Here is a 65,882-nt window from a genome sequence, read left to right as displayed (position 1 = left end):
GAGTCTAGGGCTTGCTGATCAGAAGGTCGGTGGTTCGAATCCCTGCCACGGGGTGAGTTCCCGTTGCTCGGTCCCAGCTCCTGCCCACCTAGCAGTTCAAAAGCACCCCAAAAAGTGCAAGTAGATAAATAGGGACCGCTCCAGCGGGAAGGTAAACGGCATTTCCGTGCGCTGCTCTGGTTCGCCAGAAGCAGCTTTGTCATGTTGGCCACATGACCCGGAAGCTGTCTGCAGACAAACGCTGGCTCCCTCGGCCTATAGAGCGAGATGAGCGCCGCAACCCCAGAGTCGGACATGACTGGACCTGATGGTCAGGGGTCCCTTTACCTTTAACATGTGGTATGGTTGCCATATTTCAAAATTTGCCCCCAAATTGAAGTGTTTTTCAGCTACTTTAAAGGGAAATCGCCAAAAATGACACTGATGACATGGGGTCCCGGACATTTCAGCGACTGCTGCCCAGACACTGTATGGACAGCAAGTGCAACCTTTTAGGCATCAGTTACACGGTGGCATTGGAAGTCTGACCCTAGCAACCGTCTAGCTGCAGCATTTTGCTTGGGGCTTCCAGTCCAGGCGTGGGCGTAGCCCCAGGGCGCACTGCAATGCATTTCAAGGGACTACGAGCATTTCCTATTTTACATATTTCCATTTGTGTCTCAGCAAACAAAAGTGAATGCATCACACGGAATAGTGTTTTGGACACTAAGGCCCAGTTCAGAGGAAGCCACTGCAAAAATGGGCCGAAGAAGTTGCTCAGTTCCAATACAAATGGTTTGTTGATGCAAACAACAAAAATGCTATTCCAAGAAAGTAGCAATTTGCAATGAAAACGATGTAATATAACCTAGCAGATGTAGGCTCAAACCCCAAATCAACTACAGAACTACTATGTGAATTCCATTCACAGCACTATGTTTGGCCTTAGATTCCCAAAATGTGAAGAGGCTTCCTTCCTTAGAAGGATGCTGCGAGTGGATACAAGAAGTGTACAGTGCTCTGTATTAGCTAAAATCGTAAGGAAATGCCATATATGCCTAAAGAACACACCCCTTGGACTCAACTGATGAACTGTTACGTCTTACCCAAAGTCTTATATCTGATATTGAATCATTTTCAATAAGTAAAGCATCTTTTGGGCAAATCATAGTTGTGGTAATACTGCCAGCTGGTAACATCCAATGCAGAAGTAGAATTCTTCCTAACAGTGCAGGAAAATGGACAATACCGCAAAGTTGTTAAGTACTTTAATTTAACTCAGGATGTCATTTCATGCAGAACAGCAAGTGAGTGGTTAAGAGGCCAGCACATTCCTTTGAGAGGACACTCCCTTCTAGCTGGCATTTTTGTTTCAGGATAGCGTGTCAGCAATTTGTCTTCTTGTAATGTGCATATATTATATCCCATACAATAGGATATGTCCCATATCACCATTCATGGGTGACACTGCACTTTAACGGTTAGCATTTGGGCTAATATCTGTCTGCTTCCTTTGCAACAGAGCCAGCATTCATAAATTGGGGGAAATTTCAGTTTCATGAGGGGAAGAGGGGATTTTGTTGAAAAGGGAAGCGTTGCTAGAAATAACACACACACACACACAACTCATCAGCCTCGTTTTGCCTATTTGAAGTTAGCTGTTCTTCCTGCCTTTTGTGTGGATAATGTATGGTGGTTCCAAAATGTAGTCTGAGTGAAGACTCCTCCTTAGTTACAATGCTGTGCCCTCCTTCTTTTACACACACACACACACACACTGCATTGACACTTCTACAAGAAGAGTAAGCAAGAATATTTAGTTGTCGACTGTATACAGAAAGATTGCATTAGGCTTTTACATGCCTGTTTTGCATTTCTTTCAGCATATACTTATCCCGGCATTTGATAGTTAAAGTTATTTGTTTTGTGGGACATCTCTTCTGCTGAATCTATACTGTTCTGTTCCATCTGGAACACTTTTGCTTGTTTCAGTCATTGTGTAATGGTTCTACTGCATATGTTTTATAACTGCGTATTATATTATTCAAATCTGCCCTGGGACCTTACGGTGAAGGGCAGATAAAGAGTCTTCAGAAATAAATATGTAGATGTTCCCTTGTAATGTCAGACTCTCCTTAACAAGAAATGTTGTGTTTTGTGTGGCGATGCCAGGTTTATGATATGCGCTACCCATCCACAGAGAGTTTTAGGCACCAACAATGGAGCTGGTTACTTTAGCAAGATGTCTTATGAAAATTATGTATTTTTATGATCTTCTTGTCCAATTACCAATGTTGTAATCCTGATTCAGTAAGGTATTTTGCTTTGATTTTATGTTATGCAGTTTTGGTTTCAATCAATATTTTGTACACTGCATAGATATATTTTTATACGACTTGTGAAATGAAAACCACCACCGTAAAATGTGTCATGTACTCCTAAAATTTCAGGCAATGGACAAAGCCTGATATATTACTATGGAGCCTCATTGTACTTGTTGGGTGGTCTTACTGAGGTAGTGGAATGGATCTGGACTAAATGCCAATCAGTGTGCTCCTCTGAGGCCTGCATAGAAGAGTAAAATGGGACACTGCAGCTGAACCTAAAATTTCCAGAACTTGGAATTCCTGGATACTTTGTGGGTCTTCACCCGTGCCCTTTCTGAAATGTAGATTATTTTGCATAGAAAAAGTGCCAGGTATGAAGAAGCTCACAGCTAAGTCTCACTGAAACCTAATGAAAGTTAGTTATTAACTTACATCCCATTTTTGGCCCCACTGATTACATCTGTTTTTCTCCATATCCATGTAAGCGCCTGCCAACAGAGGATAACAATTCATGCATCTGACAAAATTGGCTCTAGCCATGAAAGCCCATGTCCCAATAAATCTGTGTTAGTCTTCAAGATAATGCAATACTCTCTGTTGTCCAAGTCTCGTTATTTTCAGTAGAACTAATAGTGCAACTGGAAGTCCCACTGTGTTGAGCGGGACTTACTCCCATGTAAGTGTCTTTAGGATTGCATGACTGACTGAATTGAGATCTTGCAGTGAAAGAGAGGGAAATGAATGTGCTACGTCAGCTCAGTGGCTCATTCATGTCAATATCTCACTTCCAGCAGTGGGTAAATCTTAATGCTATAAAGGTAAAGGTAAAGGACCCCTGGACAGTTAAGTCCAGTCAAAGGCGACTATGGGGTGTGGCACATCTCGTTTTCAGGCCGAGGGAGCTGGTGTTTGTCCACAGACAGTTTTCCGGGTCATGTGGCCAGTATGACTTAACCGCTTTCTGGTGCAACGGGACACCGTGACGGAAACCAGAGTGCACGGAAGGAACGCCGTTTACCTTCTCGCTGCAGTGGTACCTATTTATCTACCTGCACTGGCGTGCTGTTGAACTGCTAGGTTGGCTGGAGCTGGGACAGAGCAACGGGAGCTCACTCCATTGCACGAATTCGAACTGCCAACCTTCTGATTGGCAAGCCCAAATGGCTCAGTAGTTTAGACCACAGCGCCACCCACGTCCTATATAATGCTATAAGAAGTCATACGACAATGGAGAAAGCTAATGGAGGGTTCCCATCAGCATTTGACAATTTAGAGCATCCGGGAGCATGCTAAACATTAGATGAATGGCCTGAACGTCCTAGCTAATAATAACTGTTGACAGCTGAAAGTTTGCTCTTCAGCTTGAAACATTTAAAAATCTGTTGTACTTCTTATGAGGTCTAGAATTGTAGAGGGTCACCCAGTCCAATGCCCTGCAATACAGGAATTTCAACTAAAGCATTGCATCCATGACAGATGGCCATCCAACCTCTGCTTAAAAACCTCCTAGGAAGGAGAGTCCACAATATACAGGGTTCCTTCCCAATGCAGAGAAGTCTATGGAGGGTAGACAACAGAAATCTGATGGAGACCAACACATGCTCAACAAAAACATATTGGACTAATTAGAGCTGGAAATGGTCCCAAGTATACTATATACAGAAGACCACTTTTTTTGAGAGTAGCTAGCCCATGCATGCCAACCCTGAACAGCTTTACTCTCTTTAAAAAAATGAACAAAAATTCATCATACATATTTGAAAAGTCATTAATCCAAGATGCAGCACCACCCACTTCCAGGGGGTGAAGGGTAAAAAGTTTAGTACAAACTGCAGTATCCAAAGCAGGGAAAGAAGGAAGCAATTGTTTCAAATGCTGGATCAAAGGAGCTTAAGATGGTATACAGTACACGGTTGTCTATTTCCACTCACTTTGAGGAGGTTTTGTTGATGATGACAGGTGCTGTAAACTTATAACCTGGACCAAATTTGACTATGGTTTGTTTATGACAAAATTGTATTGCAGAATGATGGTTTGGAAACTGGTTTTATCTATATTATGAGATAATGTGCGGTCATGCTTCCTTCCTTCCAGTCTGTTGAGATCCCAGCAGCTGAAGGCAACATACACACAGAAGGGAAACTATGCTAGCTGAGTTGGGGGGCACATGTATCAAGCTTTCCGCTGGATTACACAAGGCCTTTAAAAAGTCACGTTGGGACTGGGCAGAAGAGAAGGGGCACAACAGCTCATCTCCAATGCTGCCAATGGGAGAGCACAGCCGTGACACCAAGCCCCCGCTCCAAGCCGAGCAGCAAGGAAGCAGAAGACCAATGTTCCTCAGCTTAATCCAGACTCCTTGCTGTGCTGAGAAGTGGGTCTTGGTTAAAAATTTGAGCTAAGCCCAGGCTCCAAGCTGAGCAGGGAGACACAGCAAAGGAACAAATCTCCTTTCACCCCTATACTTTTTGTGGGTTTCCAACTGTGTGGATTATTTATTTATTTATTTAAAATTAGAGGTAACCATTTTGTAGCAAAATTACATTTGCACTTTTGAATAATAATGTTGCGCACATATCTGAGTGTAACCTCCACTGAACACAATGTACCCGATTCCATTCTGAGTAAACATGCATAGGTTTGTGCTGCTAAACAGCTTGCTGAATGCACACAGACTCTTTACCGTTCCGTTTCCATCAGCACCAAACTCCCTCTTACAGGAACAGCTGCAATTACACCCCAATTAGCAAGCTACATTTTAAACCCGCAATTGATGCAGACATTGTGCTTATGAAAGCTTTCTGTCACTAAGCTACTTAACCGAGTGACTTATAGCAGCAGTAGTAATAATAATAATAATATCATTTGGCACCCCAGACAAAAGTAGCCTTAAACAAGGCGTGGGCTGGAGAATTCCCACCTCCTCAGGTGCCCACTAAAGCCTTGTCCCTGATCTCTGGAAGCCCAGCTCAGAACTTCTCTGGCTTTTGAGATTTCACCAACCCGCTCACCTTTCCAAAAGTTGTATCCCATTCTTTTACACCAGAGTGAAACATGTTTGCTAGATGGGGCCCATGCCTTAAAAATGAATTTCAATATCATTTCTTTGGGAGGTCATCCTGACACCTCCTCTTATTATCTGCATTTTGTACCTATTCTCAAGGCTGTTTATTCTACCATTCTGCACAAAGGTGTAGGAACATGAGAAGAGCTTCATCAGATCTCACCAAGGGTCCTTCCGCTCCAGTATCCTGTTTTCTACAGTGGCAAGAAGACTCTTCTTATGTTCTCTTGATGTTGCTCCTAGCAACTGGTACTCAGAATCAAACCCCCTCTGAAATCTGTCAACTGCATTTAAGTCATCCTATCTAGTAACTATTTATAGAATAATAAATTTGCCTACTTTCCTGTTCCAAGCCATCTAAGCTACTGGCCACTACCTCAACTTGTGCTAGCTAATTCGATTGGTTCTCTGTGAAGAAGTACTTTCTTTTGTCTGCCTTGAATCTTTCTGCCAATTGGTTTCTCTGGATCACTCAGAGTTCTGGTATTAAGAGAAAGGGAGAAATGAAAGACCATTGAAGTATGTTGGGTGGGGGCGGATCAGGTTTGTTGTTGTTCAGTCGTGTCTGACTCTTCATGACCCCATGGAACAGATCAGGTTTAATTATTTTAAAGTTTCAAACATAGTCTTGAAGCGAGCTTTTTTTTTTCCAGCCGGAACTCAGAAAAACTGTGTTCTGGCACCTCTCGGGTGGGCACCATTGCCTTCTAAGAGAACGAGGGAGGTGTTTACGATGACTTCCAGAACCTCTTTTCTAGAAAATAGCATGGTCTTGAAAGTAGGTGGGCAAAGCTTGATGAAATAGCAAAAGTTAGAAATCCGGAGTTGGGATTCCCAGTGGTCATGGGGGAAAGACCTCAGTGACCATCTGAGAGGGCTGAGACTAAGTGACTCCATGTTTCCTTAGGCCAAGGTAGGAAAGCGTCATGGGTAGGGATGCAGGCAAGAATTCTTCTCCCCCTTTTCACTCACAGGGTGGGTTTTGCCCTTTGTCTGCCTTACATTTTCCAACCCACTATTCAGGCACCGTCACTGAATGATTTCCGCAAGACCTGAGGATGGCTGACTTTGAAATAAGTTGTGCTGACTTTGCTGGGCAGGGCCACTGCTCCAACAGAGGTCAGTCAAGAAGGAAAGGCCAGCTCCTTTGAAAGGTCAGGCAAGATGCACTAGTTTGTTGAGGGATCTGGTTTCTCAAGGGAGAAGCCAGTGAAGATAGTCAGTTTCTCCTACAGCTCCCCTACCTTTTTGCATCTTTCCCAGCAGACTTTCAAATTACTCTGCTGGGGTGGTTATTTGTGGATGAGCCTGTAAGGCTCACTTAATTCTCCCCCCCCCCTAGATGTGGCTCTTTGTCATGGACCACAAGGGCAGGCATCAAGCTGTAGGCTTGTATTTTCTCTTTGTGGGTCTGTCTCTTCCCACAAAGTTGTATTCCGAAAGACTTTACAGCAGCACCTCTCTGGACAATCAGAAACAGAACTATTCAGTTTTCCTTAATTTTATGCAAGTTGCAGAATTCAGCTTTTCTTGATGCAGAATTTCAGTGCAGGCTTTTTTTTTCTTTTAAGAACAGATAATACATACCCTGCATTTTATCAGCACTCATATATAGTTTATAATCGCTCACATATATTCATTCACATATTCTAATGGATGGGTAGAACTTCGGATTGCAAATGGTACAAAGGTTTTTGCATGAGCAGGAATGCAAGGAATGGGTTGTTGCCTATTTGCTATCTTTAAATGTGGGTAGCTGCACACTGGCAACCAAAATCTCTTTCCTGCTCTACCTCACCAAGGAAAGAACCAGCATTTACAGTTGTGCAGAAAAAGAAAACCACTGTGATGATATGGAACAAAACTAATCCTGTTGCTGCCAGCTGGCAGTAGACACAAAAAGATCTGAAAATAGCAACGGCGATTTTTTGTGCTCTGCAAGGGAAGACACTGAATGTGAACAGCGAAGCGCTGACTGAAACAGCAGTTAAAAAATAAAATAAAATGACAGATGCAAACAGCTGTTACAGATCACTCACCTTTGCATCTGCCCGTTGAATCTCAGCACATTTCTACAGCCACATTTGGGGGCAGTTCCTCCAGAAAATGCCATGCATCCTTTCTTGAAGAAATGAGCAGTGCTGCTGTCTCAGCACATTTTGTTTCATTTTTCCCCCAGGGGCAGCCAGTACTGTCGCTTCTTAGTTTCACAGCGCTGGTCCAGTCATTCAGAATTAATATTTCAACAAAGCCATCCAACTTTTAATACCGATATCCCTTAGAGACTTTTAGCAGGGGGGTGGGGGGTATGGGAGACAGGGAAGGTGGGAGGGAGCCTGGGGGAATGTGGTTTATATGTGACTCATCATACATAACATTCCCTCTTGCAGAGAGCCTTGGATTGCATCAGTACTGTACTATGTACTGTAAGACGAGCCTCAAAAACAAAACATGGGTCGGCAGCTCCCGTCTAGCTAGCAGCTCATAACAAAGGACCCGATCCTGGGCTTCTGACGCCCCCCTCTGCTGGAATCCAAGGGGAGCGCTTGTGGAAGGAGTGCTGCCAGGATCAGATCCCCGAAGCTGTTTAGATTGGACAATGGCACGGGCGGGCTCCTTTCATCGTACACTTCCCTAAAGCTGCAGTTCTATTTTCGTTTCTCCGGGATGAAGGCAGAAGAGTAACACTACATTTGATTGCGGGGTGCAGGAGAGAGAAAGAGAAACCGAGTTCCCTAACTGACCCTACAGCACCAGAAGAACCACATTTGGTTCCCCACACAGTGTCACAAAATCGCCTTCCTAAATATTCCCGCCCTGGAAAGGTAGGGCTGGCTGGGGAGGGGACACTTTTTTTTTTGGGGGGGGGCTCTGGATCCTTCCAACCATTAACGATAAGACGGCAATCCCCACCCCGCTGCTCCCCGTTTGTGTGGGGAGCCAAACGCATTCCCCAAGTCGAGGCGCCATTGAGCCCCGGAGAGGCGCGCGAGAGAGACGCGCCGGGTGCCTTACCTCACAGACTGAGACTGTTGTCGCCTGAGGCGTCGAGGTCCGGCCAGGGAAGGCTTCTCTAAAAGGGAAAGGCTGCTAGTTGGGCGTGCAGCTGCCGAGGTGGAAGCGGGCGCCTTCTCCTCCCTTCCTCGCCTCTGGCTCCCCCCTCACAGAACTCGTCGCTTGGCAGGGAAGCGGGATCCTTTCTCCGCTCCAAGCGGGGTCTCCACGTCGAGCCAACTTCCCTGGCGGTCTTTCCTTGCGCGCGCGCCCAAATGCTCCCCCCGCGGAGACACTCCCCTTCTCTCACACAATTTCTCTCTCCTCCTCTCCTCTCTCTTTCTCTTTCTTTCTACGCTCCCCTCTTTTTTAAAAGCAAATGCACAGGAAAGAGAAGGGCTCTCCTTCTTTCTCCTCCTCCAACTACCAAATGACTTTACGGTTCCCCGCAGCAGCCGCCACTAGCGTTTCCTCGCTTTTGCGCGCCGAAACGCAGAACCTTGGCTTCTTTCTGCGTTCTCGTGCGTCGCTAGCTTCTGCCTGGAATTGAGGAGGAGGAGTGTGTGTGTGTGTGTGTGTGTGTGTGAGAGAGAGAGAGAGAGAGAGAGAGGTGGAGAAAAAGAGAGAGCGAAAGAGAGATCATGACAAGCCAAAGGGACATAGCCAGCATATTTTCTCGATGAGGCATTCCAGGGGGGAAATAACATATAGCGAGGAGTTTCTCACAGACGAGGCACACAGCCTAAAACACGTCTCTCTCCCCCTCTCCCCCCCCCCGCCCTCCGAACAGGATCCGGAGGGAAATAGCCCCACTTATTTGGTCAGATTTTGTGTCAGATATTAAGACCTCGTTCCTCACAACTTGCCCTGGCTGCGAGATTGCGATTTCTCCTGCGATCCTAGCACACTCTGGAGCAGACACCGAAGAGGCAAACGAGGAGAAGAAGAAGAAAAATAGCGGGGTAGATGGGTGGCTGAAGAGACTAGCCATAGACTGAGGGCAATAGTTCACTAGGTGATTCACTGAACTGCTTCAGAAGGACCCAGTAATCTCCTCCTCAAACTATTTTTTTTTCATAAATAAGCCCCATAAATAAACTCCCTCCATCAGGACACATAAACAAACCACACTTTATGTACTCAGATTGAATTTACCACATTCGAGGAGCTAAGAATCTCTCAGCAAATTGTCCACGAGGCAAAAGGTGGTGCTGAAAGATTGTGGCAGGTTCTTCTTCTTCTTCTTCTTCTTCTTCTTTCTTCTTCTTCGGTTGGTTGCTTAACACCAGTAATTTCCATTTACTGTACAGGTAATGCTCAAATACCGTTGTAGCTGCTAACTGAGGGGCAAAATATGGGATTTTTTTAAAAAAAAATGGCTTCAGCAGAGCAATCCTATGCCAGTTTACTCAAAAGGAAGTTATATTGTGTTCAGTTGAGTTTTGCTCCCAGGTAAAATGTGTGTAGCTTTTTAATATTATTATTGTGCCGTATTTTGGAGCAATGCAATGTCAGCTCCATGGCAGTTTAAAACTACCTTGTTTCTTGTCCTTCGCTTCTGGTCATCCAGGGCTGAAATTATGACCCATAAAAAGCAGTGGGGATTTTGCTACTAGCTTAAAAAGGAGCAGGATCCTGTTCCAACTGTGTACTTAACCTTTCCCAATCTCTCTCTCTCTGTCTCTGTCTCTCTGTGTGTGTTTGCAACTGTAGTTCAGTTACATGTGGCATTTCTAACAATATTCTTAAGAAATGATCAAACAAAAGGATGCTTCATGCAGATATTTTTTAGGAACAATGCAACTTACTTTACACATACATACAAAAACATGAATGCAAACAAGCATATTTGCAGGTGTGTGTGTGTTAAAGAAAAACACCTGGCAAGGAAGAAACAGAGGAGATTGCCTCTCTATTAGGTAGAGTTAGGGAACTACCTCAGGCAACTGATTTGGAGTGCCCTAAATCCCAAACAGTAATCACTTCGGCAAAATTAAATAGTTTCCCCTCTGTGGTTATGTCAAGACGCTTCAGAGGGATTTCCCTAGAAAAGTGCTGGTGTCCAAAGACAACTTGGGACGGAGTTAAGTATGTGTGCTGTTACTAAACTGTTGCTCCTTTTCTTTAGTCTCCACTGGCAGACAGGATAATACTGTTATGGACTTGTGGGTGCTTCTAATCCCTATAATCCTAGAAAGTGTCAAAATATAAATCAGGTAGAGGTGATCGACTGGCAAACGGGCCATTAAGAGCACCAAGGAAAGGGGGCTCTGTACCAGATGGCAAAATGGGTGGGGCTCCTCCTCTCTCTAGATCACGAGTAGGACAAAGCAGGAGTTGAAGGGCAGAGTTTACTGTTATGCGAGTGAGAAGCTGGAATAAAAGCAGCTCAAGCAAAGGATCAGAGAGCAATGTTTGATTTCTGTTTCAATCACAGGCTGCTGCTATGGGAGAAAAAAATACCCTTTTGGGGTGTTGATGCTGTGAACCCCTCCATCGTATGTTCAGGTTGTATATATATGCGTAACTAAACCATAAATCCTGAAGACACCACACTCTCGACTGTGCCTCATTTTGAAAAGGAAACACAAACCCTGGAAACCCTGGAGTTTCGCACTGCTCGGAGATTGGGGTGGCATGCAAAGATACCACACCCTAGTTTTTTGTTTAGTGTGAAATGCATATGCAAACTAAGAGCCCGTGCTCAGGAGAGTGTTCTTAAAGCAATTTATGGGGGAAAGGTTAAAATGAGACAGTGCTTTCTGGTGGCTTTTCACTGTGCATCATAGTCACAATGGAGACTTCAGCTCTGATCCACTATGTTACTTGGGCTGTCATTTGTACCCTCTTTCATATGACTGGCATACAACCTACTAGGGATAAAGCAGGCATAGGCAAACTCAGCCCTCCAGATGTTTTGGAACTACAATTCCCATCATCCCTGACAACTGGTCCTGCTAGCTAGGGATCATGGGAGTTGTACTCCCAACTCATCTTGAGGGCCGAGTTTGCCTATGCTTGGGATAAAGGATCGAAATAAATATTGTGTGGAACTTCTGAATTTTCCAAACATACCTTTTCAATTTCTGGGATCTAAGTTCTTTTCTAGTTACAAAGTTCAAACATCCGTCTTATATTGCAGCACGGTGGGGATTTGGGAATCATTGAGGATTCTTACAGAATAAAGCTGTTATTGCAAACCAACTGGGAAAACAGGATTTACAAAAGGCTTGGACAAAGGTCTTGGAGAGGAATGTAGCTATAAGATAAAAAGGCTGTAAAAGATTTACAAATTATATCTGGATGTGGGAAAGTGAGGAGAAAAATCTGGAAAGTGAGCAAAAAAGTGTCCTGCTGTTTAGTTCATACATCAAATGTATATGTTCAGCCAAAGGTCAGTTAGCTTATTTTTCCATTTGATTCATAGACTGCATAAGAACTGGTGTGTGGGTGCATTTCTCTATTAGGAAAGTAAATGCTAAAACGGATCAGTATGCTGTCCAAGATTTTACGTATCATTTGTACTTATCTAAAATATTTAGTTTTTGTGTTAATAATTTTCCAACTTCAGCCATAGCTCCAAAGTTGGTTTTGCAGCCTGTAGTCATTTGGTTCACGTGATAGGAAACATTTTTTCATTTGATCCATGCTACTTTTGTCTGCCAGGAAAAGTCCAAATATCCAGAGATGCCAGAACGCCATAAAGGTAATTTAATAAAAATCCACTTTTCCTTTATGAGGCTAACTACAAGTTATGTGCAATGCATATAACAGCATCCCAATGCCGTTTTTGTTTTGTTTTTTTTAAGCCAAAACAAGTTTGGGAAGGGAGGAATCTATAGAAGAGGCATGGCAGGGGGGGAGCTTAAGATGCTGCTAGCAAAAACAGGCAAGCTACAAAAATGATGAGTTCAATCTAAAACCTCTAAAAATAATATTCATTTTAACATTTTTCGTAGGATTTCAGCATAAATCAGGGTCACTTCTTAACTGCCCACACATAAATAATTAAATGATAAAATCATTCCTTATAAGAGATCTGTATCTTTCATAACTGAATACAGCTGCTGACAATCTGGCCAAATCTCTCTATCCACACATTTTCCTACCCTAAAAATAGCCCATACAGGCGACATTTATGTGCTCTTTCACAGCAGAACTGCAGGCTATAGCTCTTGATAAAAGTATGCATTATAAAGGCATTGGACCCTACTGCATTCACTAACATATAAATGTACCCAGTTACTGACTCACACTTGCATGCATGAAAGGGTTAACCTTCGTTTCGTCCCTCTCAGTTTTGTTCTCTTCATGCTTCCTGGAACCAGTGAAGAAGGAGAAATGTGGCTTGGCTCCCAACTCAGCAAATGCTGCTTGTGAATGAAGAATCTCTTTAAAATGAGATTTTATAGCCTGCATCTTTGCTAACCTAAACATTGCATGATCCTTTTTTGTAATCAATTCATTTTCATTTTTAAGTTATTGGAAACTTTTTCTTATTTATTTTACTGCCCATGGATGGAGACTTATTTGCTTTAACTTCTGGAAACGCTGTGAGTAAAACCTTCACTTATTTGCAAAGCTAAGTGCCTATAATTTATTCTAGCCTAAGTTTTTGTGGGGAACATTTGTTTAAAGGTGGATGAGGGTGGATGTAAATCTAACCACGTCTGAATGTGCTTCAAGTAATTGACATTGGGCTTAACTCTGCTACTGGAGAGTAGGATCTCTTTTCCAAACCTCTCCCCAAACCTCTTTGAACCTCACTACACAAGTACAGTTTTCACAAAACATTCCTGTTCCACATTCATACTTGGTGACCACCATCTCAACAAGCATCTACAAGATCACCACACACACATACAAAAATAAACTCAGGACTGATTGCAGGAGCACCCTCCCATACTCTGAATTTTGGGATTTTAATTCCAAAGTTTTGCATAGTGAGGATTACTGGCATTGTATGTATGTGAAAATGACAAAGGGGAGAGAGGGTGGGGAGGCTTCTTTTTCACTAGCACAAAAATGTAGTTGAATACTACCCAAAACTTACAACGCCAGAAAAGCAACCACCAAATGTATTGTGGCTTAGACCGCTTCTAGACAAGCCATTGTTATTCCACACTTTCCAGTGCACCTTCCTGTCACTTACTGCAAAAAGCCCACCAGCTAATTCTGGATGCAGGTTTGTTGTACAAGAGTGCCAAATCCATTTTTAATCTGCTGTTGTTCTATTGAATCTCACCTGCAAAAAAAGTGACAATCTACAAGTGACACTCGTCTTTTCTTTTTTTTTTTATAAGAATTTATTGACATTTTGCTTATAACCACATACAACCTTAACCACACCTACATTTATACACATACAAAACAAATACAATTACACATCTAATACAAAAATTGCCATGATTTTCCTTCTTAATTAGACATCTCAAAAAAAAAATTCTTTTTCCAATCTTGACAGTTGACTTCCCCTGCCTTTTCACCTTCGAGTTTATATCCATAATCTACTTTTTAACCTCTTCATTTAAAAAATTAAACTTAATTATATATAAAGAAAAACATTCATCTTAATCTTCATCTTAATCTTAATCGTCTTAATCTATAAACTTAAACCACTTAAATCGACTTTATTTACTACATCCTCATAAATCCTCACAGATCATCCTCATCAAATCTATCTCTTCTGTCCTTTGAACTGCTGCTAATAACATAAAAACTTGAAATATCTCTTTTCATGTTCCAACAGATAATAAAACAAACTATTGTTGACAGTGTTCACCCTCCCATTTCAAAGTACCATAACAGATTACTTTAGATTTTGCTTAATACTTCACCCCACACCCCCTGTCCATTCTTCTTCTCCTGATGGCATCAGCACTGAACTTCCATGCCGCTTCCCTCTCCAAACGTCCACAGATCCAGGCATAGTCCAAAGCTCTCCTTGCCACGAGCTCCGAGGTGTCCAACTCTCCCTCTCTCAGCTTCTCCGGTTCTTTGTAGCATTCCTTTTCTTCTTGTAAATACCTTGATTCTCTGTCCCTGGCCCCCGAGCTCACACCTCGGGACTGGATATAGCAAATCTTGACATCGCCTTGGGGCTGCCACCCCCAACAAGCGAATTTCTTCTCCGAAGTAGCTCATTCATTCTTCCCATCTTTCCATCCATCCTCTCAGCTCTTTGACAAGATTTTCTTCCAAAGTGTCAAAAGTTTTGTTAGCCTCCTCTGTGGGCAGTTGGTTCCATTTCAGACCCCCACACAAGACTTTGACTTTTCTGTAAATTAGTTCCACCTTCAAGGCAGTGAGCCTTTGTTCATCTGTTAGTCCAGAGTTCAATACCAGTTCAAGGACGAAACCCAGCATACTGGCAGAGGAGGAGGATGGGTATCATATTTCTTCTCCTGTCTCTTTGTTCGTCGCCATTTTCCTAAGCTGGAGCGCAAACACCGCAACTTTAAATAGAGATATTTTCCGCTAGTTAGCTTCCCAAGAAAAAAGTTTGCCAGTCTCATGTATCGATTTTAAATACTTTATAACCAGTTCTGTGGCAGCAATCCCTCAAATTGGTTAATTTCTTAGGCTCGAAGGGAGGGAGGCAGGCTGCCTTTCTCCTTCCCCCCGGATCGTTCCAAAAAACGATTTCTGCCAAGATTATTTACTCACGACCACCGGGTTCCTTTAGCTCCATTCTTCACAGGTAGAACATAGACGCTCACCGCGGGCTTTGCCGCCGCATTTGCATCCCGGTTGGGGCATATCCCCGTAAGCCCGGCTCCGTTGTCCCTTCACCCCCACTCCCCCTTTACAGGGGGGCAGGGGAAGGGTTCGGAGCCTCCGCGGGCACAGCCGGGGAGCCCAGGGTGCGGGACGCTCTTCCCGCACCCCAACCGGAGCCGCGCGCTGCGGTAGCGCGGCTCCTAACCCCCGGGATGGACAAGGCGCTTCGGACCCGAAGCAGCCTTCGACCACCCGGCGATGGCGTCGCCGCCGGAAGTCCGACACTCGTCTTTTTCAAGACAATCAATTAATCGATTGGTCTCTACGGTGCCACAAGACAAGGCACTTCTCTTGCATTTGCTGAAACAGATTGAACATGGCTACCTTGCTGGTATTGGTCACACCAGTAAAAGAGGCTTGAAACTAATCTGGGCCACCCTAGAATTGCATGTATGAAACAGTCTCAAAGTAGCTGTCTTAATAACAATGAAAAAAACCATCCCACTCAAGTCTCTTTCTAACCAGTGGATGATGGGATAGAGAAGTGATACTTACCTGACCTCCCTGCTGCAGAGTTGGTGCTGCTGGCAGGAACACCATATGGGCTCTGCTGATGTGCTTGCACAACACTGACCTCCCTGCTACCTCACCCATCCCAAACTTCCTTCCAGTAAGTAGCAGAAACTCCACAGCTAGGTCAGGCAAATCCTACCACCGCCACATCCATCATCTGCTAATGCTCATGACTGGCACTCTTTATGACTGCCCTTGATAGCTCTTTAATTCGGATGATTTTCGAAACCGATAGCTAATAGGAAGGGATAAGGTGACCACATGGGACAATATTTCACCCTGTTTTGACTCGCAGAGATAACATTGGGACGATAAGAGAAACCAAGTGAGCACCCTTGCATTTGGCTTAAGAACAAACGTTCAACTCAACATGAAACTGATGCGAATCACAGCACAAACATTTCAGAAGATAACGTGGTGTGTTCCTTCCAACACACATGGGAGTTATCAGGAATCTGGCAGCTTGTTTTAAGGTGTCGATATATAGTTGATATGCTATGTTCTACCTTTCCCCTTTTTTGCGGGAAATTCCCTTATTATAGCATTGGGAAACAGCAGGGAGGGTTGACGGCTATGTATATAGCAATGGGGAACAGCAGGGAGGGTTGACAGCTATGAGTTAGAGACCGGAAACGGCCTCAAGGAAATGTCCACACTGAAGCCAGTGAAGCCAGTTAGCTTGTTCTCACCCCGTCACCTCAAACAGCTAAACTCCTGAAACAAGACAAGTGCCTCAAACATATCTCCTAAATGACTTGGTTTTCCAAGAAGGCAACCTGAGCTCATTCCCCATGCTGTTAATGTTATATTATTACTATCATATTGCAGCTCAGAATCCAAATGCTTCAAGAAAAATGAACCTTAAAAGGGTTGCTTTAGAGAGTGTTTTATGCATCGCCTTGTTCTGGATGGCTATCTAGGGCAGCCCGTTTGCTGATTTTAGCTAACCTCAGGATCCAGCAATGGCTGAATGACTTCAACAGTATTTGTTTACTAGCTTGAAGAGTATCTGATCCCTGTGTAAAAACTGCGTGCAACTTCTCCTGTGTCATAGTATATAATTAGTGAATTTGTCACTTGGGTTTGCAGAACAGTTCTTAACTAGCAGTGTGCCTAATTTCATGATAAATGCTTGTGCTTCACGTGTCAAATTGATCCTATTGGTAAGTTGTTATTCCCGTCTTGTTTTAATTATGAAGATTAATGTCTATGAAATATGCATCTAACTTGCAGTATGCATTATTTCATTACTCTGCTTGAAATGTAAATTAGCTTTTTGGGGGTTTAAAATAGCCATACGAAATATGTAAGTAATGCCAACATCCTTAATATACTGTATTTTAGGAACAGGATTAGTAACTAGAGTCTTGGGGGTGAGAGAGTCTTTGACTGCCTCCCTAGTCTACATCACATATAATCCTGCAGAACAGCTGAGTAACTTAAATTGGCTTAATATGTCACTTGTTCATTTTGTCCTAGTCAAAACCTGGAAAGCAGGAACCCATATGGGACAATTTTGTGAACTTGCATTGGTTGTCAGTAGAATGATGAAGAATTTCAGCTCCCTGCCTTGCTTACCGAGCTCTGGGAGGTTCTTGCAAGATCTCAAGGTGAGAACCTCCTAGAGCCCAGTAAGTAAGGCAGAGAGCTTTTAAGTTTTTCTTGGGGGTGGGGGGAAAGACCCATTAAGTATGCTGGCACGGGTGGAAATATAGGCTGCTAGACCTTTAAAATATGCCCTTCTAAGTTCCTTTCAAAGTTCCCCTCTCCCCCCCCCAGCATAGAAACAGACCACATGGTTTACTTACAAGCGCTCTAAAGGTCAGATTAATGTGCTTTTCCATACAGCAGTCTGACATTTCCAACTCTGCTCTAGCCAAGGGTCTAGTCACCTTCCTGTATCTTCTATACTTTGTCCCTTCACCAGTACTCTACATGGTTCTGCTACAGTATTTTAAAGCTCTGTGGCCTGTGAAGGCTGTAGCTTCATCTTTCTAAATATGGTAACTGTAGTTGCCACTAATTGATCTTGCATCAAGTAAGACCTAGTGTACATCCTAATCAGCTTCATCAGCTTATCTTTACAATTAGAGTCTTGCAATATTTCTCTGCTCTCACCTACGGCCATCGTGCATTTCATCTTAATGAAGAAGGGTTGACATGTTGCTGAATAGCAGCTTGTGAGTAGCACCTCCCTTTTTAAAGGTTTCCCATGAGAAACTTGCATAATATATAATAAATCAGAAGGTTTTAATCCTCTGCAGCTGCTACAATAGACATGTTTACATATTTCTTTCCCTATTGAAAGCAGTCTTTATAATGCATTGCTTGATCAGGATTAGGAATGCAACGTGTATTCAGAACTCGGCGATTTTTTTTTTTATATATAAAAAATAGCACTCTGCACAAATAATGGAATTTTTCAGACGCTACTTGAAAAAGGTTGTGGCTTTGATTCAGCGGTTTCTTTACCATCTGCATTATTCAGGGTAAAATCAGTGCTCCGCTCAAACCTACTAACCATACTAAATGCAGCCACAAGCATGAGCTAAACCTTAATTCTTGCTTATGCAAGTAGCGCCATTTTTTTTCATGATTTAATACTATTTTTCATGATTGAAAATACCTATATTAGCAACTCAAGAGTATGCACTGTCAATGTACTAGATATGTGCCCTCAAAGAAAGCAGGAAGCTTAGCTGACAGCAGGTGGAGTTTGGCAGAGCAGCTACCATTAGCCCTAATGGACCAGACTCAATCGACAATGGGGCTGTTTGCCCTATCTCCAACATCTGCTACCCTTTGGGTGGTTGTTTGGGGGCCCTCTGGACTATAGGGCCCTGAACCTTGGCCCCCAAAGTCCAGCTCTAGCTGCACAACTAATGTACAATGTAACCCTGCCTGTTTCCATTCTAAATAGGCCCTAGTAAATCGCAGTGCACGTACTCTGTCAACTTATTTTAGGTGAAATAGCCCTGAGCAATGATATACACTAGTCTTCAATGACCCTTCAGGTATGTGTGGTACTGTTGTACCATTGCAGTACACAGCCTACTATAACATTTTGACGGTCTTAATATTTATATGGGTGACCAAGGTTTGTTGTTGTTCAGTCGTTCAGTCGTGTCCGACTCTTCGTGACCCCATGGACCAGAGCACGCCAGGCACGCCTATCCTTCACTGCCTCTCGCAGTTTGGCCAAACTCATGTTAGTAGCTTCGAGAACACTGTCCAACCATCTCATCCTCTGCCATCCCCTTCTCCTTATGCCCTCCATCTTTCCCAACATCAGGGTCTTTTCTATGGAGTCTTCTCTTCAGGATCTGTCCTTCTAGTGAGCACTCAGGGCTGATTTCTTTAAGAATGGATAGGTTTGATCTTCTTTCAGGCCATGGGACTCTCAAGAGTCTCCTCCAGCACCATAATTCAAAAGCATCATCAATTCTTTGGCGATCAGCCTTCTTTATGGTCCAGCTCTTACTTCCATACATTACTACTGGGAAAACCATAGCTTTAACTATACGGACCTTTGTCAGCAAGGTGATGTCTTTGCTTTTTAAGCTGCTGTCTAGGTTTGTCATTGCTTTTCTCCCAAGAAGCAGGCGTCTTCTTTTCTCCCAAGAAGCAGGCGCCTTCTAAGGTTTGCTGTGTGCCAATCTCCCTGCAGGTTAGCGCTGACCAAAAGACCACTCATGATTACATTGCATGGTTCAGATTCAGCCACAACCTTATTGGTTACAGTGCAAGAAGTTTGGCAAAGGCATTGGGTTACAACTGATGTCAACAGGCCCAGGGGTCAAACCAATGTTGAGGAGGCCCTATGACGTACATCAAATAGGTGCCACCTCCCGAGGATTGCCAACTCAAGAAGTGCTAGGCCCTACCCGTCCCCACACAACTGGACAGACAGAAGCACCACCTCCAGGATCCCCAGGGAGAGGACCTGAGTGAAGTCCTTGTTGGACCCGACCGGTCCGTCCCCCAAAGTGAGCCTGCCTCTGGCCCACCTGCTGCCATTGGCCAATCTTGCAGGTGGGCTACTTCAAATTATCCAGCTGGAGGAAAAGTGCTGTAATGTCTCCGTCCAGGCTGTTGCAGCTGCTACAAATGCCTCATAATGCTTTTCTCATGGATATTAGGCAGCCATCTTCACTGTACATATTGTTTTCGTCACGATGAGTCGACACGACTGAACAACAACACCCAGACATGCAAATTGACATATCAATATGTAACTTTGCTTTATAATGCCTTTTTTAAAACCACTGAGTTCATTTGTATTTTAAGGTCAGCTTGCTTTTTGACACCTGATTTCATCAGTATCATTAGTGTATATTTTATATGAACGGCTTAGAGGTTTTGATTATTAAGTGATATATAAACCCTGTTAAATAAATAAGAAAATAAAGGTTTGTATGGGATTGGCTGAAGACATTTGGTTGCCTGAAGCACAGCAGCAAATTGTTTCCCCCCAGCAGGTCAAAGTGCATCGTATACCAAGGCTGGTAAATTATTTTGGCAGTTGAGGCATGAAACCCCACAAGCACTTCTCTCTTTTTGGCAAAAAAAGTAATATTAAATTATATTAAACTAAAATTGCAGCTATATTTGCACAACAAAATCAAACTGTGACCTGAGGCAGTCCTTTGCCCTGCCTAATGGTAGGTCCATCAGTCATGCAGCTGGGTGAGTTAAATCATCTTTTAAAATAAAATAAAATAAAAATGCTCCTCCATCATTAAATACCTTCAGCAAAATGAATGGTGTCACTTTAATCTCTACCTATGAAAGGAAGCTAATCTCTTGCTCAACAAAAAAAAAATATGTATGTCCATTGCCTTGATATATTTAGTGTAACATATGCTCTGAAAGGATTTGATTATAATCCATGTTAAAAGAGGAGAGAGAACAAGAACAGAACCCACTGAGTAAAAAGCTTATAAACTGATTCCCTGAGCGCAAGCTGATGTCATCAAAATGTAAATGAACCAGCCAGTAATATATTTATAGCCTGAAAGTGATGTGGCTGATTGGAGATGCCTTATTTAATGCTGCTGGGGAAAGTAGAAATATGTTTATTTTTTTAAAAAAAAACAAAAACTTGCAAACAATTAATGTGCTGGCATGGAAATGAGCCCCTTTGGGTGTGTGTTCAAAAAAGTTGTGCGCGACAGATTAACAAAGCTTTTAAATGCCACAAAGCAGGAAAGCAGTGCATCTGTTTTCCTCATTATCCTGGACATAGCACTCTCAAAGGAAATCTAAGTCAAAAGCTGATATCTAAGATTTGTCCCAGCTACTAATGTAGGTCACACACATTTGGCATCCCATGCAGGTTTTCCAGCTGTCCGCTTTGGAATACAAAAGGGGGAGAATGATGGGGAAGAATGAGTTTTGGTTACAAAAGTTGCCAGAGAGTGCATATTGAGTTAGCGCTATGATTCTAATATCTGTGGCTTAAAATGTATATAAAAACTTTTCCTTGCCTTCACTGTTGCTTTTATATAACAGTGGAACAGTCCAATTAAAGCTGTGCATCTTGTCAATATTTCATCCATGGAAACTAATGCCATAATACATTTGTTAGTATTGGAAGTTCTGTGCTGCCAAGTGACCCAGACATTTTTAGGATAACTTTCTTTTAACGCCCATCATGATTAGAGATGCATTTTCTAAAGTCAGATCCCTGCCTGAACTTACCCCCCCCCCCATTCACTGTTAGTTTTTGGGTTCCCCTTTCCAGCCTATAAAAATTGATCTATTTTACCTGCCTGCTTGGAACCTGAAGTGATAATTACTGTGTAATTATGCCACTTGTGACAGCAGGCAAGTTGATTAGCTTGTAAATTAGGAGTTACTGATTAGCGTTGAAGAGGCTGGCTTAAGCTAGTACAGTAGTGAAGCTCAAGTGAAAAGACCAACCTTTTTAAACTGTGTGCAGAATAATTAAGAGTGGCACCACATCTAGCATTACCAACTTTTCAACCTGATCGTAATTGCTGGCTCCAATAGCAATTGCTGGATCTGAAGCAATTGGTAGGCGGTTATGTCTAACGCTATGTCATGGAAAGCTTCCCCAGTTGATATATGCCTATGCTGTCAGGAGGAAGGGGACAGGATAGTGGGGAGGTTGGCATGGGGAGGATGCATTGACAGGATCACCAGACTGGCCCTGTGCTGACCTCCCAGTGCCTTGCCCCTCTCACTCCCGGTAAGCAACAGTGACATTGGTGCTCACTGCCCCTCCTCACTGGACGCTCCTGAACTCACGACTTCAGGAAGGCTTTCTATTCTTGGCATTTAGCATCTAACCCAGGCATAGGCAAATTCGGCCCTCCGGATGTTTTGGGACTACAATTCCCATCATCCATGACCACGGTCCTGTTAGCTAGGGATGATGGGAGTTGTAGTCCCATAGAATCATAGAGTTGGAAGAGACCACAAGGGCCATCCAGTCCAACCCCTGCCAAGCAGGAAACACCATCAAAACATTCCTGACAGATGGCTGTCAAGCCTCTGCCTAAAGACCTCCAAAGAAGGAGACTCCACCACACTCCTTGGCAGCAAATTCCACTGTCGAACAGCTCTTACTGTCAGGAAGTTCTTCCTAATGTTTAGGTGGAATCTTCTTTCTTGTAGTTTGAATCCATTGCTCCGTGTCCGCTTCTCTGGAGCAGCAGAAAACAACCTTTCTCCCTCCTCTATATGACATCCTTTTATATATTTGAACTTGGCTATCATATTACCCCTTAACCTTCTCTTCTCCAGGCTAAACATACCCAGCTCCCTAAGCCGTTCCTCATAAGGCATTGTTTCCAGGCCTTTGACCATTTTGGTTGCCCTCCTCTGGACACGTTCCAGCTTGTCAGTATCCTTCTTGAACTGTGGTGCCCAGAACTGGACACAGTATTCCAGGTGAGGTCTGACCAGAGCGGAATACAGTGGTACTATTACTTCCCTTCATCTAGATGCTATACTCCCAAAACATCTGGAGGGCCAAGTTTGCCTATGCCTGATCCAACCTTTCTACCTGCCTGCTTAGAAGCTGAATAAAGCGATTGTTTCTTGTGTTGTGTCACTTGCAATGCATGGAAATGGATTGCCTTGCAATGTACTGATGAGTCTAAAATATCAAGGCTGGAAGATGCGAAGTATAACATGGAATACGCAGATAAACAATATATCGGTAGGCATCATGAAACCAAGTGAACTTAAACATTCAAATTAAATTACCTCTTAATTGAAGTCTGTCAGAGATGTGGCAAAGCAACATTGAAAGCATTCCTAACAACTGACTGAATTTTAAAACTGTCCAAGTGACCATGTGACCGAGAGCCATGTGATCCACAAGGGCTCTTGTTCAGTTAAGAACAAGTTAGAGAACCTTGTGTCTGTTAAATACAGTGATTTAATTCACTGAAATGGTAAATGCTTGTAGGTATTACCATGTACTTAAATTCGATTGGTTGGTAACTGAATGCTAGAGAGTTCTCTAGTAGTTCTCATGCGATTGGCTAATGTTGGTCACATGGGACATAACTAGTGAAGGAGAGACTCCATTTTATGAAATAATAATAATAATAATAATAATAATAATAATAATACTCCACCCATAATAATACCCCAACCTCAGAAAGTGGTTTAGATAATATTATTAAAACAATAAGCATCATTTTTTTAAAAGTTACAATAAAATGGAAAGGAAAGCTTATTTATTTAGAAGCAGCTGTTACCGCTTCTTCTCATTCCTCTCAGGGCAAGATGGTTTGCAGAAGCCCTTATAGCAGTGTTGCCATATTGGATTTTAAATGCATTTAAAAAACCCAAAAACTCGCCCTACTTGCCATATGTCCGGCTTTTATCGGAATTTTGCCGATTCGGCGAAATCCCGCCCCAATGCCCTTTTGCTGACCAATTCCTGGACAATGGTTTCCTGTGATGGCAGACAGATGGTGGCAATCCCCAAAGCTTCTCTTCCATCTCTTCAGTAAATGCTGAAGACTTCTTGGCATCTCCAGACAGGGCTGGGAAAGACTCTTTTATTCTTGTTGAAACCTTGGCCAGCCATTGTTGCCAGCGTTGTGTAGATCGGTAGTCAATGTGATGCCCTCCAGATGTATTATAAGCCAGGTTCATATGTTCAGCTGAGAAAGACTTTCTAGGCCAAAGGGGGTGGGGGTGGGACTAGTTTGCATATGCTGGCCCATTCTAACTCTGTTAATTTCTCACCTGATTACAATCACATATCCACTATATGGTTTCTACACTGGGGATGCTTTAGGGCAGGGGTGCTGTCAGGAAACCCCCCTCCCCGCAGCTGGTAGGGTCGCAGGAGCGGCTGCAGTATAGAGAACAACCTCCGCTATTTACCAATTCGTTCTCCCCCTCCTCCACCGGAAGCGACCATTCCTCCAGTGGGGAGGGGGAGTTAGAGACAGGAAGGCGGTGCAGGGGCTCTGAAAGGATTGCAGAGCCCAAACGCCATGGGGAAAGCGGGGAACGGGGTCAGTTCCCACGCTCCGAGGTCGCAGGCAGGAAGGACGTGGTAGGGGGAGGGGGGGTTCAGAATCCCGCGCCTCTTTTGCTGGACAAAGAACCAGAAGGGGTCATTCCTGGACTCTGCGGAGGGATGAGATGGACGTTTGAACTTTTGCTCCACTGTATATAGTTTGCACAATAAAGAACTTAGTTTTTTAGAAGTTCTGCGTTTGGCGTTTCACTCATGAGCAACCACTGAACGTCCTTACATCTGCCCAAACTTTTTGTACAATTTTACCCCAAAGTTGTTGGGCTTTTTTTAAAGGATTTAACTTGTTGAGCTTCCTTCAGGATTTGACCACAATAAATAAACTGCCACAGGGGCGGATAAAAATGGCCGGGGGGGGGGCCGAATTAGGCCCCCAAAACAGACTTTGGACATGCCTGCTTTATGGGTTGGGCTAAGACAGGGATGTGGTCTTCCAGATGTTGTTGATTTCCAACCCCCATCTTCCCCAGCCAATGTGACCAGTGGGCAAGGATTATGGAAGTTGGAGTCCAATCACAACTGAAGGACCACAGGCTCCTCGTCTTTGAGCAAGGAAAGCAAGTATTATTATTATTATTATTATTATTATTATTATTATTATTATTATTTCAATTTATATACTGCCCTTTATCGAAGATCTCAGGGCGATGTACAACAATAGACATATTAGTCCTCTTCCTGTGTGGGTGCCATCGCTGCCGCAGCTCCAAATGGGCAAGTTTATGAAGGGAAAGTCGTCCTTGTCCTTGCTGGGCGTTACTCCGGACGCAAAGCTGTTATTGTTAAGAATATTGATGACGGCACCTCTGACCGCCCCTACAGCCACGTTCTGGTGGCTGGCATCGATCGCTACCCACGCAAAGTGACAGCAAGCATGGGCAAGAAGAAGATTGCCAAGCGTTCCAAGATCAAGTCCTTGGTGAAGGTCTACAATTACAACCACTTGATGCCTACCAGGTACTCCGTTGATATTCCCCTACACAAGACCGTTGTCAACAAGGATGTCTTTAGGGACCCTGCGCTGAAACGTAAAGCACGGCGGGAGGCCAAAGCGAAATTTGAGGAGAGATACAAGACAGGCAAGAACAAGTGGTTTTTTTCCAGAAGCTCAGATTCTGAGTGGCATGCATTTGCACCAATAAATATTTTTGAAAAGCCAAACAAATTAAAATTAAAAAATAGACACATTACAAAACACCAATGATAGAAACATAATAAAAACATAGCAGAAACTAGCATGCTGACAATCAGCCTAATAGTAAAACAATTATAATAACAACAACAACAGTTCTCCTCTACTAATGGATTTACTAATGGATCTATTAATCAGAATGCTTTTCATATTTGTTTTCATATTTGTTTAAACCTAGACGCATTACATTTCTGGACTGGAATTAAGATACTTCCCACTCATAAAAGGCAACTAGTAGTTCAGGTAAGTATTCTTACAGCATCAAAACTTGTTCCTCTGCTCTTTCTTTTACCTGTTCCACTTGATTCCATCCCTTGGTTTTATGTCAAACAAATTCTTAAAGTAATGCAATGCATGGGATATGTTTTCTCTGGCTTTTGCTCCTTAATTTTCCTGTTGACCTTGGCTAAGAATATATCCAGACATTCTAGCCTTTTATTTGGACCTGTTGTGAGAAGCTCCTTTCGGCATGTCTGAAATGGTCTTCCTCAAACCAGACAGAACTCACTAGCTAGCAGAACTTGGGGTTGTTGGGTTTTTTAAAATGTTTATTTCGGTTTTCAATACAATCATAAATCCAAGATCATCTGTCACTGTGATTACCAAGAACTGAACATGAGTTGTGGGCAGAGTATAATCAACTTGGATCAGAGAAGAGCTTGGTTTGAAGTATGAAGATCTCCAGTTGGCCTTCAGAAATGTATTTGTAAAATCAACCTCTCAGTAACCTAGTTTACACATAATGCTAAGCCGTGGTTTATTAAACTAGGGTCTGTTAAATCACATCTTAGTTATGTATGAATCCTATTGAAGAGCTTAACTATGGTTTGTTCAAGGCAAAGTTTGCTTCTGTCTTATGAACCTTGGTTTGTCTTAACTATGACTTTGTGTTACATGTAAAGCCAGTACTCTTCCTTAACCATACCGGTAGTTTGTTTGATCATCCCACCCCATGAAATTACAAAGGTACAACACAAGAGCAGTTAGAAGACAAAAAAAAAAAAAAACCATTTGAGAAATTAAGCTGCGGGTTTCTTTTTAATGGTTGATAGGAAAACTCATGGCTTGTTAAACAAACCATGGCTTAGCGCTTTGTGCGAATGAGCCCAGTATTGTGAAGATAAAATGTCACCGTTGTCCCCACAAGCTCCTTGGAGGAAGGGTGAGATTACCAATATGAAAAGTGCTGATTTTCTCAATTTTGTTAAAAAGCCCAGAGAACACCATTTATACCAAATCAGCAAAGTTGTTCCATAGAAAGTAAGATGACTTACCCTTATCTCATTCCTGTCCTCTGTGCTCTGGACTGCCTTTAGCGGGTTTGCTTAGAGATAACAACTTGACAGATGTTAAATGCTAGAGTAAAAATCAATGACCATTCCAAACAAATTGCAAGCACATCAAATGGTCTGCTGTCAGCTTTAGGGGTCAGCTCCATGTCAAGAAGGCCTGCACAAGTCAATTCTACAAACCTTGCATGTAAACACCACTTTCAATGCAGGGTCACAGAACTCATTTCGACATAAAGACCCTGCCGTTTGTTCCAGTGGCTGTGTACTGGAAAAACATAATTGCGTGGTCAGGGAGGGAAATAAAACAGCACATTCAGTGAATGACCTTGTATTATTATGTACAAAATCTTTAAGCAGCGTGGCAATGACATTTCCCCCCCCCCCCGTCTTATTTCCAGATTCTGCAGAGACATCAGCAATGAGTTTCACTGCGTTACTGACTTCAAAGGCAGAGGGATGGGGTCTAGGCTGGTTGTGTAGGCCAGGGGTAGAGAATGTGGAATAATAATAATAATAAAGGGGGGGAAAGCCCCTTCTGCCCCTATAGTTGACGCCCCTGGATACTGTTGTCTCTATTCTTATCTAAAAGCTGTTTCCATGTTCCAGGAATAAGCCCTTTGGGGACAATAGTGGCCGGAGGAATTGTGTTTGGTGCTCGGCGAACCTCTCTTTGCAGTCCTCAGCATTATTCCTGACATTTATCTGTACCGTAGTAGATGATCATTCTGGTTCTGCAGCTCTACTCCCAATCGCAGCCACTGAGAGAACGATCCCTGGGGCATGTCAAAGAAGGGATGTCCTGTAACTTACAACTTCCCTCACAACTTCCTGAGCAATCAGGGGGGTCCACATCAGTTTTTGTTTGTTTGTTTTGATTAGTGAACAAAAATAAAGGTCCAAGAATAAGCCCTCCAGGGACAAGAGATGGCTGGGAGAACTGAGTGCTGTATTCTTGCCAAAGGACAGGCTGTTGTCTGTTTGGTAGTGTGCTGGCCCAGGAACTATTAAATATTCAGGAACAGTCAGAAGCCCAATATAACTTCGTTTATTCAACAGCTCACTTCCATATTAAAACAAGAACACACTCTGAAAGCCCAACAAGAAGAACTACCAGTTGGCAGTTGACAGTTGACAGAGCTTGCCATTAGAACTTTCATCCACCTACGCTCTGCGATTGGTTAGAATCATAACGTGTTAAACCCAATACATAACACTCCTCCCCCCAACTTCCTAACAAAAGGAACAAACATAGTCATCAAAGTGTGCTGGCCTTTTCCGCTCCCGCTGGGACCGTCGTGGTTCCTGTGCCCGAATGGGTGACCCAGGAGGTTCCTCCGGTACCTGCGGTCTAAGTGGGGAGGCCAGCTCTGAAGGGGTAATGGCCAATGGCACCATTGAGGACTCCGGCCTGAAGTCACCTTGCTGGGGTAACTCGGTCACCGGCAACCCATCTGGTTCCCACCCTGGCCTGGGCACATATTCTCCCAAAGTACCCATTTCTCTGTACTCTGGTTCCGCTTGAAGTTCCCTGTTTGGAGGTGTCCTGGTTCTGATCTGGTCAAGGTGTCTCTTCCAAACCAGACCCCCTCCAGCCCTACCTCGTAGGAGACCGGACCTGTACAGCGGGCAATGGTACCTGGGACCCAACCCTGTCCGGGCCCATAGTTCCGGACGTACACAGTGTCCCAGGGAAGAACCCTCTAGGAGCCCCCGCACCACAGTCGATGGCCGTTGCTCAAGAGCCCGGTCGGGGTGCATACGATCAAGGAGGGTAGTGAGCCTCCTTCCCATAAGCAACTCCGCTGGGCTCCGGCCGGTCACTGCGCTTGGAGTGGTGTGTTGGGCCAATAAGAACTCCGCTAACCGGAGAGTCCAGTCACCATGCACTATGCGCCTCAGTGCGTCTTTGGTAGTACGGACCATGCGTTCAGCTTGGCCATTAGTGGCTGGGTGAAAAGGAGCGGAACGAATGTGGCGGATTCCATTCTTTGTTACAAATTCTTTGAATTCCGCCGAAGTAAAAGCAGTCCCATTATCACTCACCAGTGTGTCTGGCAAGCCATGTGTTGCAAATAGCTTCCTAAGCGCTTTATAGTTGCTCTCGTGGACACGGTTGAGGTAGGCACCACCTCTAGCCACTTGGACTGAGAGTCGACCACTATTAGGAAGAGTTGGCCCTGAAAAGGCCCCGCGAAGTCCACGTGCACCCGGGACCATGGGGACTGTGTGGACTCCCAGGACTGTACTGGAGCCTTGGGTGGATCCGGCCGGGAGACCTGGCAGGGCTCGCAACGTTTCACCCAACCCTCTATCTCCGCATCTATGCCTGGCCACCACACATAGCTACGGGCCAATGCCTTCATCCGGACAATTCCCGGGTGAGACACATGCAGCCCTTCTAAGACTTTTTTTCTTAACGGGGTGGGGACTATAACACGGCTACCCCATAACACGCATCCTCGGTGAGTAGACAGCTCGTCTTTGCGGGCTGTGTAACATGAAAATTCTGGACCCGGCTTCCCGGGCCACCCCCTCCCCACCCAGTCCGAGACACGGGCCAATAGTCTGTCCTTCGCGGTTGCGGCAGCAATGTCCTTCACATGCAGGGGCTGGTCAGGTAAGTCTTCCAGGCGCAGGATCTGGTGGGCAGGAGCAGGGTCAGGGCCGCTCTCCGGCAGTGGCAAGCGGCTAAGCGCGTCTGCGTGACCCATGGCTTTCCCAGGTCGGTGCTGTAGTGAGTATTGGTACCCGGCCAGGAAAATGGACCAGCGCAATACTCGTGGCGAAAGCATCTGGGGTGTCTGGCGGTCGGGCGCAAAGAGTCCCAGGAGTGGCTTGTGGTCTGTAATGATTGTGAAAGGCCGACCATAAAGGAAGTCATGAAACTTTTTGACTCCTTTAACTATTGCCAAACCCTCCTTGTCGATCTGGGAGTAGTTGCGCTCTGCCGACGTGAGAGTTTGGGAGAAGTAAGCCACTGGAACTTCCCTCCCATCTGGGAGCTGGTGGCCCAGTACTGCGCCCACTCCATAAGGGGAAGCATCGCAAGCCAACACCACCGGAAGCTTTTCGTCGAAGTGTGCCAACACTGAGTTGGACACAAGCAAGTCTTTGACCCCTCGGAAAGCCTTGGCCTGTCGAGGGCCCCAGATCCATGGTGCTTTTTGTCCAGGAGCCTGTGCAAAGGCTCAGCTACGGCTGCCTTGTGTGGCAGGAATGCATGATAAAAATTAAGAAGTCCCAAGAAGGCTTGTAACTCTGCCTTGTTCTTTGGGTCTGGGGCATCGCAAATGGCGCGCACTTTGTCCTCTGCTGGATGCAGGCCATCCGCGTCAACCCGGAACCCCAGGAAATCCACACTGCTAACTCCCAACAGGCACTTTTTCTGCTTTACTTTAAGTCCTGCTGCCTGGAAGCGTTGGAGCACTGTCCGTAATCTGGCGGTAAAGTCCTCTTTTGATGATGCGGCAATCAGCACATCATCGAAAAACGGTGTGACTCCGGGAATGCCTTTAAGGAGACGATCCATTAGGCTCTGAAATAACCCTGGGGCCACGCAAACTCCAAACTGTAGGCATTTGACCCTGAAAGCACCCCTGTGAGTCACGATTGTCTGGGCGTCTGCGGTAGCCTCATCAACGGGCAGCTGCTGATAAGCTTGCGCTAAATCTAACTTCCCGAAAATCTTGGCCTCAGCCAGGGTCGCTAACACGTGGTTCACTACTGGAACCGGGTATGCGTGGTCCTGTAAGGCCCGGTTCAGGGTGCATTTGTAATCACCACAAATACGGACTGAGCCATCTGGCTTAACCGGTGTGACAATTGGGGTTTCCCAGGTTCCCGAATCTACCGGCTCTAAGACCCCTTGTGCGACTAAGCGATCAAGCTCCTCATCGATCCTGGGTTTCAGCGCAAATGGGACTCTACGGGCCTTGACCTGGATGGGTTGCACTGTGGGGTTCAGCCGTAGGGAAATCGGGGGTCCGTTGTACAGGCCCAGGGTTCCATCAAAGACTGATGGAAACCTGGCAGATTGATTCGAATTCTGCCCCTGGGGAAATCTGATTAAGCCCTGAAATGCTTAAGCCTAATGGCCCGAACCATGCTAGGCCTAGAAGGCTAGTGAATGGGCCTTTTGTTATGATGAGGTTCAAATTCTTGGTGTACTTCTTAAACTGGACCTTGAAGGTGCCCATACCCTTTAGCTGTATTCTTTTCCTCTGGAAGTCCCGCAGAACTATGGGGGCTGGGCGGAGAGGAGGACCGCCGTCAGGACAAAGCTCTTTCAGAGTCTTAGCAGATATTATGGAGTAGGATGAGCCGGTATCCAACTCCATAGTACACGGGGATCCCTCTATCTTGAGTCGCACCCTAAGCTTATTGGGCCCCGGGGACGGAAGTTGCAGTACCCTGGCTGAAGAGGTGGACTGTAACTCCTCCTCTATGTAGGCCTCATGGACACGTTGCTTGGGTCGTGCTCCGAAGGTCTTGGAGCGGCAGACTCGACCAATGTGCCCAGTTTTCCCACAGCGGCGACATGTGGCATTCCGAAACCTGCATGTCCGCCGCTCGTGGTTTTCTCCGCAGCTGGCGCAGGTCCCTTGAGGTGGTCAGATGATCGCTGGTTTGACAATGTGCTCGTAGCTTGAGAGCTGTGGTGTCGGTCGGATCTGTCCGAAGCTCGGTGGACATCCCCATTGTGGGAATCTACTGAAGGTGACCGGTCTCGCTGTATGCGGTGAGTTCTCACTTCGGCATGTAGGCTGTAGGCCGCCTCATGGGCGTTATCCTTCTCAAAGGCTGTGGCCATATTAATTGCTTCCATCATTGTGATGTCATCTTTTGCCAGCAGCTTGCGGCGGAGACGGCTGTCTCGCACGCCAGTGATTAATCTTTCGAGAAGTCGTTCCTCGATGTCCGTGAATTGGCAATACATCGCAATTGCCGGAGCGCGGTGATGTATTCACTCGCTGACTCTTGCGCTTGTTGCACTCTGTGCGCCAAGTCGTAGCGGCAGTGGTTCTTAGTTGGCTGAGGCGCGAGGTGTCTTGTCATAGCCTGTGTCAGCTCATCGAAAGTGCAGGCCTCTATGTCCCTGGGTGCCATCAGACCTTCCAGTAGAGTGATGGCGGAACTTCCCAGCACAGTGAGAAGTACATCTACTTTATCAATTTCCCTAGTAAACCCTTGAAGCCGAACATAGCTTTATTCGGCGGAGCCATTGTGGCCATTGCTCGGGGTGGCTCAAGTCGAAGTCTGGTGGTGGCCTAGTCTGCCCAGTGGCCATTTTCGTACCTTGAGCTGTCGCTTGTGTTGTGCTGGTTGATTGCGAAGGCGCTGCTGGCCCTTCCTCACTACCGGAGTTCTCCGCAGAGTCCAGCGTGACTTGATGTCGCACTCACTATGAGTGGCAGGGCGGTGCTGCAGTGCCAACTCAGGCCTCAAATCCAGGCCTCCAACTCAAGCTCACTGTGAGTGGCAGGCCTCAAAACCGGGAGGGCCAGCATCCCACCTTCGTCGCCAGTATTAAATATTCAGGAACAGTCAGAAGCCCAATATAACTTCGTTTATTCAACAGCTCACTTCCATATTAAAACAAGAACACACTCTGAAAGCCCAACAAGAAGAACTACCAGTTGGCAGTTGACAGTTGACAGAGCTTGCCATTAGAACTTTCATCCACCTACGCTCTGCGATTGGTTAGAATCATAACGTGTTAAACCCAATACATAACAGGAACTAACAGCTTTTGCCAAATTAATAGGAACGCAGCATAGGTTGTTATGGATAAATGCTGTTTAGATGCGGCTCTGCTTATGTTTCTGTGACCTCTGCTGACGTTGGAGGTCTTGTGCCGTTCCTTTGTTGCTGCCTGTTTAGTGGTACGTAGCTGCTTGGTAACCAGATTTGAAAAGAGAGAGAGAACCCGAACCCCTTGAATGGATCAAGTGAATTCATATCGATTGATCTTGGGGAACAACAGACTCTGATTGGTTGTCAGTTTGAAGTTGATGGTCAGTGGGGAGAAATAAGGAGTTAGGAAAGACAGTTAAAAGGGGGCGGCTGAAGACCCCTGGTGTGGACTGTTGACATCCATCTGTCTTGGGAGACAATGCAGAAGTGGACCTTTCGGAGTGAAGTCAAACCATTGGGGAGTTACAGCTCCTGCTGTGGCTGTAGAGACAGATACAAGAGAGACATGTTTTGTTGCAGCTGGGGCAGATGAAGCCATCCGGTTGTGCTGCTGTGGACGCACCATGGCATTTCTCTCCGTGCTCCTCCCAGTGGTCATTCCTCCTCTGGTTACTGCTGTGGATACATGACCTGACTGTTAAGCCGTGGGTGAACACAGCAGACGACACAGTGATTTCCAAACAGTCTTGTTTATTCTCAGGCTGGAACAGGACTGAGCTGAAGGGCTCAGCAACCTGCTTATATAGAACTCAGCTACAAAGCAACAGTAACAACTTTATGCAGTCACCCAATCCCTGAGCGTCAGTTTAGAATCCTTCATTTGCATATGCGGACCTGAGTGAAAACAGCAGCAGAATGAACTATATACACACACCCCTAGTGGCCTAGGGTGAGAACTTCAATACATAACACTGACAGTCTGTCTCCAGGCACTGCAGTCATCTGCAAGGGATTCCCACATGGCAGGGGTTGGTGCTGTCAGCCTTTATGTCGCCTTCAGAGGTGTAGGAAGGGCCAAAAGGAGAGGGAGATGCTCACAGCACACAAGTGGAAGAAGTAAGCATGTTGCTCTGTAGCACCTTTATATTATAGGAGCTCCCCTCTCTGAAGAGCTTCACCCGCAGCACACCCTCACCATTCACCAGAGGGGCCACACACGGGAGAAGCCCTATCCCTGTACCCCAGTGCGGAAAGTGCTTCAGTCGGTCCTCAAACCTCACTATCCACCAGAGGACTCATGCAGGGGCGATGGGGAAGAAGTCACTGACTTGAGTTAAGGGACGGGGCGGGACGAATGCTGACCTTTGGCTTGATCCAGTAGAGCTCGGGGGGATTTTGAGAAAATAAATAAAATGGGTCAATTTTTTTTTAAAGGTGCTCAATAGATCTCCTGGACCATAAAGAAGGCTGATCGTCGAAGAATTGATGCTTTTGAATTATGGTGCTGGAGGAGACTCTTGAGAGTCCCATGGACTGCAAGAAGATCAAACCTATCTATTCTCAAAGAAATCAGCCCTGAGTGCTCACTAGAAGGACAGATCCTGAAGTTGAGGCTCCAGTACTTTGGCCACCTCATGAGAAGAGAAGACTCCCTAGAAAAGACCCTGATGTTGGGAAAGATGGAGGGCACAAGGAGAAGGGGACGACAGAGGATGAGATGGTTGGACAGTGTTCTCGAAGCTACTAACATGAGTTTGGCCAAACTGCGAGAGGCAGTGAAGGATAGGCGTGCCTGGCGTGCTCTGGTCCATGGGGTCACGAAGAGTCGGACATGACTGAACGACTGAACAACACAACAGATCTCCTGCTCTGTGTGAAAAGTGAGTGTGACCTCTTTTATCTTGCATTCAAGAGACACTAGAATCAGCACTGGGTGTTGGTTGCAGAATGTGTTGTAAACAAACACATTGGGGCACATCAATGCCATGGAAGTGGCACTTTCACCCTGCCTTACAAACACGACAGCCTATAAGGAGGAGGATATAAATTGTCACTGTTCACATGGTGCATCATTGTATGCAGCCTTTGGCAGTGTAACATGGGGGAGGGGGACAGGATCAAGTCTGAAGAAACATGCAGTCTAAATTGCCATGGTTCAAGAACTAACATGGCGGTTGGGGTAGAGGACTAAGAGAGGTTAGATGTTTCTTTTTTTTAGGCAGTGCTTTTTTTCTGGGGGGACACAAGGGTATGCATACCCCTAAACATTTGTGCATCTAAGTTTGGTCTCATTGAGGGGCAGTATTTCAATATGAGTAGAAAAACGAGAGTACCGCTAAACTTTTTTGTTTTGTTTTTAAAGCACTGTTTTTAGGTGTTTGGGGGAATTCTTCAACACATTCAGTGGTCGTCTTTCCTAAACAGAGCTTTGTTTTACAGCCCTAAATCTGAGAACCGGTGAAGCTGGCATGCTTCTGGTCTATTCCTTCCCTCCCTGAGCATGGAGAGGAGCTAATGGAGATGGATGTGAGCTACTTAGGTTCAGCTTGCTCCGGCGATGACGAGCATCGGATAATGTGATTCTGCAAAGCAGCCCCTTTTTAAAAGGACAGGAGTAAATGATGGCTTGCCTCCTTGTTCTGCACACATAGCAGGAAGTGCCCCAGACATTTCAGTGTGCTGATGGACATTAGAGGAGCTAAACCCCTACAAATCCTGTCAAACAGGAAGGGGCTTCTGCTGACACAGCAAACCTGAACGTCTAATACTTAATCTATGTGCACTTTATGAGACAAGGTGTTAGTAAGCATTTGGAATCACGGGTCTCTACATGATCTTAACCAGTAGCCAAGACAACAAGTAGCAAGCAGTATAAAAATAGCCAACTTAACAAATCTTAGCACGGTCCATTAAGGTTATGACACATTGTATATGAATTTGAATCAACAAACATCCAAATACGCTGTAACTGGAACTGATGCAAGATCAATACAGATCTAAAGACTGGAGGGTGCCTGAGCTCAGGATGTTTTAAATTAAGATGGTTCTAAGATTGTGTGTGTGTGTGTGTGTGTGTGTGTGTATGCGCTCAAGAGACACAAGTGTAGCATAAGCATAGCCCTTTTACCTTCGTGACAGCAAAGTGTTCAAGAACAGACTTGAGCATGGAAAAACAATTACAGAGTGTGGCCGCACACAAAGAAAGCTGGAAAGTGAATTGCTGAAATAGACAGGGTGTTGTGAATGAAAGCCTTAAAAAAATAAATCGTAGTAAGCGATCATAAATTCCTCCACAAATACTTTCTCAAACCACAAGAGACAATGCAACAGTGTGGGAGGAAGCCATAACCGCTGCAGATCCTATTTAAGTTTCTCTAGCAGGAATGAATGGAGGGAACAGAAGGAGAAAAAAAACTGCTTAGAACAGATCCCAGAGTCCTGCAAGTGAAGTGATTGTTTTAGCAGTGAAGGAAGAGGCTCGATAAACAGAAAAACACAACGCCTAAATTCATTATCCAAAGCAGTGACTCTTGGGGTGTGTGGTCTGTTCGGAAATCTGTACTTGTGTGTGGCTGCAGTAGCATAGGAGGGAAGAATGAGATCTGATATAATATCAAATTTTGTAAGGTAGTTTTTGCCTTTGAACATATATGCATTTTAGGCTTTTTGAATTATGGAATTATTTAACTATAACCCACAGTTTGCATAGACCTGGATTCTTAAAGTGCAATGAGTTTCTAGGTATTAGATAGGGTGAGCCACCAAGGGTGGACCTCAGCTGCATTTTACGAGGCCCTCTGCAAGTGATGGTAAATTCAGACCTTTGTCTCTGATGTCCCCCTCGTATGTATTTTTTAGATTACAGTGGTGCCTTGGTTCTCACACTTAATCTGTTCCGGAAGTCCATTCCAAAACCAAAGCATTCCAAAACCAAGGCACACTTTCCCATGGAAAGTAATGCAAAAATGGATTAATTCATTCCAGACTTTTAAAAACAACCCCTAAAACAGCAATTTAACATGAATTTTACTATCTAACGAGACCATTGATCCATAAAACGAAAGCAATAAACCATGTACTGCAGTCACACAATCAATCAATCAATCAGTAGCTGAACTGGGTTCCACACAGTCACAAAAAGGAGCCGCAAAAACAAAACGCAAAATAGCAAAAACAGTCAGAGCTCAACGTAATACTCAAAACGGAAGCGTAACACTCAAAAAGTTTGCAGACCAGAACACTTACTTTGGGTTTGCAGTGTTTGGATTCCAAGTTGTTTGAGTACCAAGGCATTCGAGAACCAAGGTACCACTGTATAAGCAATTTGGGGCAAGGACTTGCCATCGCACACTTTGTCCGAGGGTTGTGGATTGTTCGTTATTTATTTATTCTATGATATTATTTATCTATGTACATAGATGAAGTGTCATCACTATGTACATAGATAAATAATATCATAGAATATGTATGTAAATTAATACCAATGTATTGCTAGAGGAGAGCGCAAGGTGTGGCTGGTATCCTGTCATACATTTAGGCTGAATAACGTGAAAGCAAACTGACAGGATACCAGTCCAGGTGAGCCAGAGACATCCCTCTGCAGAGACCCGCTGGGATTCGAATCTGAAAACCGCAGGTAAGTAAATAAAGGCTTAAGCCACTTTTGCTATAACACAGTATGGTGTACTGCCAGTGTGGTGTAGTAGAGCCAGTGTGTGTAGTGGTTAAGAGGTAGACTCATTATCTGGGGAACCAGGTTCGCGTCTCCACTCCTCCACATGCAGCTGCTGGGTGACCTTGGGCTAGTCACACTTCTCTGAAGTCTCTCAGCCCCACTCACCTCACAGAGTGTTTGTTGTGGGGGAGGAAGGGAAAGGAGAATGTTAGCCGCTTTGAGACTCCTTCGGGTAGTGAAAAGCGGGATATCAAATCCAAACTCTTCTTCTTCTTCTTCTTATTCCTCTCGCTGCGCGTTTGGCAACGGATAGTCTAATAGAGAAATAGTGCAAAAAGGGATCCAATGGGCACACAAAAAGCCCAAATCTGAATCCATAAAAGTCTGAACTCGGTGCATTTACAGGTTGCATTTAGCCACACAGGCTTTCCTTTATGAGTCAAAACCTAAAAGGCACCATTTGCTAGTTTAAAGGGTGCTTGCAGGGCGCAATGTAACGCAGCGGAAAATTCCATTAAAAACCCAACACCCTCTCCCCGTGCCGACTGCCAGCCTTTGTCAGCTCCTCCAGGCAAATGTTACGCCCCTGTTTAAATGTCAGCTCTCTTAGCTGGGTGACCCTAGAGCAACAGTACTGAATGGCAGTAAGCTTCTTGAGAGAGACAACTATCTAGAAGGACAAATTCATCGCAACAGCAATTTTAACCCAGAACAGCCTTATCTAACTGTAAATAGGCTTGCCAACTCTTGGCCCAAAAGGGTCTCATGGCATTTTTGAACCACATTGCTGGGGAAACTGCATTAGGCGATTCTCCCACTGACATTAGGTTGTTAGGATGACAACGACAACAACAGCAGCAGCAGCAACAACAACAATATTTGTACCCCACCCACCTGACTGGGTTGCCCCAGCCAGTCTGGGCAGCTTCCAACATGCATAAAAACATAATAAAACATTACACATTAAAAATGGGTGTACACTTCATATGACGCATGATCAAAACTGACAATAGCATCCAGCCATGACACCATTCAGCACTGGCCACTTTGGAAAACACTGCTCTAGCTTATCCATATTCTTTCTCAGTTCGGCGAGGCTTGGGAGGGTTTCAAGAGGTATCTGTGGCTTTCCACCATGTTCATGTCTAAAGCTTTATCAGTCATCTTTTGGAAATTGGAGAAGTCAGACAGCAGCACCCTCACAGGTCCTGTGAACAATGCATATACAAATGTACTGCAGCCAAAAGCTTTTTCCAGTGCCTCTATCCAGGGGCGTACAAAGGGGGGGTGCAGGGGTGCAGTCCACCCCAGTGCCACCCTGACGGTGGTGACAAAGTGGTGGGCGGCACTCGTCACTGCGGGCCCTGCAGTGTGCATGAGCCATACGTCTTGGTGCCTGCAGGCTCTGCACTGTCCGCCCACTGCCTCCCCCCCCCAGCTGTAGGGCAGCTGAGGCCCCGCTGCGCACCCCATCCCTATGAATGCTGTGCCGCGCCCCATATGGGTGCCATGTGCCCCATCCCTATTGGTGCCGCGTGCCCTGTCCCTATGGGTGCCCCGTGGCATGCAGTGCCTATAAGGATGGGGTGTGCCGCTGTGGCACCCATAGGAATGGCACAGGATGGCACAGAGTGTGCGGTGCCCATAGGGATGGGGACCCCACAGCACGGGGCATGCCGCTGCGCCCATAGGGACAGCACAACATGCTGAGCACCCCATTACGTCCCTATGGGTTAATCCCACCCCTGGGCATGCCGCCCCAGGTGCCCAAGAGGCTTCCTCTGCCGCTGCCTCTATCATGTTTGGTATCGGATTAATAGCCTGGTATATTTTGTAAGAGCGAGATTTTACATTCTTGGGCTCCATGATCACTGCAGATGGTGACAGTCACGAAATTAAGACGCCTGCTTCTTGGGAGGAAAGCAATGACAAACCTAGACAGCATCTTAAAAAGCAGAGACATCACCTTGCCGACAAAGGTCCATATAGTTAAAGCTATGGTTTCCCCAGTAGTAATGTATGGAAGTGAGAGCTGGACCATAAAGAAGACTGATTGCCAAAGAATTGATGCTTTTGAATTATGGTGCTGGAGGGGGACTCTTGAGAGTCCATGGGCTGCAAAAAGATCAAACTTATCCATCCTTAAAGAAATCAGCCCTGAGTGCTCACTGGAAGGACAGATCCTGAAGTTGAGGCTCCAGTACTTTGGCCACCTCATGAGAAGAGAAGACCCTAGAAAAGACCCTGATGTTGGGAAAGATGGAGGGCACCAGGAGAAGGGGACGACAGAGGATGAGATGGTTGGACAGTGTTCTCGAAGCGACTGGCATGAGTTTGGCCAAACTCCGGGAGGCAGTGAAGGATAGGGTGCCTGGCGTGCTGTGGTCCATGGGGTCATGAAGAGTCGGACACGACTGAACGACTGAACAACAACAATTTTGTAACAGTCCTAGAGTGTGACTTTCTTGGGGAATTTTTTCGCCATCCGATTGAAGTCCGGAAAGCGACGGAGCACATCATGAAGAGACTGCCTCAGCTCTGCGTCTTCCACAAACGCCTCCACCAAGTTTAGCCTTTCGTCTGTTTTATTCTTGTCCACTAGGACTGTTTGATCCACTGGTTCACCAGCCTCTGTCCTTGAGCTGTTCTGCACTTATTTAACATGCTGGCCAAAGACTGGGTACCTCAGACATTGTCTGAAGATCCCTGGAAAAGGTTAAGTGCCCTGACAGCAGAATGATCCAGTGTGACATACTAATTGAGGTCCAAGGTGGAGACTTCAAATTGCCCAAAATTAGACTCATCTAAATAATTCTAAATACTTAATCACCGCAGCCAAGGAAGAGATGGAGAGCTGTTGGTGCATTTTGAGTAATGCCACACTAAACACACAGTCTTTCCCTTTTGATCTCGGCAAGCAGTTGAGATTTTGAACAATGTCCTTTGTTAAACACAGTCTTTTTCATCTCTGCAATCAGAATCTATTCTCTTTTAACAACTTCTTTCAGCTTTTCTTCTCTCCAGCAGCCTTGCCAATAGGTAGAATACATTCCTTAGGCCCCATCTGAATTAGCAGAGCTTCAAAGCTGGAAAACTGGTCATTATCTGGGAACTCAAACACTTCACTAACACTAACATATCCACAAATACAAATCCAACAAGTTTTTGCCCATCAGCTTAGAGCAGTGTTTTTCAACCAAGATGTGCCGCAAGATGTTGCCTGGTGTGCCGTGGGAAAAATTGAAAAAATACTTTATATAGTCAATATAGGCACAGAGTTAAATTTTTTAACATTTTCTAATGGTGGTGTGCCTCGTGATTTTTTTTCATGAAACAAGTGTGCCTTTGCCCAAAAAGGTTGAAAACACTGGCTTAGAGTACCCGAATGCCCACACACCAACAGAAGATGACATATCATGTTTACAAAACAGAGTATCTTCAAAATGGGCAGTGTTCCCTGTAGAGCCCTTATATGCCAAATAACCACTCTCCCTCCTTGTCAGATTTACTCCCTGCCATATTCTTATATACGTCAGACTTACAGTGGCGAACCAAAAGCAGATTCCTTAAAAAATGATTCAAAGTTCCCCTGGCTAAGTGCAACACTTTCGAGTTTCTGGTTTCCTTGGCTCAACATTTGAATGGCCGCCCACATGTTCGAGACATCAGCTATGAAGCGGTTTTTTGATTGTTGGAAAGGCTTCAAACCAATTTCTGCACACTAACGGAGCCCGGCACACTTCCTCTGTGCAAGTACCTGCCTGAAGCGTTTTTCCTTGCTGCCGTCTCCTGTGCTATTCAGCAGAGTTATCTTCTCTTATCTTCTCTCACGCAACGGGGTGTGTGCATGCCAGCATATTACAGACAACAAAGTCCGGCTTCTTTCTAATCTAGAAGCTTTATTTTACAAGGCATAAATCTACATTCCTGGAGAGACGCAAGCCATGTTGGTGGCTCCCTTCTCTCCGTTCTCCGGACAACAGAAAAGAAAGTATCACATTACACAGTACAACAATACACAGAGCATCCGGTGACGCTCTTCCTCCTGTGGGTGGGACAACCGGTTGAGCTTGTTAACTCTAAAAGCTCCAAACCTCTACACCCCCTCTTGTCCCGCACACAGGGGCGTTGTAAGCTTGCAGCTTACCTCACACAAACCCTCACAGAACTCCCCATGACGTTGGAAGCTCCGGGGCTTCGTGAACCCAACTCTCTGGTTCACCTGACCAGAACAGTACTTCAGCTTCTCCAAGCCGGTCTGAACGCACACGTCTCGAAAGAGAACGTCTAGGTGTTTGGGTCTGGCCTTGACTTGTCCAGACTCTGCCACCAACAAACAGAGTTGGTTGTCCTCCCAAACCATCATGGGCAGGCAACTCTGAACGCAGATCTTGGACCAAACACCTATAGAACTCCAGTTCCCTGCAAAGCACTGACAACGCATTGTACCTGGCTTCTGCACGAGAACGAGCAATGAGGCTCTGGCACCGGGACTTCAGCCCGCCTAGAGCTCCCACACTGTACAACCATTTCAGACACAGATTTCCTGTCCTCGGAATTTGCCCAACCGCCGTCGCACCAGCGCGTGAGCTGGGGCTCACCGGTAGCTGACAACTCCAGGCAAAACTCCTTAGTCTCCTGCAAACTCTGGAGCACTCTCACCATGCCATTCCAGGCATGCACGCTGGGATTTGCAGCCACCTTGCTGAACAGATCTACAGCAAATGCTATGTCAGGTTTGCTCAACCATGAAGGAAACAACAGCCTCCCACGAGCTGACCTAAACACCTCGGGGCTCTCGAACTCAGAGCGTTCCCCGGTCTGACTGTCCTCACCTAGACACGTCTCCATGGGTGTTCTGACACTAGCACATTCAGACACTCTGCACTTCTTCAACAACTGCACTACCTTGCCAGTCTGACTGAGCAAGACACTACCGTCTTCGACTCTGTCTACCTGCACACCTAGGTAAACACCAACAGGGCTTAGGTTCCTGAGCTGGAAAGACTGACCAAGCTCCTCTGCGAACCATTGCACCTGTCCCCTGGACTCCGCCAGGTAAAGCATGTCCGCACTGGACTGCAGAACTAGCTCCTGCTCTGGACTTACTCCTGCCAGAAACAGGCAGCTATCAGCACAACTCGGCTGACACCTAGCTTTCTCAAAGCTTCTTGCACGCCTGAGGACCAATCTCTGGCTGACTCCTTCAAGCCAGTGATTGCCTCGTGCAAACTCCACACCTGATTTGGCCCGTTGTCCTCGAACCCTGGCGGAGGTACCTCGTACCTCTCCTATCCAGGTCGGAATCCAAACAGGCATCCAAACCAAAGTGGCTTACCTCAAAGCTGCTTTGAGTCGCAACCGCTAAAAGCATGCGCGTGGTTTCGCTTCTGAGAGAGGGCGCGTCCAGTACCTCGTAACAATGGACCGCCTCCTCCTGAGTGAAACCTCTGGCTACTGACCTAGCCTTGCACTGCAACTCGCCAGTTGCTGCCGTCTTGAGTCTGCACGCCCAACGACCTTCTGACAGCGTCGTGGTTGTGCACACACCCAAAGACCTCATTGAGCTTACCTGCTCTACCATGGCATCCTGCCATTTCTGGGCCTCACCTTGAGATACCCATTGAACCTTCACAAGGCTCTCCGGTTCACACTGAACCAAACAAGCACTCACGCTAGTGGCCGTGAACCTCTCGGGCAGAATCCCTTCAGTGGATCGTGTAGACTGCTGTGATACCACTTCAGGTTCTCCCTCTGCTCCAGTTGCACTGGATTCTACCTGCACGTCCTTGACATCAGGCATCTCACCTACAGACTTGCTGCGCCCGTGCATCCTAACTGAACCACCTAAGGATGACGTCGGCGCGCCTTTGGGCTCCTGCTTCACTGCCAAAGAAACCCTGCTCTTGCTCCGGGACGAGACCTGCGCCAGGCTCCTGGAGAAGAGTTGCCACACAAAGAGTCACCAAGCGTGGCCTGCCTCCTAGTCCGTGACATAGGAGTTGCGGGTGCACTCCCAGGCTGCTGCCTTGGAGTCACCACTAGCTGCGCTGCACCCTGTTGATGGCCGGGAACTCGGCCCGAGCCACCAGCAGGTGCCAAAGCCACAGCAATACCCCCTCTTGGGGCTGATCCACCTGGACCATCACCACCAGCAGGTGGCGCATCCTGTCCAGCACTGACAGGACCATCCAGAACACTTGTGGAAGCTCTGCATCCAAGAGCATGTCTTCAGTGGCAGCATGCAGCATCCTTTGCTGGCTCTCTGCAAGACCACATACCTGTGAAGAAAGCAGGTTAGTCACACTGTGCTTACTCCCCCTCTCACTGAGGACCTGGGAACAGCCTACTCCAGTAGAAACCTGCTGTTCCACTGCAACCAGTGGTGCTGCCTCAGTTGCCTCCTTGAGCAACGCAGACCACATGTGGTGAGAGAAAGCATCAGCCAACACTCAGAACAACACGCTCCCCCCAGGTTAGCTTCTGGCATCCCTTCAGAAACAGCCACATGAACCAGGGAAAAGGGACGCGTGGTTTCCCTGTCAGACGCGGGGTAGCAGGATGTCGACTCCTGGACCTTGCAAACCCTGCAATCAAGAAAGCTGTTACATGCCCTTAACTTGCACCCTTCAGAGAACTCAGGCTGCTTCAACACACTGTCCCAGTGGCAAGTTGCCAGCCTTTGGTACCACTGACACAAACATAAGTGGTGCACGGGCACACTGGTGCACCGAGCAAACATTGCATCAGTGCCACCTTCCGCTGTTCTTGCTTGAGGCCCCTCGACAGCAAACAGCCCGTCCTGGCTGCCTTTCACGCGTAGAAGCATCTTCTGGCCCCTGCAATCAGAACAGGTGATAATCACAAAGCAAACAGCAAAAACATTGGACAGAAGGTTTGACATAAACAACCAATACAGAGTTATGTCAACAGCCACAGAAAACGCCAGTTCTGTCCCTTGGATCTGTCCCTTGACTGTTAGCAAAAAGTCAAGCCTTTTCTTGCCTCCAACAGTCACAAACTGCCTCTCGACTGCAGCAGCCAGTACGTTGAACTGCTCTGTAGAAGGAGACTCGCAGTTCCTCACAAGTCCACCAGGAGGAACGATGACGACCGACGGCAACCATCACACGCAGCCCACCAGGGTTGGCCTCTCTCAGCGTTGCCTCGGTGACTGCATCACAACAGTAGGGCTTATCTCGGCTCCGTCCTTCTCACTCAGTTGGGCACGTGACCTGATGGCTGTGAGAAACGGCCTTGCCCTTATCTTCAGCCATGCACGTCAACAAAAGACCAGGTGCAGGCGACGTGACAAAATACAGCTCCACAGTCAAAACTTTTTACACTGGCTTCAGACTTGGAAACAGCCCCCCCTCTTCTGGGAGCAAAGCCCACGGCGATCTGGCCCCCCTCCTGCTTTCCATGGCACTGTTGCTGCACAACAGCCATAAGCCGAGCTGGGGGCGAGCTTTCCAAAGCCACTTCAGCCAGTCCCTCAGCCCCGTGAAACTGGGCTAGGGTCTTCTTCCAGGCTTCACAAGCACTGGCCAGACCTTCCTCCTCACAGGCGTTGGCCAGAACATCAACGCTCTCAGGGAACAGCCCTCTGCATTGAAGCTGTGAGGCTGGAGGTGCTTGCAAACAAAAGCTTCCCTCCTCCTTGCTGGGAATGCTATGGCTCCCTCCATCTTGCCCAGGGGTAGCGTACTTACGAATCTGTAGCTTCTCACCCGGCTCCACAGATGGGGGTTTCACCAGAGAGGTACAACTGCTGTTGCAGCCCTCGATCTGGGCTTCCCTGCTGCCTTCCAACCTCTGGCAGCAGGTTTTAGGCTCCTGAGCCATTCAGCAGACTGCTGAATGCTCCTGCTGGCAAAGCAAACTTCCCTGGATGCTCCATCACAGTCCAAGCCAGGGAGGCACTTCTCAGCTTGGCACCACGTTCTGGATCCTTGGAACTGCTCCAGAATCAGTCCAGAATCGGGAAAAGCTTGGATCCATAACCTGAAGCGTTTTTGATTGTTGGAAAGGCTTCAAACCAATTTCTGCACACTAACGGAGCCCGGCACACTTCCTCTGTGCAAGTACCTGCCTGAAGCGTTTTTCCTTGCTGCCGTCTCCTGTGCTATTCAGCAGAGTTATCTTCTCTTATCTTCTCTCACGCAACGGGGTGTGTGCATGCCAGCATATTACAGACAACAAAGTCCGGCTTCTTTCTAATCTAGAAGCTTTATTTTACAAGGCATAAATCTACATTCCTGGAGAGACGCAAGCCATGTTGGTGGCTTCTCCCTTCTCTCCGTTCTCCGGACAACAGAAAAAGAAAGTATCACATTACACAGTACAACAATACACAGAGCATCCGGTGACGCTCTTCCTCCTGGGGTGGGACAACCGGTTGAGCTTGTTAACTAAAAGCTCCAAACCTCTACAAGCTACCAGCACCGCACCTTTGTCATGCACTGTGCAGCAGTCACCGAGCTCAAAGGAGCACACGGTGGTGTCTGGCTTGGTGGACAGTGCAAGTTTGGCGCGCATGAAGCCACTCTTGGAGCCCGCCCTGTCAAGCCGTGAAGTTGTCAAGGAGGAGGTATCCTCTGAGACCGCCATGCTGCTGGGATCTCTCGCCAATGGCAGCAACCGCTCTGCCACTGCTCGCGCCTAGGAGGCTCCGCCCCAGCACTTGCCAGATGTCATGGCAATGGATGGATGGATGGATGGATGGATGGATGGATGCACACACGGCAGGTGAGATTGAGGGACCGCTCTGGTACCAGCTTCTCTGTTCAGTGAAGTCATTAAAAGAAGATACACCATTCAAAGCAACGAAACAGAAAACCTACTTCTTGTAAGAGTTCATACTGCAATCCGTTTTGCCTCTGCTGTTTTCTGTTACATATGCCTATTGGGACCAGTTGCAAAATCATATTTTTTCTCCATAGCGGTGGTTTATAATTAGGGTTGTGCCGTGCTTTTTAATAATAATGATAATAATAATGATAATAATAATAATAATAATAATAATAATAATGGTTCTGGTACTTACCCTGAAATTGTTACAGTGGGTGCCACATTTTTAACATTTGGGGAGGGGGCGGGAGTGCCGGTACTGAGTACCCTTGAGTAACCCCAGGGGGGAAAGCACCGGGTCTGTGTATGTTTTAATTATTCCACTACTGCAACTTTGGCAAGCACTGAATGTGGTATGGGGCTGGATGCAGCAAATACAGTAGTACCTCAGGTTACATACGCTTCAGGTTACATACTCCGCTAACCCAGAAATAACGCTTCAGGTTAAGAACTTTGCTTTAGGGTAGAACAGAAATCGTGCTCTGGCGGTGCAGAGGCAGCGGGAGGCCCCATTAGCTAAAGTGGTGCTTCAGGTTAAGAACAGTTTCAGGTTAAGAATGGACCTCCAGAACGAATTAAGTACCTAACCCGAGATACCACTTAATTAACATAATGCATTTCTTTGGCTGAATCTATGGCCCAAGTCAATTAATGGATGGGAGACTACAGAAAGCCCCATAGAGTACTGAGAAATAGGCTAATAAATGTTTTTTTAAAAAAACAAAAAAATTGTCAATAGTCCCAGCAGTCTCCATTTTATTTTTAAATGGAAAATTATAGTCGTTATGGATGCAAAATAGGCATCAACGTGCCAGGGAGGGAAGATCAGCAGGAAGGAGGTGAATGGCCCAAGAAGTTCCACTAGTGCTTACTTAGAGGGTGGGATTCTGCTTATTCTACTTTCAGCTGCAATAATACCAAAGAAGTAAACAAGGAACAAATCGTTTAATTCCCAAAATTAGAGAGATCAGAGATTATCACTTTTAATTGGCAGAGATTTGGGATTCATGTTCATTTCCCCACTGAGTCATCAAACCATCTGCTGCAGATAAAAAGCACGAGGCTGGGTTCAACCAGAGGAGTATCCTTCCATTTAGGAAAAACTAGCTGTTTGAATAAATCAGCCATGGGTGTTTCAAGTTGCTGGAATAAAATAGCCCTTCCTTGGGAGTGGCAACAAAATGTTCTAGCTGTAGAAAAATACTCCCACCTAATGTTTGCAGAAGGGAAATGCAAAGAATAAGGCCTCTTACATATGCTTATATAAGGATTTTTTTTTCCTTTTTGTTTATGCATTTTTACAACTTATATATACACCATACAATATTCATCATTCTCTTATCCTCGGACTTCCCAGTCCATCTCTCCATGGCATTCTAGGTAGTCTTTTGTCGGCTGCATAATCTAATATCCCACCCATTTTTGTCTAAGATCTTCCTTTATTTAATGTTATCTGCTGCTCATATGTTCATTCCTACTTGTGGGTTAAACTGACTATCATACCCCCTGAGATACTCTTCAAAACACTTCCACTCATTTCTTATCCTTATTTCTTAGTTTTGCCGTCATAGTTACTAATTCTGTGTAGTCTATCCATTTATTCTGCCATATTGTTTCTTTCGTGGGCATCTCTTTTTCATTCCATTTTTATCGCACATACCATTCTAGCTGCGACAGTCACATATAAAAGAGACTAGGTGCCTTTTTGGGGATATCATCACTTGTTATCCCTAATAGAAAGGCCTCAGGTCTTTGGGAAGATGTGATCTTAAGGATCTTTTTAAATTCTGTATGAATCAGAATTCCCAGAATTCTCTAGCATATTTACACAACCACCACATATGGATCAGGGTTCCTTCTACCTCGTGGCACTTCCAACATAGATTTGACCCCTTTCTGTACATTTTCACCAGTTTGCGGGGTGTCAAGTATCACCGGTACACCACCTTTTGTAAATTTTCCTTAATAAGGTAGCAGGCAAAGAACTTCAGTTTCCCCCCCATAGTTTCTCCCACGCCGACATTTCTATATTATAACCAATATCTACAGCTCATTTAATCTTTGTCACCTTTACCAAGGATTTTTTTTCACCATATCTGGGCAAGGTTGTGCTACTCTTCCGCTTTCAGTTCAGAAAACGTTTGCCTCTTGTAGAACATTCACCAACATAAAGCATGGGTCACAACGGGAGATATTGCAACTTAAAAAACAACAACATGCTTTTAGTTGTTGTTGTTGTTCAGTCGTTCAGTCGTGTCCGACTCTTCGTGACCCCATGGACCAGAGCAGGCCAGGCACGCCTATCCTTCACTGCCTCTCGCAGTTTGGCCAAACTCATGCCAGTCGCTTCGAGAACACTGTCCAACCATCCTCTGTCGTCCCCTTTCCTTCTGCCCTCCATCTTTCCCAACATCAGGTCTTTTCTAGGGAGTCTTCTCTTCTCATGAGGTGGCCAATGCTGACTTTTCTCAGTTTGCACACAAGCTTGTGGCAAGCGGTTTCATGTTTGCTAATCCATTTTGCTCCCTGCGCCACCGCCCGCAATTCATCCGTCTCTAGTTATGCCAGCTCATTTAACCCCAGCAATATTCCTTCCCCTGACATTTCTGATCTAACAGTTTTAGGCATTGGCTCTCTAGTTGTGATGGCAATATAGGTAGGTAAAGGTAAAGGTACCTCAGTGCCAGCGTCCTCTCAGCGCCGCCTGCCTCCATGGGTGGATCCTTTTCTCGCTCCCCGGGTCGTGGGCCCCCTTGGTCGCTCCCTGCGTGGGGAGCCAAGGTGTGCTCTCGCTCGTGTGCTGTCCGGACCGGCCTCAGGGCACAGTGCCAACCACGATGACCCACCTGTCGGTCGTGGTTACCTGGTTGATCCTGCCAGCAGCATATGCTTGTCTCAAACATTAAGCCATGCCTGTCTAAGTACATATGGGCGTTACGGCAACCTACTTCCAGGATGAGAGGAAGGGTAGCTTTCTGACTATCCGTCCCTGGGAGTAACAGGCGACGGCAATTGCCGTCTGCTTAGGGGCTTTCCAAGGGTATCGAGTTGGCCTCTGCCGGAAACAGAATGCAGGGCTTTATGAGTCTTTGGCCTGAACCAGTGAAGCACTTCTTACATTCCCTAGTGACATCATAGAATCACATACAAGGTTCTGAAAGCATCACAAACAGAACCAACCTCATACTTTGTTTAAGCTACCTGTAAACTAATTCAAATATTACATAGAGCAAATTCTAACTGATGGGGGGGGAATCATAGAGGGACTGGGACTTAATGAACTATATTTTATACAATCATTTCAGCATCAATGTGTTACTCTAATGGGACAAACTTAAAATAATTTAGATTCTTTTCTCCTCAACAGTTAGTTGCTGGGGTTTTTTCTTTTTAAACTGTAAGGTCTTTTATGCTTCCTTTAGGTCAAGGTTTCCCAAACTTGGGTCTCCCGCTGTTTTTGCACTACAACTCCCATCATCTCTACCTAGTAGGAGGACCAGTGTTCAGGGATGGGGATTGTAGTCAAAAAACCAGCTGGAGACCCAAGTTTGCTTTAGATCCTGAAAAGCGATTTGGTTGGAAGATGTTATGAAGGTTTGGTTAATGAAATTGATCAGTTTTGGAGAGAGACAGTAGTTCAGATACTTAATTGGCGAGTGGCCCTACTTAATGAGACAGCATAATCACTAGCCTGGTCCACACCCTGCAAGGATACATCAGGTGTGTTTTGGGTTATGCATATGGGAAAGCTTTCTTATAGCATGTCAGATTGTATGTCCATCAAGCCTAGTGTGGCTACTCTTGACTGCAAGCAGCCCTCTGGAGTTCAGGCAGAAGAGGGTTCTTATCACCTGCTAACTAATGTTGTTTTTTTAAATCAGGTGTGGGGAAACTTTGGCCTTCCCAAATATTGCTGAACCATATTCCTGGCCACTGGCCATGCTTGCGGGCTGATGGAGTTGTCAGCAACATCTGGAGTGTCAAAGGTCACCCACACTTGTTTTAAATGAAGATTCCAGGGATTCTGCATGCAAATTCAGTTCTCTTCCACGGTATTAGATTCCCTCTCCAGTAGGTGTAGTAGCTACATCAGATAATAGGAATTATAAAAAGAAAGATAGCAGCAGAAAAAAACACCCCACCTTCCACCCCGAATTGGTAGGCATTTTGGGAAAGGCAGTCTCTAGGTCATTTGTTAACAGTTTTTGCCTCCTCCACAGCTTACTAGAATGCCATTCATATGAGTGAGTTGTCTGATGCGGGTAGGCACTATCGATGGTGATATATATATATGTGGCTTATGGGAAGAGTCAGGGCATCCATTTATTGTCGCTGGTGTTGATGCAACACTACAGTGATTCTTCCACAAGTGCCTAAGCTGCCAGCTTATTGGTCAGCATTAGAAAGGAGCAGGTCACTGTAGGAGGAGGAACGAGAAGTCACAGACACATGTTTTGCCAATGAGACAGTCTAGTCTGATGTGGAGTCAAGATATACCTAACCCTCCATACAGGTTCCAGAGTTTAAATCCTTCCGCATTCATACAGGCGATACCAAAATTGCAATACGACTGTGCACTTGCATTGCTGAAATGAGTCATGAGGAGCTAAAAAATGGACGCCTTCTCAATAGGGTGAGATAATATTCACTTATAAGCTCTCTGGTAGAGGAACACACTTTCATGTATAAGGTATCCAGCTCAGCCTCTACAGATCTCTCCGCAATCATACTGAGCTCATCGAAACCAAGCCTATAGTAGCCCTTTCTTCTTACCCTTTAATGTACCTCACCTTAAAAGATGGGGGGGGGAAGGGCAGTGAAGGAAGAGAGCTCATCACAAAGCTAACTTGCTGTTTTCTGGTGGATAACAGCCAAATTATTAAGCATATTTTATTTCACAGGGAATGACTACAGATGAGATAGCGCAGGCATGTCCAAGTCCGTTTCAGGGGCTGGTCAGTTTAATCTGGCCCGTGGCAGTTTATTTCCTGGGGTAAAATAAACCTCAACAACTTTCAACCCTCCTAAAAAAAAAGGTCAACAACTCTGGTCGGCCCTCTGGGCCCCTTCACGTCATCTCAAATCCAGCCCTCTTGAAAAAAGTTTGGACACCACTGAGATAGGCTGTAAATTAGTTCTAATGTTCCTGAAAAACAAAGATTTTTGACTGTATCCATATGTAACTTCTATTTTCGGTGGCACATAAGTTTGGAACTCACTGCCCCCTCTCCTTTCCTTATTGTGCCCCCCCCCCCGAAGAAAAAACCATTTGAACAGATCATTTGGGGGGGGGGAGAACAGGACATTCAGATATGAACTGCCAGACAATGCATCACTTCTTTCAAATTCACACCAATATTTCTCAGCATAACCACTTAGGCATGCTTCGTATTAAAAGTGACTTCAAATGACGATTTCAATGGCGGGCAAAGAACACATCTGTGAAGTTTCCAAGTCTGATGAAAAAGATTTTATTTTTTATGCTTTGGAGCAAGACTGTGTTCCGGTAATCGAGAAGTACAAAAAGCAGTCCACAAAAGATTGTGGCACACAAATCTTGAGATGTCTTCTGATATGCCGCAATATTAATAACTGTCTATGAAAGTGTCCAGTCAATTCATTCTAATAGCTTTGGATGTTCAATCCTTGTAATTGTCCAGTCTGGTTTCACACCTTGTGTAAATTCTCTTCGAAATCTAGGAGGGGGGGGGGGGAGGAGAGAACCAGAAATAAGAGACTGTAACACAAGACAAGCAATAAAACTCTCCCAAATCCTTTAGAAAGCTTTTAGTGTTGTAGCAAATCTAATACTGAACTGATGGATAAAGTATCGTTTGGCAATGTAATAATAGGCTCAAACTTGGCTGCTTAATCCCAGTGGGTTGTATTTAAATGTAGAAATAAGGCAAATATTCCATCAGCACATGGATATCTCCTTGCAAAAGGAAACATTTCCCTACTCTTCTCCCCCCTGTGCCCCTGATAGTCTGTTTTGGGTTCCCCCCAACGCTCTGGAGCAGATTTGGGGACTGTGTGGGGTGCAGGGAAAGTCTAATGGTTCTTCCACTCTTAACATTTTTTATTTAGCTGGATACTTTCCAATGGTACAATAAATGTTGGGACAATAAATCAATCAAATCTTAATGTTTCTGTGTTGATACTTTAGGAGACCCATTAAAACATTCTCTCTTTTGCAGCAGAAGTTTAATGCACCTATTCCTGGTCTCAACTTTTATTTGCCATGTATTCACATTTATGTATTATTCACAATTATAAGTGCATAAATGCGATTATCTTCTTCATCCCCCACACCCACCTTACTGTTGCTCACATTTCGGGAGAGAAAAATGGCTTTCTCACAATGGCATGGGTTTTTTTTTTCAGGAAAGTAAACCCTGAACTAAAATGCACTGATTTGATGGGAGTTTCTTGATACACAGAGAGCAATGTGTAGAAAACCAAGGATGTGCTTACTCATAATTTGCTGTTAAAAGACGCTTCGTTTCCTGTGAAGTTTCATCTCCAAACACGACCTGGAATATTTGGTTCCATCTGGAGTCTCATCAGGGAGGTCAGCACTCGTCAGATACCAGAACGCATCAGGATGCTAACAAACTTTCTTCCTGTTTTCAGGATAAAAGGGGTATTAGAAGAGGAAATACGATTCTACAGCTTCAGACACGTGGATTGGTACAAAAAGGATGGAGCAGACAGATGCTCCATTTAAAAACAAACACACACATACAGCCCAATTTGGAAGGCTATTATACACATACTACAGCTTTCTTGGTACGGTACAGCCTCCAAGAGAGACAAGAAAGGCTCCAACGAGCTGTAAGAATTGCAGAAAGGGTAATTGGTGTTAGCTTGCTTTCAATAGAGACAATTTATGCTACCCGAGTTAGGAAGAGAGCAGAGAGAATTGTAGCAGATCCTTTACATCCCGGTCATCATCTGCTTGATTTACTTCCATCTGGACGTCGCTACAGGAGTTCATATACAAAATCGGCCAGGCACAAGAATGTTTTTTCCCTTGTGCCATTAAATTGTTAAATTCATAGTTGTATAGCTGAAGGGGGGGGGGTAAATTATGGGTGGGGTTTCCTTGCTTCTTTGTATTGTGAGAGGAACAGTGTCTGTATGTTTACATTGCAATGTAGCTGAAACAAATTCCAAGAATGTTGGAAAATGTACTTGGCCAATAATAAATTATTCCTATTCCTATTCCTACAGCTTTCACAGAGGTGAGGAAGGTGGTGGGATAAGCGACAGATCGTTGATGGAGAAAGGATGTTACTTCCACTCAGTTATTCAAAGATTCTTGGTTGCATCTCTGAACACAGAAAGCTACTGAATTCCTCCATCAAGTTTAGTGGCTCTTCAGTCATAACCCATTTTCAGAGTCCCTTGGCTTGATTGTGAGTAGACCTCTAATTACAAGCAAGCTACTCTCTCAGGCATCTCATTGCCTCCCTGACAAGGCTACTGATTCTCCTATATCCTCCCCTTTGCCTTCTTCTTCCTTCTCACCCTGCTCAACATGGAACCTGCTCTTACCATCTGGGAAAACCCCTGTATCTCTAAGTGCTGCCATGCAAAGAGGGTCGCAATAGAATCCTATGTATGCTTAAGTTCTAAGCATGGGAGCTCATTGATCAAATCTGAATTGGACCAAACACTGGAATTACTGCTGTCCATTCATTACACATATATTTTGCCCAGCCTCCAATGAGTTACAAACTATTATGTTGCACTCAGGGTGGGCGACTGGTTCAAGCTCACCTCTGTGAGCTTCCCAACTGAGCAGAAATTTGAACCTGGGTTTCCCCAGCCTTAGTTCGCACTCTAACCCAAGTTGGGGACCCTTTCCTAGGCAGCAGGCCAGATGCTCATCCCCCATCCCTGCCACTACAAATTTGACAGGTTGCCCACCTGTCAGTCACCTGACACCACTATGCCATCAGGTGATGCTGCCCTTTGAAGGCCCAATTGTTGGGACCGCAAAGGAGAGAGAAACAAACAGAGGTCTGAAGAGCAGCATGGGACTGTTTGCAAAACCTCCATGCTGATCTCTGAACCAATGATTCAAAGCTAATGGGTAGCAGGAGTGCACTTTGCTCCTGCAAAAGGTTAACTGGGAGCTCACCTTAAGCTCCTCATTGCTCCTCTACAGCTCCACACTTCCATGCTTTATTGTATATAACAACACATGTAGGGCAGACCGGCATGGCTTGCCCAAAATGGCTTTGCTGTCCAAAGTTCTCCACCCCTCCTATACAGGGTGCGGCAAGGATACACCAAGAGATGAACAATGTACAGGACCCCGGTGGCATAGAAGCCCTTAATATTATGAATGTTAGCATCAGATTGAAGAAAAGTACTTTGAACAGTATCACAGAGGATAAGTGTTTCCCAAAAGCGGCCAAAGGATTTAAAGTAAAGCATTCTGAACCGGTTGCATACCACTGTCGTCATAGTAAATGCCAACATCTCCTGCTGTTGTGTACATTATTTCATCCACGTCAGCAGCTAGGGCACGTCTGTGGCTTTCGGAGAGTGAGAAATCTTCTCCTTCAGCACCTGCAGCATCTGATTGAGAAGGGATCATTGTTAACACGTCTACAGAATGGAAGACGGCAAGATCTCCAAGGATGTGCTCTACAGGGAGCTGAGTTTGGGCACCAGGCACACTTGTTTTCACAAGGTGCTTAGCTGGGAGATTCAGGTTTCACAACTTAGTCCCTACATAAAGGTGACAGTCTCCAACTTGGGAGCCTTTCCTCACATGAGTGGCTGCTGGTGGAGATTGCTCACTGATGAGGGGAGAAGTACTCTGCATGTGTTCATAGATGGTCTTCCTAGTACTACTACAGGCGAAACTCGAAAAATTAGAATATCGTGGAAAAGTTAATTACTTTCAGTAATTCAACTTAAAAGGTGAAACTAATATATGAGATAGACTCATGACATGCAAAGCGAGTTATGTCAAGCCTTTATTTGTTATAATTGTGATGATTATGGCGTACAGCTGATGAGAACCCCAAATTAACAATCTCAACTTTGGGGTTTTCATCAGCTGTACGCCATAATCATCACAATTATAACAAACAAAGGCTTGACATATCTCGCTTTGCATGTCATGAGTCTATCTCATATATTAAACTCCAGTAGCTAATGAAAACAATTGCTGACATAAATGAAATTTTCCACGATATTCTAATTTTTTGAGTTTCACCTGTACATCTTCTGGGAATGAGCCTTCCCACTAAAAGAGTTATGGACCTGTGACTTGGCTCATATGCTTCTTTAAGAGATGGCAATAGAACTGAGGGAGTTAAATTGGGGGGGGGACTGAAGAAAGAATGAAGAGAGTACGAAGTGGCAGTGAGTAGGTTATAAACTGCAGGACACAGAGGAGGGAGGATACAACCTGCTTTCTGTTCCCAGAAGCTCAGGTGCTAAACCCAGTTTTTTGAGGTGTCAGTTGCTACCCCTGCTTAAGCAGTAGATGAGGGTAAATATGACACGAATAATATATTCTAGTCTTGGTCTACTACGTCAGCTTAAGGAACAATGGATATATCAGTTTTACCATAACAATGGAAATAAACATTTACCTCTTTTGATACAAGCTCCTCCAGCAGATCATATTTACACTGAGAAATTAGCCTTGAAACAAGAGCAAAAGCCTAGAAGACAGGACACCACAAACAAATATCAAATTTTTACTCAGAAGTAAATTCACAGTATTCTCTCTGTGTATTAAGTACCGTATATACCCGAGTATAAGCCGACCTGAATATAAACCGAGGCACCTAATTTTCCTACAAAAACATGGAAAGCTTATTGACTCGAGTATAAGCCGGTTCACCTTTGCCGCTGTGGAGGAGGAGGAGGAACGAGCAGCCCAAAAGCAGCCCTTTGGGCTGCTCCTTCCTCTTCCTCCTTTGCCAAGTTTGCATTTATGCGAGCAGTTCAGGAATGGAACAAGCTGCCTGGGGAGAGTAAAGAACCACCGTTCTTGTATGCTTCTTAAGGAATGGTTGACTGGGGAGAGCGGGTGGTGGCACGAGCGGAGAGAAAGGGCTTCTTTCTCGCTACCCCCACCGCCCGCCTCACTCAAGTATAAGCCGAGGGCAGCTTTTTCAGCACAAAAAATGTGCTGAAAAACTAGGCTTATACTCAAGTATATACAGTACATATTATGTCTCACAAATCAATGTGCTCTTGTTGTGCAGCTATATTCCCAAACAAAGCAACGGCAAACAGGGGAACAGGGAGTGATAGTTATTTTATGCTCAGTTGCCTAGACTGCTTAATGGTGTCCTGTTTGTGCAACTTGAAAACGGACTCAAATAATGGATAGTGCAAGAGAAAAGGAAGAAGGGCTCTCCTACCCAACCAAAAAATAGTGCAGTAGAAAAAGGATCAATAGAGAAAAATTTAAAGCAACTGGGAAATCAGAGTTAGGGTTGCCACCTTTCTTTCTTAGCTGGATTGCTGTACTTTTAACAGTATCCTGAAAACTAAGGAATGGAATAGTCACTGCAGTCTTCATCACTAGACTTTTGGAATAGTTGTGTTAGGGAGGCAGGGAAAGAGAGGTAGGATCCTGTTGGATCAGACCAAGGATTCACCTAATCCAACATCCCATGTCTGAACTACAAGTGGAGCTGTAGCTCTCCATTTACTGTTTTTCCTTGGCATCTAATACTCAAAGGGAGTCCATGTGCCCAGAGGGGCCATTTAGTTATCACTGATACCCTCCATGGATTTCACTTTTACAGACTTGCATTTAACAACTTGCCACATGTAACCAGGAATCAGTGGGCTGCTAGTGGAAGTAGCACAGTTTTCTCATTATTGCCTTGGCTTCCACAGTAACCGAAGAGAAAGTAGAACCACAACCAGCATTGAAACAAAGCAGGCTAGCAAAAGTGGGCTGGACTGCTGCATCCTTCCTCCACCACTTTATTTGATATAAGGTAATTTCACCTATTACCTTACTAGATAATTTTAATCTCTTTTTAATCTTTTAACTTTTGCAATGTTTTAATGTATGGTTGTAATTGTTTCTTGGTTTTATTGTTTTATCATTTTGGTAACCACTTTGTTCTTGTTTCTGTACAATTGAGCAAGATATGAAATAAAAAAATAACAACACTAGCTTGCTAAAATGCTTGCCACTTGGATTTTCATGCAAGGCAGGGGGAGGGGGCTAGGCTACCTTTCCTCTGCAGACAGCATAGAAAAACAAGCTACTTCAGCAGCTGCTGGTTTTGAGAGGGGACAGGCCAGTATCCCCTGTGGGCTCATTTGCAAGGTTACCTTTTCTCTAGGAAGCCAGAGCTTGGGCAGCTTCACCCATTAAACTTCTGCATTTGCTCAATCAATAGAGCATGAGAAACTTCATCTCAGGGTTCTGGGTTCAAGCCCTGCAGCAGGCAAAAGAATCCTGCATTTCAGGTGGTTGGACTACAGGCGGTTGGACTAGATCAGTGTTGGCAAACCTTTTAGAGACCGAGTGCCCAAACCGCAACCCAAAACACCCTTACTTATCGCAAAGTGCCAACACAAAGTGCCCAGAGTTGTGGAGCTTTTTCGGGGTGAGTGGGGTGGGTTGCCTAAATATACTGAGCTTTTGGGGGGGGTGTTCCCCAGAGTTGTTGCTTTGGGGAAGGATTTTTGGGGGAGACTTCTCGTAGGAGCACCCAAAGTTCTGCTGCACAGCTGGCTGGGCTTTTGAGGTGTCCTGCTTCCTGGGCAGAGGCCCCAGACCCTGTATAGGCTCCGCTGTTTTGCTGTGGCGGTGAGCTGCGTCTCAGGCCATGCGCCGGGCTGCGCTCCAGCAGGGCCCCAGAACCTGGATGGGAGCCACGTCTTTGCAGTGCCCCGAAGGACGGGTTGTGAACCAGGCAGGTTCCCAGGAACAGTGTGGCCCCGCTCTCTGGCTCGCCATCTCACAGTAAAGATGGCGCACAGCGGTCAGTGGCGCTTCCCGACTTGGCTCAGCAGTTGGGGCTGGAGCTGCCAAGGAGTGCCCGGCTGGTGGAGGAGCGGCCGCGGCTGGAGGAAGACAGCGGTGGAGGGGGCGGGGCGGGCGCTACCTCCAATCAGATGGGCCGATGGTGCGCGTGCCACCAGAGAGGGCTCTGCGTGCCCACCCTGGCATGCGTGCCATAGGTTCGCCACCACTGGACTAGATGATCCTTGTGGTCCCTTCTAACGCTACAGTTCTATACTTTTACTTTGCTGCGGTGAGGAGGCCCAATGGCATGGTATAGATAAAAAGGTAAAGATACAGGACCCATGGACAGTTAAGTCCAGTCAAATTTGACTATGGGGTTGCGGCGCTCCTCTCACTTCCACGCCAAGGGAGCCGGTGTTTGTCCACAGACAGCATTCCAGGTCATATGGCTAGCATGACTAAACACCTTCTGGCGCAATGGAATGCCGTGACAGAAACCAGAGCACACAGAAGCGCCGTTTACCTTCCTGCTGCAGCGGTACCTATTTATCTACTTGCACTGGTGTGCTTTCGAACTGCTAGGTTGGCAGAAGCTGGGACAGAGCAACAGGAGCTCATCCGTTTGTGCGGATTCAAACTGCTGACCTTCCAATTGGCAAGCCCAAGAGACTCAGTGGTTTAGACCATAGAGCCACCAGTGTCCCTAGTGAACCATGAGTGGCATAAATGTAGCATAAACACTGACAACTGGGAAACACTGGCCTGCGAACGCTCCAATTGTAGAACAGCCTCTATCTACGAAAGGTGTCATGTACTTTGAAGACGCTTGAACGCAGGACAAAAGGGGGAAACGTGCTAAGAGGAAGGCACATTGGTAAACCGTCACACATGTCAACTCCTGCCCGGGAAACCTATGGTTCCCCACTGTGGAAGAACATGTGGATCCTAGAATTGGCCTCCGCAGTAACGGACTCACACCATGTCATAGAAGACTACCTTAATCGGCTACAAGTGATTGCCAAAGAAGAAGAAAGACAAGGTCACAATAACCCAGGGTCGACCCTAGACATTTTTGCACCTGAGCGGATCCCAAAATGATGCCCCCTTCCTGCCAGAGGAGGAGAAGAAGGGGCGAAGGAAGATCTGCATCAGGGAAAAGCAGGGCCGGATTTAGGTCCGATGAGGCCCTAAGCTACTGAAGGTAATGGGGCCCTTTATATGTCCAGCTGTCCTTTGTCAACAACAAATTGCCGCTGTTTTTTTGTGTTGAATATATGCTACATGGTAATTTATGGACCTAACAGGTATCTAAAGCCATTTGCGCATAACAAATAGGAGCCTATGCAGGTTTTATTTATTTGTTTTTTATCTTATATTTTGGAAATGTACACCCAGTTTTTCCCCCTTTAATTTTTTGCCCCCCCCCCCCCCGCAAGAGAGTGGGACCCAAAAGCTATAGCTTGTTTTAGCTTATAGGTAATCCGGCGCTGGGCAAGGGCCGATGGGGAGAAAGACGTGACATCGGGCTCTGCTGCCCCGTGGATCCTGACCCCGAGGCGGCCAGCCTTACCTCGCCTCCTGGGTGGGCCGGCCCTGCCAAAGCCCCTCCTCACCTGCTTGGCCCCTTCCGTGAACTCGTGGACGCTGAACTCCTGGTCGAAGTAGGTGCGGACGAGGAAGAAGTAGAGGCGGGTGCGGAGCCACATGAGCGGGTTGGGCACCCCGACCACCACCACGCCGGCCTTCCGCCGCCCGCCTGGCTCGGGGCCGCCGCTACAGGGGCGCGAGGGGGCCACAGGCAAGCGGGGCCGCCGGCGCCGCAACGGCGGCCCGGCGGGAGAGGGAAGCCGCGGGAACCCGGCCCGGCCGGGCTTGGCCTGGTCCGCCGCCGGGAGCAGGAAGTACCGGCGCTGGTGGGCAGCGGGGACCCGCAACACCCACGGGCAGCGGCTGCGGGAGGCGCCCACGGGCAGCGCCATCGCTCCCCGCCTCAGCCCTCCCGTCATCCCGCGGGAGTCCGGCGGCGAAAGAGATCCGGGCGGAGCGAGAGGGCGTCGGGCGGAAGGTTCCGCCGGGATGAAGTTCCGGGCGCCTCCCCTCCCCGCTCCTTCAGTGCCTTAGGGCCGAGCCATAGAATCGTCGGAAGGGATCATCTCACCCAAAATCCTCGCAACGCAGGGATCTCTTAGCCCAGCGTTTCCAAAAACTTGGGTCTCCAGCTGTTTTCGGACTACAATCCCTGAACACTGGTCTTGCTCGCTAGGGATGGTGGGAGTTGTAGTCCAAAAATCAGCTGCTAGCCAGGGATGATGGGAGTTGTAGTAAAAAAAAAAAAGCCGCCCAATCTTGGGAAATACTGTTTTAGCCCTAACATAGCGTTCGATCAAGAGCATCATGCTCTTTCGCAGGGTTTCCCAAACTTTGGTCTACAGCTGTTTTTTTCGGACTACAATTCCCATCATCCCTGACGACTGAGTCCTGCTAGCTGGGGGTGATGGGAGTTGTAGTCCAAAATCAGCTGGAGACCCACGTGTGAGGAACCCTGCCCTACCGACTGAGCTGCCCTTGCAGTCGAGTCCACCCAGATCGTCCACTACACGCTGGGCTGGAAACGCCGCGCAAGGGGTTTCCAGGCAGGAGTCTGCTTTATCCGCCTTCCCCCTTGCGAAAGGCGAAAACAACCGCGCGGTCTGGTTTCCCTGGAGGAAGCAACCCAATCGCGGAAACGACAGGGAGAGAGGATCTGGTCCGGCATGGAGGGGCAGCGAGTCATCCCCCTGCTCAGTGCCCCGGAGTCACCGGGAGCGCTTTCTGCAGGACATCTACCCTCTGGTAGGAAAAGAATCGCACCTTAACTTCCCTGGTTACCAGCGTTGTAACGATAATAAGCTTTATATTTTTTGAGAACTCTTAAAAAAAACCAAAACACAACGTCGGACTGATTGCCATGCTACTTCTTCGCCTTCTCTAAAACAGCAATATCACATGATATCCTTTCCAAATGCATGTGTTGGCAAGGGCGTGTGGAAGGTCATGCATTTAAGTTCTGGGTAGCCAAGCCCAAACAGATTTACAAATATGTGTATGTGGGTGACAATTCCAGAAGGGTCCTCCTGTTAGGCTGCAATAGATTGTAATGGATTGCTTTCAAGTCACTTCAGCACCAGATGGAAAATAAATCATCCACCAACTGTCCCATCCTGTATTTTACCAGAACATCACAATGTCAACATGATGCTCATATTGACTTCAGCATTTTAAGTTGAAACCTCAAATTTGAAAGCATGTATGTATTTGCATTGATTAGTAACATATGCCAGTATATTCTTAGATGTCATAACTGTCTGTACTGTGAGAATGGTTCTTGGTAGAAGGTAGTAAAATTGCAAAAATGTTCTGCAATAATATTTTTTGTTTTTTAATTCTTAGAGAAAGCCAGCAGTGCCTGAAAGGTATCGATTTGGCCCTTGCATGACCAAGTGGACCGTGGATTACCTCAGTCAAGCATCAGGAAATAAAGAAATAAGGTTCACGTTTCTGCGGTGCCACAGATGGACTTTCCTCCAGTAAGAACTTTCTGTATAGGTATTCCGTTTCTATACTTTCTCGGCTTTTAGAGGAATGCTCCAGACTTTTAGAGATTCAATACTTCTGCTTGAAACTTTTATACGGGATCCGTGCTTTCACTTGAAAATGGCATTCTGAATTATGAGTTGTTATCTTGTGCTGCTTGTGAAGCTGTGAAAGGGACCCCTGACCGTGAGGTCCAGTCGCGGACGACTCTGGGGTTGCTGCGCTCATCTGGCTTTATTGGGCCGAGGGAGCCAGTGTACAGCTTCTGGGTCATGTGGCCAGCATGCCTAAGCCGCTTCTGGCGAACCAGAGCAGCGCACGGAAACGCCGTTTACCTTCCCGCCGGAGCGGGTAACCTATTTATCTACTTCAACTTTGACGTGCTTTGAACTGCTAGGTTGCAGGAGCAGGTACCAAGCTCCCCCTGTTGCGGGGGTTTGAACTGCTGACCTTCTGATCGGCAAGCCCTAGGCTCTGTGGTTTAACCCACAGGGCCACCTGCATCTCTCCTAAAGGAACTTACTGGGAGTTAAGTCCATTGATATGTTTCCTTGCCAGTATTAACATGACCTAACATAAGTGAAACATTAAAACAACCGATGCTGTGCAAAGCTTAAAACATAAATCAACAAACAGTATAAATATAAGCCAGTTAAGCAATTGCAGTTGGTTCCATACACCCCTGCCCCCCCCCCCATTTAGCGTTGTGGGTTTTAAAAAGCGAAGCAATCTATTTGGAGTCGTTATTGCAATGGTGCCCCATATCTGGCAAAAGTCCTATTCCATGTAAAACGCCTGGGGAGTTTTAATTGAAATATATTTTATTTCAGAACGTTACCTTTCGATGTATTCATAAGGAGAGCTGCTGAAGCCAAACATACAGAGTACTTTATTTCAGAGGTAAAACTGTGATTAAATTGAGATATGGCTTTTTTGGGGGGGGGGGTGTAGATTGAAATTCAAATAATTAATCCCGTGAAATGCCTTGAAATGTGAGATAAGAACTGTACTTTGCTGTAAATTATCCTGGGTGTGGGTGGTTCTTACTCTCAAGTAACTGCGGACAGGGTTGCATTATATCAGTACAATCTTAGGACTGTCTACTCAAAGTAGTACTCCCAGGTGTGTGTGTGTGTGTGCGCGCGCGCGCGCTGGATTGCAGTGTCTCACTTTGGCCCAATCTGATGCATTTATAGCCAGTGCACATAGATTCTGGTGGGATCCAGCATTAACACCACCATCACCTTGGGGTTCCTTTCCAACTCTACAATTCTGATATTCACTCCGGTGACTTACATTTTATATTTGCAGTGTAACTGGCTGCATTATGACTTGATTACGTATTTTTCGCTCCATAGGGCACACTGGACCATAGGGCGCACCTCGGTTTTAGAGGAGGAAACAAGAAAAAAAATATTTTTCTGGTTTTCCTCCTCTAAAAGCCCTTTTTTTTTGAGGATCAGCTAAACGTTTTGCAGCTTTTTTGCAAAGGGAGAAAAGCAAAGCTCTTTTGCAAAGGGGGAAAAGCAAAGAGGAAAAGCCCCATTTTTATGGGTTCAACTCACATTTCTGCAGCTTCTGAAGGAAAGGGAGCCATTTCTACAGTTTACAGACAGATAATCTAATCAGCCAGTCACAGGTCACTGGGGAAACAAACAACCTCCCTCTGCAGCACATTCAACAATGGAGGGCGGGGCTAAAGGGAGCCGGGACTCTTATCTCTCTCCCGATCTCTTGCTGATCAGCTGCTGAGCGGGGTCCTTTCAACACCCCTTTTTCTCTTTGTAAAATAAAAAGCATTATCTGCTTTTGGCCCCTGGGCAATTCGGCTCCAGGGACCACCATTTGCTCCATAAGACGCACAGATATTTCCCCTTAATTTTCAGGAGGAAAAAAGCACGTCTTATGGAACGAAAAATACGGTATATGACAATAGGAAGAAGAGTTCTTTTTAATTCTCTCTCTTCTTAATAGCACTTGTTCTATGCTGGATTCGAAGCTGTTTCACATACATACATACAGCTGTGTGGCTTTGGGATCTCAGCATAGGTGTAGAACACTGGTTTGCAACGCAGTCCTGCATGTGTGTTTATTCAGAAGTAACTCCAGTGCCCTTTTAAAATGCGTTGGGTGGGATATTGGGTTGTTTTGTTCCGATTGTGTATTTTGTGTTTTATAGTGCAATTTTATCCCATGAACCGCCCCGAGACCTGCGGGTATAGGCGGTATACAAATTTAATAAATAGTAATAATAACTCCCACTGTATTCAGCATGGGGCTCATTCTCGCCTTGCCATGGCTGTCTCTGAGTGGACAAAGACCTAAAATCTTTACGCTGATTAGCTAAATGATTCAGTTACAGGTAGGTAGCTGTGTTGGTCTGCCATAGTCAAAACAAAATAAAATAAAAAAATCCTTCCAGTAACCACCTTAGAGACCAACTAAGTTTGTTCTTGGTATGAGCTTTCGTGTGCATTGCACACTTCTTCAGAACACGAAAGCTATACCAAGAACTAACTTGGTTGGTCTCTAAGGTGCTACTGGAATGAATTTTTATTTTATTTTGTTTTAGCTAAATGATTTATGTTTTGCTGATTAAAGACAAGACAGTGGGTCCCTCTTGGCTAAAAATCACCATACAACCAATGGTTGAGGGAGACTTTATTATTGTAATAATTTATTCAGTTAGCTGCTAATGATTAGGTGAGTGGCAAATTGCAGCTCTGTTTTACACATCTAAGTCCACTTTTTTTCAAAATGAGATTTTTTTTTTGCAGTAAGGAAGTGACTGGAAAATGCGTATGAGGTGAACAGTTGCTTTGATGCAAACAAATCAGAATGAATGCTAATGAAATAGCTACTGTTGGATGGGCTTTAAATCTAAATGAGTAACTAATTGTCCAAGACGTCAGGACCTTGCTTACGTTGATTCGCATTATTTCTAAACAATGTTCCATTTCTTCGGGAAAACCCCCATCAACTTAGCAAATTATTATTATTATTATTTTTAAAGATTTTTTATTATTTTCCAATGAAACAAAGAATAAACACAACATAAACATAAACATAAACACAATAAAAACACAATACATAAACACAATAAAAACAATAACAATATCAATAAACATAAAGAAAACCATACAAACCTTAACTAACACCTATCTTTGTACTTTTCCTGTTTTTAACTTTTCTGCTAGGGGACTCCCCCTGTTCCCTCCACTGCCTTCAAAATCATATATACGTTATAGGTAGCTTTATATCTTTTTCCATTAACATTTACATTATTTCTTAGTACTCTTAAGTATACTTACTCCAGTATAAATCAATATAAATCATAACTTAAACACAATATCTTAAACGATTCTTTAACAGTTAAATCATTCACAAAAAGAAATTTTCTTCTAAACAATTTTATCTAACATTCACCTACTAAGCCGATCCTTTGCTTAATTCTGCTCAATATTCAATTTTTCAGATTAACTAAATAACTCTTAAATTTTTTCCAATCCTGCGACACCTTCTCCTCCCTCTGGTCTCGGATTCTGGCGGTCAGTTCTGCGAGTTCCATATAGTCCATCAGCTTTAACTGCCATTCTTCCACTGTTGGGATCTCTTCACCTTTCCAGGTTCTTGCCAATAGAATTCTAGCTGCTGTTGTGGCATACATAAAAAATACTCTGTCCTGACTGGGTATCTCTTCATTGGTCATGCTCAAGAGAAATGCCTCTGGTTTCTTACTAAAGGTAATTTTCATTACCTTTTAAACTCATTATATATCTTATCCCAGAAAGCATTACCCCTGGACACGACCACCACATATGAAAAAAGGTACCTTTCGCATGTTTACATTTCCAACACCATCTGACATTTTAATATTCATCTTAGCTATCTTAACTGGTGTCAGATACCATCTATATACCATTTTCATTATGTTTTCTCTTAAACTATTACAAGCAGTAAAACTGATACCTTTCTGCCACAATCTCTCCCAGTCATCCATCATAATATTATGTCCCACATCTTTCGCCCAATCTATCATTGTCGATTTAACCAATTCATCTTTCGTATGCCACTCTAGCAATAAATTATACATCTTGGAAAGGTTTTTAGAGTTCGATTCAATCAGTTCTGTTCCAGTTTTGATTTTTCCACTTGAAAACCAATTTTTTTATCTAATTTAAATGTTTCATGTACCTGGTAATCTTGCAGCCAGTCGGGGACTTGACTTTTAACTTGATCATAGCTTTTCAGCTTAATGAGTCCCTTCCTGCTGCAATATGTCCATATATCGTAACCAACTTGCCGACATATTCGGTCTCTTGTAGGCCTTGGCCTCCACTGGTGAGATCCATCTAGGCGTCTTTCTCTCCATAAGTCTTTATATCTTATCCAAACCTGATACAAGGATTTTCTAACAACTTAGCAAATTAGACTGGATCGATCAAGTCATTAGTGTCACCTAAATGGCCCCACAGCAAAATGTTGATGTGTGTTCATTGAAATGACTTCTGTCT

At 45.4% G+C, this 65,882-nt stretch overlaps 3 protein-coding genes and 1 pseudogene across 3 annotated transcripts in view; 2 read left to right on the top strand and 2 right to left on the bottom strand.

The window, feature by feature from the left end:
• Window positions 1-15,342: 15,342 nt before the first annotated feature.
• Window positions 15,343-25,388, top strand: LOC117048046. Its single transcript, XM_033151425.1, has 3 exons — window positions 15,343-15,475; window positions 17,137-17,267; window positions 24,855-25,388. The coding sequence occupies exons 1-3, from the start codon at window positions 15,343-15,345 to the stop codon at window positions 25,386-25,388; spliced, it is 798 nt and encodes a 265-aa protein (XP_033007316.1).
• Window positions 25,389-37,974: 12,586 nt separating this feature from the next.
• LOC117047979 lies at window positions 37,975-45,587 on the bottom strand (annotated as a pseudogene).
• A 5,695-nt stretch (window positions 45,588-51,282) lies between these two features.
• Window positions 51,283-59,801, bottom strand: MAIP1 (matrix AAA peptidase interacting protein 1). Its single transcript, XM_033151171.1, is given in 8 exon segments — window positions 51,283-51,523; window positions 52,302-52,368; window positions 52,371-52,424; window positions 52,427-52,450; window positions 54,291-54,389; window positions 54,392-54,416; window positions 55,445-55,516; window positions 59,409-59,801. Coding segments are annotated over 8 exon segments (813 nt in total). The 3' UTR covers window positions 51,283-51,444.
• A 70-nt stretch (window positions 59,802-59,871) lies between these two features.
• The window catches only part of TYW5 (tRNA-yW synthesizing protein 5), a 16,359-nt gene continuing 10,348 nt past the window's right edge, over window positions 59,872-65,882 (top strand). Inside the window, 5 exon segments of the mRNA XM_033151063.1 lie at window positions 59,872-59,907; window positions 61,225-61,315; window positions 61,318-61,355; window positions 61,358-61,380; window positions 62,199-62,268. Of these exon segments, the coding sequence (XP_033006954.1) occupies window positions 59,872-59,907; window positions 61,225-61,315; window positions 61,318-61,355; window positions 61,358-61,380; window positions 62,199-62,268 (258 nt within the window).

This window comes from Lacerta agilis, chromosome 1, assembly GCF_009819535.1.
Source record: "Lacerta agilis isolate rLacAgi1 chromosome 1, rLacAgi1.pri, whole genome shotgun sequence".
Lineage (NCBI taxonomy): Eukaryota > Metazoa > Chordata > Lepidosauria > Squamata > Lacertidae > Lacerta > Lacerta agilis.
This window is presented reverse-complemented; position numbering and strand designations above follow the sequence as displayed.

Coding starts and splice junctions, on each gene's coding strand:
- LOC117048046 (XM_033151425.1), top strand. CDS start 15,343: ATGGCGTCGCCGCCGGAAGTCCGACACTCGTCTTTTTCAAGACAATCA. Junction 15,476..17,136: donor TGAACATGGCTACCTTGCTG/GTATTGGTCACA, acceptor ATTTTGTCCTAG/TCAAAACCTGGAAAGCAGGA. Junction 17,268..24,854: donor GGTTCTTGCAAGATCTCAAG/GTGAGAACCTCC, acceptor TAGACATATTAG/TCCTCTTCCTGTGTGGGTGC.